Here is a 72,089-nt window from a genome sequence, read left to right as displayed (position 1 = left end):
CAGAGGGAAAAAATGCTAAGTGACAGCTTAACAAGAATTGAAACAGTGAGCGAGGAATAACAAAACAGTGGAAGAGAGAAAAACATAAAGCATAGTTCATCTAAAAACCTTCTTGTTATGTAATGAGAACTCAAATTTAAATTGCTATATTTCCTTCTGTCTGCTTGCCAAACAAAATTAAACTCTTGCTACAGCAAATAAGTTTGTTTTATAGAGAAAACTGTGTTATTGTTAATAAAGTTTCCTCTTAGTATAAAGTGTCAGACAAAGATTATCGCAAAACCAATAAATTCACTTTTTCTGGAGCATTTCATCATTCTGTCCAGCTAGCTAGAGAGGTCAGCAGTTATAATCTACAAGATGAGAGAAAGGACTAGATAAAAACATGGAAATTTAGAAAACCAATGCCAGAGTGGGCTGACTATTTCAAAGACAACAAGGAGGGAGCACTGGATCCCAGCTTTTTCTGGAAAGCATTTGGAGAACACTCTTGAAACCAGACCAGGTCCAAAAATGGAAATGAAAGAACTGTGGCTAATCATTGTGCAAAACCAATCCAAGTAGATTAATGGTGAAGGGAAAATGGGACAGTTATTAAAAATAAAGTAGCTATACTGGGGTTTAGTTGTTTGTTTGGTTTTTTTTAAATGAAATCCTACCATCTGGCCAAGTTTCAAGTAGCATGGCTTCAGTTGTTTTTCTAGCTCTCTTCTGAATTTTGTTTGTTCTTCATCTTACTTGTATAGTTTCTTTTAATAATAAGATTTATTGATTGTTATTATTTTCTTCTTTATGTCATGATTCTACAAAGTGTTTTGCTTAAGGCTGGAACCTGAGTGTTCATACTACCCCTTTTCAGAAAAGTGTCTGAGAGTGTGTAAGAGCCTGACTTCTTCCTCTGCCTCAAGTTTGAGACAGGAAGTGGTGTCTGAGTCTCAGTCTGTGTCACTGTGGCACTCATTCCTGGGGGTCCATCTGTAGTGTGCCAGCAGTCTGTCTCAAAACCCTTTTCTACTAATCTTCTGTTGATCAGCAGCATTCTTAGCTACATTCAGTGCTTCATTTAAGTGACTCTTTTTGGTGATCTTTGTCCCCTCTTTGAACAAAACAGTTTATTTGCAGTGTAGCTAAAGCAATGGAGGCTTTATTCAAACATTAGCAGAAGTCTAGCTGCAGTATCATGGTACTCACTAGATGGACATATGCAGAATTTGTCAGCTTTTGCTGGAAAAAATGCCACTCTTTTCTGCTGAAAGATAGACTGCCACAAACATTCAGGCTAGTTAGTACAGTACAAGATACCATGATATCAATCTGCAAATGCAGTGCAGGCATAGCTAATGTCAGATTAACAATTCATGTATATGAAAAGCTGAAATGCAATGCTGATTTTATTTGGTATTATTGGTACTCATTGGAAATCCACCTCCTGATGGGGCATACTTATTTTTAAATAAATATCATGTATTGCAGAGAACATGCACAGCAGGGAGTCACAGCAATCTCTCTCAGTAGCATTTGCTAAATAGGCTGTAGGCACACATCCATGGCTTATTCATGGTCATATTTTATTTACTTTGTTTTCAGTTTTGCCTATTCCTCATCCTAAGGGATTTTTTTAATCGCTCATATTCTTTTAGTCAGTTGTAATTTTTCAGGTCAGGCACCTCTTACCATATGCAAAGGGGCTGCAAATAGGATATACTTACAAGTATAGAATCATTATTTAGTGGCTAACACAAGTACACGGTGGCAATGATTACAGGCTGAACTTCACTACTCACTGGAGTGCATTCTCGGAGGTGATGAGCCACTTCTCCTAAAATCCTGGATTTTCCTTTAAAATAAAGACGCGACAATTTTGTACCTTCTAAAGTTCATATTTTTCCTCTTGAACTTTCCTCCTTGAAATGCTAACAACCTGTCTCACCATCCTTGAGTCTACCGTTTCAACTTCCTTATCTTTGCTGCTGCTCTACATATCTTCTGAGTTCTCTTTCTCACAACTTCACAGTTTCCTTGACAGCCTGAGCCAAGGATATGGCTGGGCTGTGTCAGAGATCTGCCTCTAATTACAGAGTCCTGAATCCCTCAGGGGGGTGGGATTCAGACTTCACTAGGTGAGTCTTCATTTTGGAGTGTCTGGCCTTTTCTAGGACCAGCCCGTGAAGAGCTTTGGAGATTTTCCTGGGCAGGTTTAGGCTTGTTGGAAGATACTTGCTAACCTCCAGTTTCTGAGGTTCTTTTCTGAACTTGCAGTTTTTTGCTTTATTATTCACTGTTGGCTCTCTTGGACCCTTTTGCTTATTCTGTAATAGTATTCAAATCCAAAGTTTCCAATATTCCTCCCCCAAACAAGGCAGTTGCATATCTTATGTTCATTTATCACTGATGAAAGAGAGCATATGGCTACCCAAATATTCACCCAGCCTTTGCAGTTTATAAGCCTACCATTTCCTTAACTCTTGTTAGAAAGGAGAATTCTGTGGAACTCCCAGACTGCTTGGGCTGCTTCTATATCTTGTTTCTCTCTGTGGCATGGAAGATAGCTATGCTGGGATTCAGTGATACTGCAGTATGCCTTTTAATCAAGCTGAGGCACCACCTTTAGCTGCCAAATACAAAATCACATGTAGCTCTGAAGAGGCCTTTGTAAATCTATGTGGGAGCACTGAACTAACTGGGTTAGAGCTGATTTGGTGTGTTGCACAAGCCTCCAGGTGCAGTCCTAACCTAATGCAGAGGGACTTGCTCTCTGCTCACTCATGGTGGAGATAAGACTTGGTCATAGCTTGGTCAACAACAAAATTAGCACCAGTTTTACTCTATATCTCTTATTAAGTTCTGTAGCAGGACTCAGATTGTAAACAATTTTAGGTAAGACAACAGCATTTTAAGGTCTGTATGTGAGATTTGGGAAGGAAATACTTTGTATCAGGGTATTTAGGACATGCATCTTTGTGGTGTGTCTGTAAAATGTCATTCAGCACATTAGAGCAATTAGCCTTGGAGGTTTCCTTTCAGAAAAAAAGCATCTTATGCATTTATTTGTAGACACTCAGCTTCCAAGAATTTCTAGCTCTGATTCACTGGAAACAAGTATTTTAAAGGAACATAGAGATAAAAGAACATATATTTTCTTGATTGCTACTTTAAAGACACAATGCAAAACTAAATTGTATTTGCACTATATTTAACTCAAATGGCACTTTCCTGACGTATACAATAGTCTTTAGCTGTCTAGTGTTAGGAACTGTTCCATGTATTTCTTTGCATGTTTCTGTATTTTTCCAATAATGAGTTTACTCCAAGGGACACATCAATTTTGCAAGCCCAAAAAAGGAAGCACTAACTCCTTCTTGAGCACATGCTATAAAAATGGGAGAAATCGTGTTTCAATAATAAACATTTTCCACTGTAAATGGGCCACATTGCCAGTGCTGGTAAATGCTTGACAATCATGTTAATCACCATGAAAGGAGAGTCTTATGCAACCAGACACTGTGCTCTGGAAGTGCTTGGGCATACATTCCGTTCTGAGATGAATTTGTAGTTGGAGAACGGCTGGTTGCTACTAGTCATCAGTGTACACTGTCCATTTTGAGCAGTGAATTCAGACCTATTCGGCCCCAATGAATCCTGACAAGCAGAAATGGAGGCATATTCTATTTTCTGAAATGTCTTCTCTCATTACACATTGGTGCTCCTTTGACAGCTTCTCTTCCTGCTGTCATAGCTTCTTCTGTCATCCAGCTTCCAATGGACTCAAAACAAAACTCTGAATTTTTATTAACTACTGACTGCTGATATTCAGGGGTTCTGTACTCATTATCAATGCAGAGTTCTCATACTTCCTTTTTTTTACAATGCTTTCCTTTTTTAAACAATGCTAGCACAGATGCAACTTTTACAGTAGTGCATTTCTCTGGCTTTTCACAGGCCTTATTGTATGTTGCAGTGCTGTCCAGAATTCATTTGTATCAGATGAACATCACTGTCAAAAGATGCAAAAGAATTTCAGCAGAACATATTTGAAGTGCTATATCCCATCTGAAAATGACTGACATTAATCATATCTCTGTCTTCAAGCAAATAGCATATAAAAGTTTAGTTCATTAAAAAAGTAAAAAAAAAGTTGAAGTGTGTGTTTCATACCAATCTCTTCAGGCGTTATAGTCTGCTCTAAATTTGATAGTAAGATTTGAAGGTATATTTGACAGAGACTATTTTCACATGCTATTCTGCCAGCCATATCATATATGAAGATACTAAGATAGAATAAAACAATAAGATATAAAATTTACTATTTGGTTGAGTTATTCTACATTTTCCAAGTGAGATTATGAGACAATTCCAGAAACATTGTAGCGGTCCTAGCAATTTCCAGCTTTGCTGCTATAAATAGTCAGAGAATTCTGATAAAGTCAGGCACTAGCTAATTACTGACTTTCTCTTTGAACTGCCTCACAACTTTGTTCAATTTCTTTGTTGAAGGACTAGCTTGATCAGATCCTTCCTTTCCTGATTCTCCTCCTGCTCCTTCTTCAGCAGTTACTGTAGTTGTTGTTTCCATCCCTATCTCAGCCACAGTGTCCTCAAATGCAGTTTGAGTTCCTGCCTCGACTACAGTCCCTTGAGTGTACTGAGCTGTGCCTGGGTGGGCACAGGCCATGCCCCAGTGCCTGCTGGAACCTCCTGATTTTCACTGGGGCAGGCAAGGCACCCTTCTAGCAGTGACAGGTCAATTCGTCAGAGCTGATCATCTGTTCAGGTGTTAAGTCCTGGGTAAAGGGAGGTGATAACCACCCTAAGATCCTGCCCAAATCCTCCCACACTGCCACCCACGGACTGCCCACTTCAGGACACATTTCAATATCTTCTCACCCAAAATTTGTTTTGTCTTATACCAGGATGACATCATATTTCACAAACCCTGTAGTATGCTAACATTATGAAATCATAGTATTAAAAATGCACATATGCATGAACAAGGGTCATGGGAGCTTGCATAAAAAACCCATGGATGTTAATCCTGAGTAGAGGGAGAGAGATGTATTCACTCATCATCTCCACAAGAAAGCTGCCCCAACACAGCAAGGCTTCAATGTAAGAGCAAAGCAAAATAAAGAGATAAGCACTGCAGCTGTCAACCTCTATGTACATTCTACTCAATAATTACTATTGCACGCTTAATATAAAACTGCTGTTGTCTTGCCTCTTGTGTTGGGCACCAAAAAGGACTGTGGAGGATTGACTTTGATTGGAGGCCAAGTGTTCACCAAGATGCTGTACCACTCTTCCTATTCAGCTGGACGGAAGAGAGAAAATAAGACAAAAAAGAACTCATAGGTTGAGTTTACTGAAATGAAATGTTGCATGCAGAACCAAAGGAAAAAACTAAAGATTTTATTCTGTACTTCCTAGCAGCATGTGTTGTCCAGCCACTTTGTGGGAAGCAGGGCTTCAGCAGGTGTAGTGGTTGGTTGTTTAAGAAGGCAAATATTGTAAATAATGAATGTCCCCCTTTTCTTCCTCCTTTTTTGTGCATTTATATCTAAGTCAACATCATATGGAACGGAATATATACCTTTGGTCAATTTGGGTTAGCGTCCCTTCCCAATATCCTGCCCATCTTTCTGGCGGGGGGATGGAAAGTTGGGAAGACAACACTGATGCTGTGCCAATGCTGCTCAGCTGCAGACAAAACACCAATGTGTTATCAGCACCTTTCCAGCTTTCCAGTTACAGCACAGCACTGTGAGGGCTGCTGTGGGGAAATGAGCTTGGTCTCAGTCAGACCCAATCCACCAAAGATGACAGGTCTGGCCCCGTGGAGAGAGGATCCCACACTGGAGCAGGTTAGCTGGCAGGACTTGTGATCCTGTGGGGAACACATGCTGGAGTGGCTTGTGAGGAACTGCAGCTTGTGGGAAGGACATCATACTGGAGAGCTTCACGGAGGACTGCCTCCCACAGGAGAGACCCCATGCTGGAGCAGGCGAGTCCTCTCTGAATAGGAATGAGCTGCAGAAACATGTGATGAACTGACCACAGTCCTCATTCCCTACCCTTTTGCACCTCTGCAGGGGAGCAGGTGGAGAACTGGGAATAAAGTTGAACCTAAGAAGGAGGAAGGAGAGGGGGGAAGGTATTTTAAAGATTTTTTTTTTTTTTTTACTTCTCGTTATTCTTCTCTGATTTGACTGGTAATAAGTTCAATTAATTCCCTAAGTCAAGTCTGTTTGGCCTGTGACAGTAATCAATGGATGATTTCTTCCTGTCCTTATCATGACCCAGGAGCCTTTAATTCTTTTTCTCTCCCCTATTCAGCTGGAGGAGAGTGACAGCACGTCTTTGGCAGGCACTTGACATTCTGCCAAGGTCAAACCACAACGCATATTAAACTGATTTTTATGGATGCCAAACATTGCCACATATTTCTATTACTTGTCACCCCTGTTCTGATACTTCAGATCTAGTCCATGGTTGACATATAACCAGAGGAAATATCATGATTGGGGAACTAATCACCAGAAAATCTACAGAGTATGTTCAAAGATATTACTGTACCCTTTGTGAATTAAGAAGAAGCAAGGAGAAGAAGGATTAGAGAATATCAGCACTCTTAGATATGGCCTGATTTTTCAAGGATTTGAACATTTGACTCTCCATTTGGTTTCAGTAGGAATCAAGATTATTCAAATCAGAGTGGAAGTCAATCCAGCAGAAACTAGGCTGCAACAGTCAGTATCCATTTGTGGCTGATTACTTCCCAAATCATGTTACAGAGTAAAACAATATTTTAAAATGAGTCATCTTTCATATTGAAGAAAATGCTTAATCCATTTTTTGTGAAAAATTGGGAGTTCTCAGTCTCACTAAAATAAAAACCTTTACAGAAGGTCCTGAAGTTCGATTAATAGAAACAAAATTTGGTCATGCAAAAATGTTAATTATTTCTGGCTATTGAATTATGTAAAACAGTGGAATATCTCATAATGTTTAGACTATGACAACTGGAAAGTAAGGTTAAAGTGTGGAGCTGATCAGAGAGATTTCCTGGAAAAAAGGCATTGAAGAAGTATTCTAGGATTTTTGGAGGTTTCAGGATGCTCTGCACCAGCTGTGATAGGGGGGATGCAAGGAAAGAGAGGCAGTACAGGATCCTTCCTACATCATGATGATAAAAGATTGACAAAAAGTGGCTTAATGACTGCTTCAATCAAACAGAATGAGAAGAGGTAGAGAGTGAGTTGTCTTAGGTCCCTTTGGATGTTGGGCACCCTGCACAGGTGATTGAGTCCTTGCGAAGGTACCCGTGGTCTCTTTGCTGTTCCCCTGTGCTGCTTTCAAATCCGCAGGACTGGAACAGATAATGAACATCTCCTGCTTCCCGATGGTGATATCAGGAGGATCTTCAAGAGCATTCTGCTTTGTTTTTCTCCCATGAGTTTTGTTAGCATTCTAGCCTGGGGTACCCTAGATAAAATAACACAGTGCCATTGTAAATGCTTGTTATGCACCGGCTCTGCAGTAACTGAGCTACCAGTTATTGATAGGTTAAAAATCAGTATGAATGTGGACACACACATTCAGAGAGCTAGGGAATTATAGCTTGGAAATCCTTTTCAGGCCTGGATTTCTCCTGACTCTCAGGTCCATTTCCAGGCTGACAAGCTGACTGCAGCTTCAGTTAGGGTGGAAGTCTCCCAGGGTGATAGTATGGTGAAAAAACAAAGTGGAATTCATAATAAAGATTAACACCTGGTGTCTTTCCCGTGGGATACATCCTGAAGTACTGTCCCAAGGATGTTTTTCCCAGTTGCCCAATGAACTACTGTCCTGTCCTAGCTGCATGTAAGACACTTTAAATACAGGTTGTCCATACAATAAAGTTGGCCTTTTTCCCCCCAAAGAGGTCCGTGTGTGTTGCTGTTTTTTGTCTCTCTTTGCAGCGCAGTAACCACATATGAACTACTAGGGTGCAGCTTAAAAGGTTGCCATAAACCCCTAAGTGGTTATTTTTGACTACACAAGTCCTCTTCAAAAGGATTTACAGGAACTGAGAATGTGACATTGTTGATGGGACATTCTGTTTCTGTTCTCCATGCTTGTTCTGTGTAATGATTGCTGAGTTAGTCTGCTTGTGTATGGTGAGAAAAAACAGATTGCTTTTACTGTAGCTCTATGCTATCCTGCAGGCAGACAGGAGTATTTTCTTGAAGAAGCAAATGGCTGTAATAAACAAGGAAGTATAGATAAGGCTAATTATGATAGCTTCCATTAGATCTGTCAGTCCTGCAGTTACTACCTGATTTATCAGAATAGCATGGATGTTTCCATTTCCCTAAGGCATCTGGATTGCAAAGTAGCTGGTGGGTAATAATTGATTTTGAAAGTTTTAGTTAATTTTAGAACTGGAGAATTACGGCCAGCAACATTTTGGAAAAGTAAACTGTTCTCCTGGATAGTGCTGGGAAAGTTTGTTCATATCATATGTATTTCTAAACATTGATTGTTTTTCCATATAGTTCCCAGCGCTGCAATCATTCCCATCTAAGAGATTTTAACCTTCATTTGTTAGTGATCATAACATTTTTTTACATGTCCATTGCTTCTCACTTAATCCAGGAATTTTTAAGTATTTAAATTAAGTAGAGATTAGCCCAATCAACAGATTTGATACTCCTGAATTTTGTTTCCTTTCTCCCCTTCACTGTGAGAACTTTTTACATTTGACTTTAGTCCAGCTACATCCTACTAGCCACATATAATTATAATTTTGACCAATGCAGAAGCAGTTAAGGGGTGTGATATAGCAGGTTTGTGTTAGAGGCAGCTGCAGAGGATATGGATGGAATGGCAGCAAGAAATACATCCTGTGTTCATTACATACTTTCTAGTGCTGTCCCCTGCACTGATAGACAAGGATGCAGCACAGATGAAAGGAATTGTCAAGAAAGGAACAGGCTATTAAGACCTGGCTCTTGTTTCCAGTACTGGTCTCTTCTAAATGTTTCAGAGGAATGTGCGAGAAATCTTGAAGAAAAAGCTATAGGACAATACATGCAAAATAAAGTTTCTTCACAGAAACAAGTAGTTTAAGGATGGCTTGCAGAGGAAAAGGGTACTTCCAGGGCTTTTATTTGTAAAGTAGAATTTGGATTTATGGAATCATGAAATGGTTTGAGTTAGAAAGAACCTTTCACATCATGCAGTTCCAGCCCCTCTGCCGTAAGTAGGGATGTCAGGCACTAGACCAGATTGCCCAGTGCCCTATCCAACCTGACCTTGAACACTTCCAGGGATCCACAATTTCTCTAGGCAACCTGGTTCAGTATCTCACCACCCTCACAGGAAAGATTACTTCATAATATAAAATCTTTCAGTTCAATTTTAGATTTATAATTTGTGACATTAATTTTTGGGTTTTTTTCCTCTAAGAAAAAACATTTTCTCTGTCCCTAATAAATTTTATTACTAAATTTATATTCAAATATTCAGTTCATGATGTATAGTGATTTCCTTCATTTAGAGGATCTAAGTTTAACTTAAACGTCATGATGCAGCTTATCACTCAATTTAATTTTATACTTATTCCTGATGTAATGCTTTTTTGTAACTTCATATTGCATTGCATAATGACATTTTCCATTATTTTCTATTATATACATTTCATTTTTAAAAAATTCTGATGTTTGTAAATGCATTATTATTATTCAGTATTCCAGATCAAGGCATCCCTTATTTAATAAATTATAAAGATATACTGACAATGGCTTTCTTTCTTAATCCATCTCATTGTATTTACTATTTTTAGTGCAGGAACCAACATTTGATTCTTTTCTCTGGGAAGAGTGAGACTGGGAAGAAGGAATCAGTGTTATTCAATCCAGATTGTATATTGTGTTTATCAGCATTGTGTCTGCAGCATTGGATGTAGATAAAAGCAGTTGTGTTTTGATTTATATCAATGTTTAAAATAACAGAAAAAGCCACTGATTGATTTAAGAGAATGTTCAGATAGATAGGCATCTTGTCACAGCTGTGAACTTATATTGCTGGAGGAACTTGGAAACAATTTTCTTTTTTTCCCAAAATCAGATGTCTCTCATAGTCAATGAACTGTGGTATAATTACTTGCTGTCTATTAATAAGTAACAAGTATACTTTAATCTCAGTGGATGACCTCTCACCTGCAGCCTGAAGAAGTTCCTTGCTATATTTTTCCACCACTCCATCTTGAAGTTTTCCACTGAAAGGAAATGACCTGAGAAAAGGTTATCCTCCAAGTGACTATTCAGCTCTGTTAATGGTGATTTAGAAAATGAAATTAGGAACATTATCACAGGAAGATAGCTAACAGCACCACAGCACCAGTATTTTTGGATTTTTTTTTTTTTTTTTTTTTGGGTAGAGGTTGTGATTTTGAGATACTGGTTGAAGTACCAGAGAGACGAGAAGCTATGACCATCTTAGTAAAGATCATGAAATGTAGAAATCTCCATAGAAAATTGGTTCCTACACTATTTTCAGACAGCGATTGACTACATCTTGAAGAGTTTACATAAACAGAACTGTTTCTATGCAAAATTTTTGACAGGTGCTTTGATATTATGTACATTCAGATGAATCCCAGTTCTTGCTTTCCTTCAGAGGTGCAGCACTTAATGCTGGACACCCAAAGGGTTAAATCATATTTTAAATGTTCCTCTCTGTTCTTGCAATTACCTAATTTTCCCATATGCTGCATTTTTATTGACTATAGGAAAAGCACTCTCTTTTTTCTGTCAATGGCTTTTTGAGGAGGACCCTTAACAGTGGCATTAATGGCTTGCAGCTTGGAGAAATATTCTCATCCCAAGGGCACTGGATATTACAGCAATTGACACAGAGGTGCTAGCATCAGCAACCCTGTGGTTCTCACATTCCCTTCTCCTGGCATTGATGGCCAGCTCAGAGGAGGCTGGAGAATATCAAGTGAGGTGCCTGGGGATGAAGTGGCAGATTTTTCTTTTTTTTTTCCTTTTTTTTTTTTTTTTTTTGTTTTGTTTGTTTTGTTTGTTTTTTTGTTTTTTTGTTTTTTTTTTTTTGTTTTGTTTTTTGTTTTTTGTTTTTTGTTTTTGTTTGTTTGTTTGTTTTAGATATATGCATTTTAAGTCACTACTCACTGAAATCTGGGAAAAATTCCTAGCAGGAAAACACACAAGAGAAAAAGCAAAATTGTGGAATTCACTAAAAGAATTCCTGGTGGTGACAAGGTCAATCTAAAAACATAATTAAGAATAGCAAACACCATTTTTGTTCTCCATTCCAAGCTGCTGATCCAATAAGGAATTTACTTTGCTCAAGAATGTGTCTTTGAAGAACAAAAGAATTAATATTTCTCTTTGTTTATTTTTATTCTATTTAGAAATCAGGAAGAGTCAGTAATGAAGTTATTCTTGATTCTTCAGTAAGGAAAGGTCAACCAGAATTTGCTTATGTTGGTTTTTCTTGTTCTTCCTATATATACCACAACTTTTATGAAATTGTCACAAATTATGGATAGCAGTAGGCCAGATGGATTAGAGGCCTAGAGTGACATGAAGTAGGACAGCATGGAGAAGTCAAAAAAGGAAAAGTGATTCCCTCAAGATTAAAACTTGATTTGCAAAATTTTCCTCTGCTGGTTTTCTGGGCTGAGTGATTATTATTATATTTTTTTCTTAATGGGTGGTAGATTATATCTGATTTTTGCCCTAGTAGTCAAAAACAGGGATAATGAGATGCATTTTCCATCACTGAAGCATGTGAGGTAGATTTTCAGTTAGGAAAAGTATATTCTGCTCATCTCTAAATACTTATTTTGTCCATACTTTCTTTATCAGTTAATTATATAAATTATTTCATGTTCTGTGGTGCAAGAGTATAACAAATATTATTACTTATTCTAATGATCAAAGAAGAAAAAGATGAATACCTACCTACATGTAATTGCTCCAGTATCCCTTACACTTCCTTGAAGTTAGTGTGTTTGCTGAAAATCAAAATATTATTTTGGTCAGACTCCTGAGTTTGGCAGCATCAAGCTGGTCTGCTGTGTTCATGGAAGGAATGGAATGATGGAAATCTGTGTCTGCCATCTTAACCAAGTGTCAGCAGTGCAAGAGTACTGCAGCCTTGGACTCAGAGTAGGGCAGGGTACTTGTGGCAAGGTATAGGACTTCTGGAGCTAAATCAAGGACCTACAATGTCTTGAGAAAAAGCATTAATAATTAGGTATGTTGTGATGCAGATATTCACTGCTGGGTTACCAAAGTAATAGATGGAGTAGAGATTAAGACAGTTTTTATTTCTCCTCTGGGGGATAGAAAATGTTATTTGATTAGTAAGCGATTTTCTTCATAGTGATTTCATATCAAATATTAAGGAAGAAAATAACTCTCTATGTTAACTTTGGTTATTAATTAATATCCAGTACTCGATATTGCTTATGTGTTTTTGCACATTGGCTTTTCTGAAGTGAAGGATAAGGCAGGTATACAGCAGTCCAGAATTATTTTTTCCTCTGTAACATAAAAATTCATACATGAGCCAAACTTTTATGTGGCTGCCACTGCCAAAGAGAAACGTGCTGTGCATATTGAGTGGTGGATCAGCAACCATAAGTGCCACTAGCAATAAACTACCATGAGAAGAAGCACACTTAAACTGTCAGCATGCTGACAATGGAGAGCCTTTATTTTTCAAGAAAAAGTTTTCCAAACTTGCTTTTCTGATGAGCAATTCTTTAAAACGTTGCAAAACCTTTTTAGCATTCAAGAGCTTTTACATTTGGTGCTGTTCAGATCAAGTAATGTGGTAGATGTTTCCTTTCCTCAGGTAATTTGCCTTGGAAATTATGTCAAGTTGCAGCTGCCTTAACCTTCTTGAAGACAGATGTTTCTAAGGTGAGCTACAGAATGACACAACACTCCTCACGCCAGACGATGGTAACGCTACAAAGCAGGACTCTGGAACATCCTAGGAATTGCTCAGGACCCCTGCATGTCCTCTCCTGTAGCCAGACAGGAGAGGAGGGAGCTCTACAGGCAGCACTGAGAAGTGACACCACGGGGGCCAAAGGAAGCAGAAATTCTCCCGGGGGCCGTAGGTGGCACTGAAGGCTCTCAGGCACACCGTGACTCTCCAGGGAGAGTTTATTCATGTTAATTGATGTAACACAAGATCCTATGGCTTTGCCTCATGATGCAACACAAGGGTCTAATTCAACCACTTTCCAAACCAATGAAAAGCAGAGCAATTAAAGAACTGGCAGCTTCATTATTATGGTGACCCTGATCTGGTTTTATGTTCTCATAAAACTCTGCAATCACAGTCCAAATTTACACAGCAGCACACGTTGTGAATTCTTACAGTACATTTTGTCATTTTTTTCATTTTCTTATTTTGCACTGTTTTATATGAAAATATACTGTTACAAAACAACGACTATGCCAAACAGCTTTATCACAGAGAATTTTCCATGAGGTGGATGTGGTGTGCAGCCCTGAATCACGTTTGCTGAGCAGGGAGCTGTGGTGTCCAGGACATGGTGGTCCTGTGGAGCAGAATAACCTTCTGCTGGGAGTTACAAAGGCTGCTGGGAAGCAGCCAGCTTGCCTCACCTGTAGCAGGTCACAAAAGTGTTTCATCATCCCTTCAGAGGCAGTATAGGCTGCCTGAAGCCTTGTTTGTTGGGGTGGCTGATGCTAGGAGCAGGTCGCTTTTAAATGCCTTTGCAATGGCAGTCATAGCCTTCAACAGAGGAAAGGAAACAAAGAATTGGAGCTGACCATGTTTTAAATCACCACACTGAGTTATCAGCAGTCATCTGCTAGAGCTCAAGCCCCCAACAGATCATGGTAAATGGCATTACAGAGAGAAAAAAATGTCTTCTGGGGGCAGAAACATTAAAAAAGTGATTTTTTACAGATTTTGTATGCTGTTTCCATTAAACACTCCTCCATTAGCACTTTCTTAGCTGCTTCATGTGGCCCAAAGCCTGTTTATTAGTCCTCAGTATACCCTCACAGTGATTGTTCTGGTTGCATTTTGTAACTGGGATTGCAAATTCTTTTAGATAAAAAGTGAAAAAAAAATTCATGAGCAGAAAAAATATTGTACAGCCTGATACTTTAGCTGTCTGAAAACTTGATTATTAAATTGTAAAAACAAACTACTGAAATGGCTTTTTTTCAATAAAAATGGTGGCTTTAGCTAGATGAAATTAAAAGTGTCAATTATCTATCAAGATCTCAGAATTGGAGGAAGGAAACATTCTATGATCAACTTAAAGTCTGTCATGGCAGAACAGCAGAATACTTCATTGAAAACAATAATTTAGAAAAAATATATTTGTTTTAGTCTTTGACAAAAAAATGTAATTTTTTTCCAGAGGGAAAAAATCTATTTTTAGCTAGCTTTAGCCAGCTTTCCTCTACCGAAAAAAACCAAACCAAAACAAAAAAAAAATGTTGAAATAAAACTAGGAAAATAGATGGGGAAGGATGGGGTTTCATGAAATATTCTGTAACCATCTTGGAACAATTTTGCAATATCATGGGAACTCACTTTGTACCAAAAAGATATAGACTTGAAGCAGGTGGTTCCCCCTCTCAAATATCTCTTTTATAGCAATTCTTTCTGCTTTTCCATACTTGATTCTTTGGAGGCCAAAAGCAGGGAGATGAGATAGTCTGCATTTTGACCAGGTGAGACTGGTTTGGAAGCTTGATCCATGTACATATACCACAGAACACTGAGTGAAAAAAGGCTTTGCAAAAATATCTATTTTTTTTTTAGACTATCTGTGTTTGTATTAAGGTCAAGAACAACTTCAATTTGTTTCCATTTTTGCAGGTGTAGCTGTTGAATCTTTTAAAAGAATTGGGAAAAAAAGATAAGAAGTCGAAGGGGAAGGAGAGAGGCATAGGAGGGAAAGGAAGAAGATATGAAAATGTAATAGAGACGTAAATGAACCCTCATTTGAGACAAAGAAACAAGCACAAGGCAATAATAGTGGAAGAGACAGAAGAAGAGGAGAGCTTTCTAATTGAAAGGAGACAAAAATGTGAAACGGAATCTCAGTGGAGAGAAGTTAGAAAAAAGAGAGAAATGAAAAAGTGATATGGAAACCTAGCTTTCTGTTATAAATTTCAGATTTACTAGCTGTATGCAGCAACTGACATGATTCAATATCAGTAATTTTTTGCCTCCATTAAGTTAGCTCACAGTCATGCATAAAATGGTAATGTGAGAAGGGGTGGGAAGACAGAACAAAAATGTGTCTGTGCTAGAGTAATTGCAATCTGAAATTAAAAGGAAAGATAACATATGATACAGACAAAAGAAGAACACAAGAAATGTTTAGACAGCAGCAACTGAAGATGTTGAACAGGCCTAACTCAAATTAGGTGTTTCGAAATATGACAGAAGAGGAGGATTTAAGTGGGAATGTGAAGGACAATGAAGTAGATTTAGAGGGAGCTATTGAAGGGTCTTCTCAAGCATGAAGAGCAATAAGGAAGAAAGGCAGTGCAAAACATATAAGACAGTTGTGACTGAGTGGTTGGCAGGTCAGGAATGATCTTGAAAATTTAGATGACTAAGTTGTGCACGAGTTTGTAGAGAAGAAAATGCTCGTGGAGAAATAAAGAATTGAAAAGGCATGAAAATTAGGTCAAAATTTGATTTTTCTGGTGCTAATCTCAATGGATACTAGCAGGACAAAATTCATCACTGAACAGACACTACAGTTAAAAAAAAACCAAAATAAAACTATGAAAGGAAAGATTAAGTTTTGCAAAGACTTTCACTTAGGTAGCTGGAATGAGATCTTTAGCGAATGTTTCTATGTAGGAAGAAACATTTTGATGTTGCCTTGAAGACAAAGTACAATGAAGTCAACAAAGGTGCTTTGTTTATGGTCCTAAATAAGAAAGGAATAGCTATCAGGGACTATCAGATACAGGATATAAGGAACATGGCACATCTGAGCACCAGATGATGCTCAGAAAAGGCCATCAACAAAGTGATCAGAAGAAAACTTGCAGTCAATTACCTCGGTGATTGTTGTTTGGACACCTGAGATAGTAGCTGATGGTATGAACAGAAGTTCTAACATGTGAGAACTATGTAGGGCCTTGCTGAAGAGCACTTAGAAATTCAGGTCTTTAGTTCATGGAAACAACTGCAGAAAAAGACTCTTAGGCCCAGGGATCCTTTTCTGCTCTTTCATCATCAGAAGAGTGATGTTACTAAAGCTTTATCAAAGTGGCCATGGATTTTTTTCCAGCAAGTGAGGCTCAGAACCACAGACATTAAATAATTTGAAGAATTGGGTTGAAACCTCTTCTGGTGAATATTTCTGACAGCCCTAAAAGGCAATAAACATCTCTCTGTGGTGTGCAGTGAAGTTTCTTATCACCAGCAAATTGATTTCTTGTAATTATTACGGTATGTATGCAGGACTTCCAAGGCAAAGAAACTTTTTAATATATTTTGTCAAAATATTCTCAAGGCAGTATTTGAGAACTGTATGTAGACATTTCTGCAGCACGACAGAAATGAAAATTTATGTGTAGAAAAATGTGCTATATATATAAGTCTGGGAAACTAAAGAGGAAAATGTAATATCTTATGGAGGTAGAAGGATCAACAGTAGCTATTTATAAACTTACGCGTAAAATTATTTAGAGATGCAAAATTATTTTACTGTTTCTTGGCTGTTATTCTAAATACCAAACTAATTTTTAGATTGTAAAGTTCTGTGTATTTACAGAAAAAAACTAATTCACTGAACAAAACAGGAAAATAGTTATAGTTGAAGTTTTTTTAAAGAAAGTTTTACTGAACAGTTTTACTGAAAATGTTCAAATATACCTTACCAGCTTATGTAAAGAAAATTGAAAGCATTTTGTTCTGAAACCTTTAGCTGCCTTTTTCATTCTTCAAATAGATATTCCAATTGATGGTGAGTATGTGGAGTGAATATAATGATAAGTGTAAACAACCGCTTTTTGGGTTAAACATAACGTTCTCTTAAAGTGGATAATTATCAACATTGTGGTCTGGATGCTACTATAGCTTTTATTTTGCACTGTCACAATAATTTTCTTTGCCTGAGGAGACAAAGAAAATTCACTGCTTGTTTTCTAAAATAATTTATTCAAACTGATACTTCTATGCTTCATGCAATTATTGTACAACATCATGTGGTTGGAAAATAGAGGAAAACAGGTGTGAACTGATCATCCTGAGCAATTCTGCCATTCAATACAGAAGATAGGTATTACAGAGACACAAATTCTGCATATTGGTAAAAAATATGGGCTACACCTTTGTGTCTTAGACTTTAAAAGAAACATCTGGTTTGTGTTTGCCAGTCTTCCTTTTCTGTTTGTTTTCAGTAGATTTTCTTGTGCACGGAGTGGTCCAGGACTGGTACCTCACAGGTCTGAGGGTTCATAAGAGGAGAGGTACATATTTATAGAATAGGACTGCCAAGATAGTGGGAGAACACACTCCTCAGGACCAATTCTTAAATCCAATCACTGCTGAAATAGCAGGATGAAATTCTTTAGACATTTGACTGACAAAAATATCTCTTTAAAGAAGTTATAAGATAGTATTGCTCACAGACCTTTTTCTTGCCTCGGTTCAGGTTATGTTCATGTGTAGCCATGCATGTATACATGCACAGAGCACAATCCTATACACATTCCTCTGACTTTTTGCAGGTGCATAGCTGTGGACTGGGAAAATTCTAAAACAAAATAATTCAGAGTTACTGTTTTACTGTTGTTTTATTGCACCTCCCTGGAACAAATGACTCTCAGACAGTGAACTAGGCCCCAGTTGTCGTGTGTAGATGCTGATGTCTGCTAAATTTTGTTTCCAGTCTCAAGATTCTGGGGTCAGTTCTTCCAGACTCAAAACCGGGTCTCCCAACTTACTGCAGGTATAAAGAGATCACTGACAAGTCAGGTAATGTTGCTCTTTTCCTTCTCTGATAAAGTCATATCATTGCATTGCATGGAGAATAAAATAACTGAGTAACTGTGTTATCTGTCATTATTACTTGTTACCTGATTTACTGCTTATAATTTACATGATTGTTTATAGATAAATGAATTATTAAAACAGCAAGTGAATCCACTGAAGGGGCGCAATCATGATTAATTAAAGAAAGTAACAGAATTCATTGTAATAATGTATTTTTCTTTTCTAATGAAATGTTTTTCTTTTCTTTATTCTTATTTTTCTTTCTGCTATTGGCAATATCTTAAGTAAATATTCTTGAAGATTGTTGTATGTTTTTAAATTGAATAAACACTTGAATTGTGACAGGTAAATGTACTAGTGTTCAATCTGCCAGGAACTCTTGTCACTGAAAATGTATAGTTATTTTAATGGTGATTTTTCAGTTCCTAAAACACATGGAAGCTCTTGAGATGTTCTATATTAACATCTGTAACAGTAATGACTACTGAACCATTAACATTGCAATTCAAGGCATTTCCTAAGATCACATGGTGTCATGGGTCACACCATGCAAAGCACAGCTACTGCTCCTGTGTCTTCCTGTGAAGTGAAAGGTTATACCCAACATATCCAAATGCAGCTACACACCTCTTATTTCCATAGGAATTTCCTTTCATCCTGAAAGCACAACATGAATTGACATAGCCATGTCTATATAGTCCCAATTCAGATTAGGTGGAATCTTAAGAATATTTACTGACACAGCTACTTTCACTTTCAAACCCAGAGAAGACACATAGCACCTTAACTTTAAGAAGTTTTAAGGATGTTTATTTGTTTATGGTGATAAGAGATTTCAACAGTATTTCTGTAAAAAGATGGTTTATGAAAAGTACTGGAAATAATTTAAGTTTAAAAATTTATAAATATTCTGTGAAAAGTTGTAACACTGAAGGCATATTTGAAATTTGAAAATTTTAGGGATTACAGTTGTCCATTTCTTCATATTTAATTGCGCCAGTGGACTTATTTTAATTGTTTTTGATGCAACAATCACCAAATATCAAATTAAAGAATAGTATAATAATTCAGTTGTCCTCTGAAGAATTAATTTGTTGAATTGTTAAATTTGGACATGAAATCCAGGCTTAAAGTGTGAAATAATATCATTTTAATCCTTCAAATCTCAAACTATTTAACTATGAACTTCCTACTACTTCATAGTACATAGTCACAGCATCATGCTGTCTGCTTTAAGGCAAGCATTTTAAAAGTAACCTAGTAGCAAGTGAAATGAAGTTTATTATAGGGCTTGAGGCACAACAAAAAAAGTCATTATACCTGTTAGGCAGAAATACAATGATGTTTGGATGTTGAAATTCTGCCATATTGAAGAAGGAGAGAACATTTGTCTTGGAGGCTGATTTAAAACACTTCAGTCTGTCTCTCAGTGGGCCCATTGGTTTCCTATGTTGAGGCATTCCCAAGGGTGATGCATTGGCATGTGCAGAGGAAAGGTGGTCAAAGAGCAAAAAGCTGCAATTTATTTCTTGTCTGTCATCAGTTCACACTTTCACACAGATGAAATGCATCTCTCACTGAAGGCAACAACAAAATCTCTGTAAAGGATTCGTGTATCTTTGTATCTTTTGTGAATGCAGTAATATATGTGTGTATATAATTATGCACACATACCAGCAGGAAAAGTTCTGATCATATAATTATAAAAATTTTTGAAAATAGGAGGTATGAAGTCATGGTTTCTGCCCATGAAATCAGTACTAAGTGATTGATTATGTGGTTTCATTTCAAGCCTTGTAGAGCAGCACAAAGTAAGTGTGCAGTTTAGGTAAGGTAGATTATGTGCACATGAATAGCATTTACAAACCCAACACGGTTGCATTTTTGCGTGTGTGTGGAAGGCCAATGCATTGCAAATACATTTCAGGCTGCTGCCATAAGGAACTGCCAGGTGTCACCCCTGTTATGAGGGCTTCTTTAAAAGCAAAGCCATGTACCTTTTTACAGCTGCTAACAATCACAGTAGTGCTTTGCAATAGTGTTCTCAAGCAAAGCAATGGGAAACAATGTGGTCTTCAAAGAGCCTAACTTTATTTAGACACTTAATTTCAGATAACTTTTATAAGTAAGAACTGTGCCCATGGGTATTAAAGCTGCCATGTGTAGACTTTATACTGCAGTGGGTCTGTAGCAAGCTTTTATCAATGTGTGGAGATAAGAACACAGAGGTTTGATTCTCATTTCAGATATATACCAATGCACGGAGTTGACTCACTGATTTCAGTGGGGTTATTTACTATGAATGTCAGTGTAAACACAGGAGACTCATCCTGATTGCAATCAGAGGTTGCTGTCTGCTGGCTCTTGGGTGACATGTTTTTCTGGAAAGCACAACATAATCATTCCATAGTCAAAGAAGGTCAGTGTTACTTTGAAGGATCCATTATTTTTCTGGGAGGCCTGGCCGAGTAAGAGAAGGTTGTGAAGATCGAGTCACTAATGGCAAAGGAAGGAGGTCTATCACAAGAAGCAGATTTAGACTGACCATCAAACAAAAACAATTAACTTCAGACAAGTATGCTTAAAAATGTTTCTCCATCTTTTCAAATTTGCAGTTTAACTCCATAGTTTCTCTGACAAGAGGGAAGGAATTATAGTTGAGACAAAGATGTCAAACAGAACCAAAGAAACCACCAAACAGAAAAATAAACAATAATGGCAACAAAAATAGAAAATAAAAAAGACAAGAAAAGGGATAAAACAAGGAGAGGTTGATGAAGGAGAGAGATTTTTTCTTTTCTGCCAAAACCACCATATCTTCTTACTCAAGTTTGGGAGTGCTGTCTAGAGGGCAGTTCAGTAATGGTAACAGGACATGTCTTGTGTTTCAGAAACATAGTTGAATTTATATACATTCAAAATAGTTTTGCTTTAAAAACCAGGAACTTCAGAGAGCATTTAGAGGTATATTTATAGTCCAATTATTTAATTTACATCTCCATAGTAACTATTAGCAGAAACTAGGCAGAGAAAATGTGTGCAGCTTTTGTTCAGCAATTACACTGCCACATACTCAGTGTTGCTCAGCTGTATGCAGCAGCTTGAAAAGATGCACCTGTGGGACTTTTCCCTGCTGTTTATCATTCTTTCATGGTATTGCCAGGAGTACCTGGCTATAAAATATTCAAAGGAAAGGCTACTCTCTAATCCAGAGAGATGGAAATCCATATTTATAGTAAGTTGTGAAAGGCATGCAGATACATGAGGGGTGTGGACCTAAGGAAGGGAGTAAGGTGACAATAACCATGGGTTTTCCTATATACATATAAAATGGTCACAATGTCCCCCAAGGCAAACACATTGAGACAGGACAAGCTGTGAGGGAGGGATTTAGAATACAAAAAGTTGAAAACATGGTGACAGAGAATTTGTTTCTCTTTAACTTACATTATTGTGGAAATTAAGGAATACTACTGAGGAAAAGGACCTCTGCCAGAAAACAAAGCAACTGTGTCTTTTTACAGTGCTAGGAAAATTCTCTTTGGTCTTTTTTTTCACAGAAAGTGCAGACAAAATGGACAGGAGTACTACAGGAGTGGGAAGGGTAATCAAATTGTAGCTTCAGTAGGATATTGGTAGGGTTTTAAAAGGAATTTTGGAGCTTGTTTTCTGCTACCTACTGAGGTGAACACTGCATTCCAGTCCTGAAGTCAACGGTGGAAAATGGTGATTTTTAATGCCATACATTTTCTCTGCAAAAACAAGCTCCTCTTTTCATCATCAACTATAATTTTCCCCTCACTGACCGTGAAAAGAAGTGGTTGCCTCAGGTAATTATGTGTACAGGAAGAAATTCTCATTGCTTTCTGAATATCACCAATAACACGTTTAAATGATTTACTGTACCTTGTAATTGGCTCTCTGAAAATATGAATATTTTACTGCCACTGTGGAATCTTACCATGGCATCTATAATAGTGACATTCTACAGGACATGATTAATGAGTTTTATTTTTTGCTCTGTCTAGAAGTAAGACGTTCTAAAAGTATTTTCTCTTAGAATACATGCAAAAAGATCATAAAGTACATTTGGTCAATGTATGAGAGTTTTTTGAAGGACCAAGCAACGAAAATAATGCAGCAAATGTTAGAAACAAGCTGGAGTAAACCCATTGTGCATAAAGCAACACCGTCTTATTATCATAAACTTCTCTATAGCTAATTTGGGGAGCAGGATTTAGCCTGTCTCTGAGTATATGATGTGAGAACAGGAAAGCAGAGAAGAATGTCTGTGAAAGGTAAAGCCTACTTTTCTGTAGTGGATGCCTTTGAAATTCCTTAAAAATTTATGTGGGACAAAATACTACAAAGGTGAGGTGAGCCTCTTGGTATTCTGGGCAAATGTGAAAGAAAATCATCTTGATAAAGTATATTGGATCTGAGATGATGCTAGACACTTGCCCTGGGAGGTTTGCAGCCTTGAGAAGATATTTTGTTATCCTTTTCTCCTTGCTTAGAACAGAAAAAATAAAGGATGATGAAATGAACCTGATGTGGCCTGCCGGAAAGAGCTCTCTGTTGAGCACTCTTTGTGCTGTTTTTAAAAAAATCTAATTTCTAAATCACATTAAGAAGGGTTTTTAAATGGAATTAATAATAATGTGAGCAATTTCCAGTTCCTTGGCACCCAGCATAGTTCACAATCCTGGCTGAGGCATCCATGCTCACTTTTATAAGCAGGGAGAGCACTTTAAAGATGAGGTTTGCTATCACAGAAATAAAAAGGAGAGAGGAATTGTTTACATTCTGCCTATGACAGGCAGTTAACTTCTCTGAGGAATATGTGGGAACCACTTTCATAACAAGGATCTGAACTTAATTATTTTCAACATTCAAAGGGAAATTTTTTATTCCAAGAGAGGAGTGGAAGTGCAAGTCTTAATGTCCTTTTAACCAAAAGATTGCTAGCAGGAATACTTATGAAGGTATAAGAGACTTAAACACTGATCTTAGGGCTTTGTTTTAGTAACAGCAAGAGGTGGGTCTGCATTGGCTTTACCACTATGCACCATGGAAAAAAATCTGAATATGCATTTGCTGATTATTTACAAGCTAGGTCATAGTCACATATGCCTGTTCTACTATGAACAGACTGTCTGATTACAATAATCTGCAAAGCATTAGAGCATTTAAAGGAAAAGGCAAACACAGAGGGGCAGATGGAAAATAGGGAGAAAAGACAATGGAGGATAATGCATGACAGAACACACCAGACTAACCTGGTCTCTGTGTTTGCTGACATAACAAACATCGTGGACAAAGGAAAGAGAGAAAAATCTTAAAAGATAAATTCACCTGCCCCTAAACAGAGTTTTCTGGGGATGATAATGATGCCTAAAGATTTTTACCTTTTTTACATATTTGTAGCTTTGTAGATTTTTAATATATACCTGTATAGTTTCTAGCACTTTCTTACACTTTAGAATAGCAGTTACCCTTTCTCACACATCATGTCACCTTCTTGAAATACTATTTAGTCTTTTTTTAAAGAAAAGAATTTCTAGCAAGGATATCCTGTTTTGCACCAGCATTTGGGAGACATAACAAGACACAGGGCTAAGAACCTCTTGGAGGGATTCCAATGGGACAGGTCCAAGGATGGGTTAATAGGGAAACTTGTCTCCTGTTGGATGTACTTGCTAGATATACTAATTAATCATACTTTTAAAAATTGGGAAAATCTGATGCCACATGTGTGCATAGCTATATTTTGTGCACCTGAAAGCTTTCATTAAAAGACTGCTCTTTATGTTTTCAATTCCAATATTGTTTGGAGGGTTTTACTTCCAATTCTAGGCAACAATGAAGCACAACAAAAGAGCTGTAAAACAGGTAAAAAACTGATTAACAGGGAGACTGCTAAAAGGAGAACACCGTGGCTGGGAGAAGGTAGCTATCTCCAAGGATAGGTCTTGAGGCCAATTATATGTAATGTTTTTATTGGTGACCTTGGCACAAAGACTTACTGTGCCCTGATAAAATCTGCTGATGACACAAAGCTGGGAACAGCAATCAATACAGAGAAGCATCAGAATATCATACAGGAAGAGCTGTATGACCTTGAGAACTGGAGTGATAAGAAGGATAACATGTAATATCAAGTACAAGGTCATGCAGCCAGGGATTGAGAAGAAGAATGACTGCTATAAACTGGAAATACAACAGGTGCAAATAAGAAAAGAGGGCAAATTTGCAAGTGTTAACTATAGAATGCCTGTGAACCAATTAAGGATATGCCTGTCAAAAAAGTACATGCAAAGTGTTTCCAGTGATGGTAGAAATGGAAAAATCTTTACTCAAATGTTTGAAATTTTTTTAGTATGTTCAAGTGTGTACATGAAAATTCCCCTAAAAAAATTAAAAGTAAACAGGTGCTGCAATGAAAGAGGAGTCTTACAATATTGATATGTGCATGAGTTAGTGCCAATTTGGAAAGAATGCACATTTTGTAGTTACCAAAAGGTAGTATCTACTAGGTGTTTGCCTGACTGCACTCACTTCATGGTAAGTTCAAGGGAGTTTTTCTTATCCTCACTCAAAGATAAGCTGTCTTGAACTTAGCAAAAGAAATATTATGGAAGCAGTAAGGACATATATTTTGATATATATATATAAAGGCATGAGGTCTTGTTCAAGCAGTCAAACCATAAAATAAATTACTTTGCTCAATTTGACCAAACAAGATTAAATGGATTCAAGGTGATAGGATTGTGTCTGTAATTATGAAAAGAAAGTAGATATCATAGTTGAAGAAATGTTCTTTGAGTTAAAGAACAAAGTACCCTTAATATCTAATACTGTTTGATTAGCTATATTTTGAATGGAAATTATTAAATAGTTTTTGATCACAGGAAGGGTGGGTGATCACAAGTTTCCCAGTTAGAATACTAAGAGCAAAAAACGTAACTGGTTTTTGAGATACAACGTGAAAAGCTTTTCTTAATGACTGTCAACACTGTGTTTTTTAGTGAGGAGTTAGCAAGGTATTCCATCTGTGTAAAAGGTGTGAGATGGACATTTGGGTTGTAAGAGTGCCTGAAGGAAAGAGGAAATTCTCTGGCAACCATTCCTTCGCCTTTCTGCTTTTCTAGTACTTGATTATGGCAAATTAAGGCTTGGTGCAATGCACTTCTGTGTTTTCCTACTATTCTAATCCTATTCCCGAATGTTTTATAGTGCTCTTGAGCATTGTAATGAAAAGAATAGATAACTTAAGCCTGTTTGACAAAAATAGAACCTCTGTCTATTAATAACACAGTGAGTAAATGAGCAGTGAGTGTATGACTGAGCACAGATGAATTTCAGTGTTCGCTTTTATACCAGTGTGTTTCCCTCGTTTATATTTTCTATCTGATTTTTTAAATATAACAATAATGAATCTTCTTTTTCCTGTCCCAATGGAATAACAAAAATTTTTAAGATGGTGACTTGTTGGACTGATATTTATTGAAATATCATAATAAAACTATTCACAACTACAAATAATATAAAAATAAATAAAATGAATTTAATAATTCCATACATCATTCCAAAGAATGACCAAATGCACTTGTGTAGCATGAAGATAATATAAAAATGGGAATTTCCGTAAACCCAGATGAAAATCAGATGCTCACATTCAGTATTCAGGGTCTCTGCCCTGGAAGGCAGAGCAATAAGAAAACTTAGCAAAGACAATCAAAAAAGATGTGTTTTCAGTGAGTGGAAACAGCTGGGTAAACAGTTGTCTGTGGGAACTCTCTCCACCCATCATGTTTCCATGGATACAGCAAGGCTGTAAATCATCTTAAGGCATATATTTTTGACTGTTTTTAATAGAGACCTCAGTCTGGGAAAGCAAACTATTATCTGCTCAACTTTAATCACAGAGCTAGATTGTTAAACAGAGAAAATGAAGGCAAAGAACAGATGATTCACATGACTTCAAAGATGCTTGAAGAGAGTTGACACAAAATGAACACAGGCTACAGACAAATTTTCTGCATGTCTCACTGTAAACAAATGGGACTGTTTAATCACAGAGGAAGCTTCAAACACCTCAGCAAAATGTGTGGACCAAGAAGCAGGAAGAAATGTCTGATACTTATTGCTGGGAGTCTCAAAAGAACAAAAGGAACTTTCTGAAAGCTCAGCACAGAGTATTATTTCTCCTGACTGCTTTGCCTATGAAGACCAGAAACACGTTACTTCATGCTTCATTTTCCAATCCTTCTTGTCTGAATGATAAAATTATTAGATAGTATCCTGTCCTTTTTTTTGTGCATTTATCTGAGTTGTTTAAACCCCTGAACTGATGGTATATTGATATTTTGAATTTTATTTTCATGAAATATCAAAAATATGTTCAGTATTTCCCATGTTGGAGGGGTTTTGAAAAACTTAAGTTGCAAATTTTAATTATATTAATAGAAATGTCTGAAAATTAATCTGTATTTCTGCATTTTTAAATTAAATTCTCATAGTTACAACATATGGTATTAAGAAAGATGATGATTAGCAGAGATTTCTCTTTCATTCCCTTCCAGTTCAAGTTGTTTTGCTCCTATTTGTTTTCTCATGACATAGCTTTATAGCTGAGTTCCCACCAAATCAGTTTTGATAAAAATTTTTGTCTAATCAGGTAGTAATGAGAGTTTGGATCAAAGTGATGACAGATAATTTGTTGATAAGCAATTTAACTTACCTGCTTTAGAAAGAAATTTTACGAACACAGCTAATGGGTTTCTTTTCAAATAAGTCAAGAGCACTCAGCATCAGAAAAGAGGCAAAAAAATTAGATTGCATATTTTGCTGTTTTATAATTTTTTTTGTGGCATATTATCTCTATCTAATCCTTGTACTCTAAAACTTAACGCTTATAATTAAAGGAACATTACCAAAGTAAGGTCAACACCACAAATTTTATGACCAGCATATTTTAAGCTATAAATGTTAATCTGACAAATTGGTCTGTAAACAACCTGATAATTAAAAAATAATGTGTGAGTGACAGTTCTTGGCATTACTGAAAATTATGCATTACAGATACTTGCTTTTAAAATTTTCTGCTTCTATAAATTAAGTACTAGGCAGTATGATGTTTTAGTTATCAAACTAAAAGTTTTACTCCTATATCTTCATGTTATATAATCCCACAGAGCTAATACATGATAAATGTTTTCCTAGAGGAAAAGATAGACTGTGCTTGAGCTGTATTAGATAATTGTAGCACTTCTTAAACAAAAATTATTCTTTTCAAAATGGCTTTCTCAGTAAGGAGAGGTCAGAAAATGTACTGTAAATCAGTTGGGCCTAAACAAAATTTGACACTGTTTAAATTGAGTTGACTCATAAGCCACAGAACAATCGACAAGAAAAATGGCAGAAGATATTTTAATTTTATTAGTTACTGAGCAAAAGTCGCTGTGATCTTCTGAAGCTTTTCTGTCAAGAGAAGAGTTTTTTTCTAACCACGAGAAGGCATTTGGTGACACAATTTTAGTAAGGCCTGTGGTGATAGGACAAAGGATACTGATTTTAAATTAAAGAACAAATTTCTATAAAAAGGAATATTAAAAAAAAATGATGGTGGTGAAACATTGGCACAGGTTACCCACAGAGGTGATAAATGCTCCAACCCTGGAAACCTGCAAGGTGAGGCTGGATGGAGGTTTGACAATCTGGTCTAATGGAAGGTGTCCCTGCCTATGACAGGGGAGTTGGACTAGATTACATTTAAAGGCCCCTTCCAGCACAGACTATCCTATGATTTTCTGACTAATTTCTGTTCGTAAGTCCAAGAGTTAATTTACAGATTTAAAATCATCAGCTCCCAGTCTGTCAGTGAACTAGAACTGCAAAGCTGCAGCTGGACTTGTGCTGTGGGCAGGAAAAAATGATCTCTTAAAATCCCTTTCTGACTACAAAATTACTTGCTAAAGCCTTATCATGATATAAAACTGTTTATTTCACTAAAATCTCCATTGAGAAAAAATGGATTAACTCATTCTGGCATGTCAAATTTAAAGCATTTGATTCCTGGACAAGACTTCATTGAACATCTGTGTTGGTTTGAAAGTAAAACCAGTGCGAGACTCCAAGTCAGTAATACAATTTAGTAGGAGAAAAGAGAAAAAATAAAATACATGCAATAATATAAAAGAAACAACCACCAACACAGTCAGAAATACAACCTGACACCCAGCAGAGGATATCTCCCAACATCCATTTGTGATTACATTGCATGGAAGATTTTGGAGCAGGCATAGTCTGAATCTGTAAGAAATGACCCAGGCTTCCTGCTTGACACAATTTTTTCCTTATTTTTCCTTTTGAAAATTCTTTATTCCACACCTTGAAAAATCACAAAGCTAGGACAATCCGAGATAAATTTGCATCAAATGCACAAAATCCCACAGGATTTCAAGTTTCCTTTGTAAGTCACTGGGAAATAATTTTGTTTGGGGAACTGAGGATGACCCTAGAGTTCAAAACTGATAATCAGAGGATTTCAGAAAAACATGCTGACTCTTACCAAGAGGCCAATGACACAAGCCTGAAGAGTGCTGAGGGAGGGAAAGAGCAGGTCCCTTAAGATATGTTAGTATTCTAGTCACAAGCTTATTTCAATGTGCTTTGCATACTCCAAGATCTGTGCAGAGTCGGGATTGAGGCAGCCAGAGGAAAACTTGGCTTTTACACTGGTGACAGCTGTACCAGAAATGTCCTTCTTTGCATTTTAAGATCTACTTGGCAATTTTGTATTCATGTTTCTGAGGTTGAAAGGTCTTTCAATTTTATTATGAAATGGATACTGAGATGGTATTTTTGACAAGAAAATGAAGACAAGCAGTATGTGATAAGCAAGAGCTTTGTGAAACACAGCCGTTGTGTGATGTTTGTCCCAAATGGGAGGATTTGTTTGCACATCTGAAGGCAAACATAAAAGACAGAAAGTGTCAGGAAAAGGGCAGTTTCCTCCACTCACAGTGATTCTAAAAGACTGAAGAATACTTTAAAAAAAGTTTTTAAATAGTACTTTTAATTTATATATGATGTATAAAAATACTTTGAAAATATGCTTCCTCTTATGCAGTGCTTCAGTTCTGACCTGACTTGCTGATTTGAGGCTGTGGCTCCTGGCTGAGACCCTGTCCTGCCTGCCTTGCCCTGCTCCTCAGCCCTGGCTGCTGTGGGAGCCTGGCCTGGGGGCTGCATGCAGCCTTGTTCCCATGGCTGCCCACAGTTTTACTTTGACCTCCAAACCCTTCAGGGAACTGTGGTTGATACAGAGGTGCAGATCCTAATACAAGCTCTTATTAGGAAGCTAGTTGAATATGTACTCTTTTCAGAATATCTGTTTCTCAATGCAAGAAGTAAAGTGTTTGCAAGTGTGGTCAGATCCAATCAACCGGAACAGTTGAAAAGGAAATTTTTTTATCCCTCATAAATTATGCACAATTTAAAGGTCTTGTATAGATTAAATTATAGTGCTTTCCTGCAGGAATGTTTTAGCTACAAATATAAAAGGTAAAAAGACTTTATTCAAGTTTATTCCGGGAGTGTCTGCTCCCGTCCCTGTTTCAATTTTGAGAGCTCATGTCAGTTTTCTGATTCAAATTAGGCACAGTAGTGTTTACATTTAATTTATATTTGTGTGGAACTTGGCCACTGAAAGCTAAAGAAGTACAGCTTCTACTGGAAATTTGCAATGAGTGAGTGTACCTATTATTTTCAGAATCCGGCTTTAAGCTAGATTTGACAGGAACTCTTCTGTCTGCAGGTGCATGCAGACATACCTAGCCAGATATAATACACCAACAGCAAGTGTGACATAAACAGCTCCTAGTCTTTTATCCCTATCTCTGCTAACACAATAATTTCACTTCCTAGGTACAGCATTCCCATGGAAATCAATTTATGGATCCAGCAAAAATAACCTCTCTCTGCTGAATACAAAACTGTTTAGTTATATGGCTAAAAATGTGTCAGGCCTAATTCCCCTCTATTTTAAGGTTCCTCTATAAGTAGAAGCTTTAGAAGACTTAGCAGAACAGCAAGCAGAACTAAATTTCAGAGTCTAAATTATGAGTCAAGACTAGTTCAGGATTTGAGCGCCTCCTCTTATTGAAAGGGGAAGGCAGGACACAATGAGGCAGGTGCTGGAGGAAGGACACCAGGAAATCAGAGGTGCTGATCAGCAGCTCATGGGAAATCTTCATGGAACGTCAGCTCATGGAATATCACCACTGTGCTCCACACACTGACTATGCCTTCAGGAGCAGCAAGAGACAAAGCAGAGACAGGAAATTCTGCAAATGTCATTACCCCGTGTAGTTGTGAGAAATGACACCAGCCCTTAATATTTAACAGTGATTGCGATTAAGAAAACTGGGTGTTACCACCTGGTTTTAGACATCTGCTAGTTCCAATTACTGTGCCAGGTACCAGCAAGCCTCTAAGAACAACATTTCCATGAACTGCATTTTTCTTTTGGCAGATGTAGAACTAGCTGATGTTACAACATATCTCTTTTCACTTCAGCAATATCCAGTTCAGTCTGGCCGCCCCCCGAAGTAACAAAACTTGGGGCACCTATATGCTCCAGCTTATTAGTAATCAAAATACTCACCTTAATCATAGCATTCTTTAAGCATTTGCCTCTAAATTTTCAAAATGGGGAATGTAATACAGCCTGCAGCACATTTCATAGATACCTAGTCCACTGGGAGGATTTATGGGGACTTTATGTGGTGATTGCATTAAACACGAGCTATTCAAGCTGGGTCTGTGAGTTAGGGAACTGAGAGGATTTACTGAGGTTCACCATGAAAAAGAGAGAGAATGAAGATTAACATTGGATTCAATATAAAGGATGCCTCTCTCTTTTATGCTCTGGGAGATCATACAGAGTTGTGGATTTAGTAACTTGGTTCTTATGAAACTTCAGGCATTGCATGCTGTAATGTCTCAGTATTGCTTGGATATTTTATTATATTCTTGGATATTTTGGACTTTCAGCGTATTCCAGATGTAGTATTGGTATATATGTATGTCTGAGAATAACGGCTGTTTGAGCAACTAGAAAATGTCAAGATAGATAATTATTCATTGAAAAAAAGCGCAAAAATCTGCAATGGATGCTATTCTTATGATATTGTTTAGCCATTTATAGAGCTGGCTTAATAAAGGACTATGAATAAGCAATGCAAAAATTGCCAAAATTTACAATGACTTCTTTATGAAAGATATTTTCCCTAGCTGTAAATAGAATTTGGATCTAAATCATTGCCTCAGAATACAGCATGAATACTGAAAATGAAGGACTTGTTTTTATCCACTGCCCTGATTTTATCACTTGAGTGCTCTGGATAAAGGACTGAATATACTAAAGAAGTGAGTGATAGGTGTCTAAGGAGAAGTTTAAGATGGACTTTATAAGTTTATGTTTCTGACTATAAAATCCTTGCTCCCCTACAGTCACCTCTTGGCCTCCACAGGTATTGTATTTTTCATTTTATTGTGCCTCAGACACTGAAGTTTCTGAACGGAGCCAAAGCTGCCCTTATCTTTTTGAAACAAAAGCTTTCATTGCCTGACAAGAAGAAAATGAAGTCTTCCACCCTCACAAATAGACTCTGTCAGCCATTCTTGGTATAATTAATGAATTAACATATTGGTAGGTCCAAGTAAATACAAAAGAAAAAGAACTATCATGATGGATATCTTTTATGTAATTTATCCAGGGTGCTAAATGAGAAACTTTCAGGCTTCAGCATCCTTCCAGTTCCCAGGACCTTTAATGCATTTTGTTCAAGGTGCTGTGCTTCTAATGCCGGCAGAAACAATGTTGTGCTGTCTTACAGTGTCAATTCCTGAACCTTGTTTGTGGGCAGGCACATAGACACTAAAAGAGACTCTTTCCCATGTTACTAGCTCTTACTGTGCTGCAGTCCCTCACAGTGAAAGTGCCTAGCTGAGAAGAAAAAGCAAAGGGTGTCACGCGTCATGGCATGGGGTTTCACATCCTTGCTCATCTTAATTTTTCTCTAAGATTTTTAGCTTTTATATTTCCAAGAGGCTGCATAAAAATTTAGCCATCAGTTTTTAGTTATTCCAGGGTGGTACTTTCACATTCTCTTACTGTATCTTTTCCAGTTCAGTAATATTAATCAAAGAGGAACCTGAATTTTGTCCTCCCACAGTCCTGGGGGACCATAACCTTATTATTTCCTTGAGATTCAACTATTTGTGACCGAGAATTCAAGGTCCAACTCTGATACAATGCATAACCTTGGCTCAGACTTCTGAGGAAGTCCTGGGGGCCATCTCTAACCATGTGGATGACAAAGTGATCAGGCATAGTTTGCATGAATTCACTGAAGGTAAATCATGCTTGACCAACCTAATCACCTACTATGATGAAACAGCTATCTGGATGGATGAGGGAAAAGCAGTGGATACTGTCGACCTCGACTTCTGTAAGGCTTTCAACAATTATCTCTCACAATATCCTCATAGGCAAAGTCAGGAAGTGTGGACTGAGTGAGCTGACAGTGAGGTGGATTGAGAATCGGCTGAGCAGCAAATCCCAGAAGGTTGTAATCAGTGGCACAAAGACTAATTGGATGCCTGTCACTAACAGAGTCCCCCAAGGTTCAATACTGGGTCCAGCTTTCTGGTTTAATCAATGACTTGGATGAAGGGGCAGATGCCTTCTCAACAACACATAGCTAGGAGGAGTCCTGGTGGCATGTCCTGGGGAGCATTAGGAAGAGCACTGGCAGCAGGACAAGGGTGGGGATCCTTCCCTGGAGCAGGCCCAGTGCAGGGCAACACAGATGAATAAGGGGCTGTAGCATTTCTCTTTTAAAGAAAGGCTGAGGGGACTGGGAACCTCATTGATGAACGTCAGTATCTGAAGGGAGGGTGTCAAAAGGATGGGGCCAGGCTTTTCTTGCTGGTGCCAGGCAATGGGACAAAAGGCAACAGGCAGAAACTGATGCACATATTCCACCTGAATATGAGGGAGAACTTCTTTACTGTGCAGGTGACTGAGCACTGGAACAGATTGTCTAGAGGGGTTGCGGAGTCTCCCTCACTGTAGATATTCAAGACCCATCCAGACACAATCGTGTGTCACATGCTCAGGGATGACCCTGCTTGAAGAGGGAGGATGGACCTGATGACCCTCTGTTGTCCCTTCCAGCTTTATCCACCCTGTGATTCTGTGATTGCAGTTCTGTGATTGTGATTGTGAAGTGAGGAAGTGGTGTAAGAAAGGCCATGGAGTCATGACATGCGCAACAAAAAAGGCAGAAAGATGTGAGATTGCTGAGATTGGGCTCATTGACAGGTCAAGGGTTCAGGAGGAGAAACCCCAGCTTGGAAGGACAGATGTTTTCTGAAGGAAAAAGCCCTGTGGATTTGGAAGATAGCAAGTAAGTAGCATGGAGGATCTGCTCTGGGGACCAGTGGAAGTCTAATCCTCTCCAGCTAACTGATGCACTGGTTCAGCAAACATATTTTAATGAGCTCATTAATTTTAGACGGTTTTTGTGTTTATTAACAAATAAATAGCTGGTTTGTATTTGACCTAATGTCTAACCTGCTTGCAAAATCTTTCGTACCTGAAAAAAGTCACTTAAATGAAATAATGTAACTTGATTTCATGATCACACCTAAATCCTACATGGGAAAGTCAATGAGACTCTAACCCTTCAATGTTTAGCTTTGACAATAACTGAATTAATATGTTGCCATTTTATGAAGTGGAAAGACTTGAGCTTGTAGCTCTAGTTTAATTCAGGACGGAAATTTGAAACCCACTCCCAGGGAATTGTACAAGCTGGCTCAACTCTCAAAGAAATCTTTCTTGTTGTCTCTTGTGGACGTATTTGCAAGAAAAGAGTCAGCTTCACAGGATCCCAGCTGGAAGAAGATGTGGAGAGAGTCAGTCAGACACTGCATCCAAACATCTTATTCCTTAAGTATAAATAGTCCCTTATTCATATGGCTTTGAGGATCTTTTTTACATTCTTGGTATCTGCACTCCAAAGTACCTTTGAGGTTTTTTTTCCTCTGATGTAGTAATTGTTTATATGTATGACTTGCCTTAAGCATACAAGGAATATTTGTACATTTTAAGTTACCTACATGATTAGAATCTTTACTAAAGGAGAACTGCTCTATAATGTAGTTGTCATTAAATTAAAGGCATCATTTAACCCAACCAGTATAGGGTCCTGCAAACTTAGGTGAGTTTAAATGTCTACTTTATAGCTAACCTTTCCTTTGAAAAAAATTTTAAAAAAAAATTAGTTTTCATATCTTAATCAAAATACTGTTAAACACAAGGTTACTTTTCTTTTCTTGTATTAAGGCAAATTCACTGCTCTGAGTCACTATATTTCTTATTTCCACAATGAACTGGGTTTGACAGCTAACTTGTATGAAATCTCTGAAAATAAGATTGCATGATGAAAATGCTGCCAGATTCCTAGCTCTAGTAACATTAGTGGGCACCACTTTAACCAGGAAAATTAATTTCAACTTATTTACCGAATATGAGATCAGGTGACCATTTCTAATTCCAGTTAAAATATGCAGTCATGCATGAATATGAGACTCAAATGGCCTTTTAATAAGTTTATAATTTGGTTATCTCCCTGAGTAGACTTAAGAATTGATCTCAAACACAACATTTTTATTAATTTTTTAAATGTTGGATAAGCTACTTGGAATGACCTTTTTATTAGAGTTATAACTGTTGGGTTTTTCTGGGGCACTTCTCAAGTTTTCATTATTAGATTTTAACTCATATAGCTAGACTTCATCTAAATTGTAACCTTTCATTATCACTGTTACATTGACTTCTACAAGCCTTCAAGGCATAATTGACCTTTATAGATGAAGGAGGCATTTCTTTTCTTGGTATTATAAAGGTGATCCATATGTGTTATTAAATAAAATGACATTGATTGACCTTACATTCACAAAATAAGAAAACACATCATCAAGATGGAACCACAGAACTATCTCTACCTTTTCCTTAGTGTTTGTTCCAAAGAGCTGTTATATATACGTTGTCATTGTATGCTTTTGTATGCAACATAGCCCAAATTGTAAATGGGCATTTGGAGGAAAATATCAGAGATGTTGTCTTACATGCTTTTATTTTCAGAGGACCCTAACAAAAGTTTAGAGAAAGAAAGTCTGATTTTTCATTCTTTATTTGCTTAAAAATAAATTGTTTGGTTGTTTGTTGTTGTTTTCGTTTGTGGTTTTTTTTTTTTTTTTCATTTCGGAACTGCCGATATATTAACAAACTGTAATCCAATTCAATTTGCATTAAAAATTATTGTAATTTTTAAAAAATTATATAGTCATTATAAATTACCAAAGTAAGACATATTATTTTCATTCTCTTCATTCTGTGTACCACATAATGTTTTTTTTGTTAATTCTGGTCAGTAACCAAGTTTGCTTATTAAGAAACACTTATTTTGGTTACATGATAATTGGAAAATAGCTGCTAATAATTTGTGTGTAGAAATTTTGTGTTTTCCTTGTGAAAGCTTATAATTATAGTCATTAACTATGCCAGAAGTGATCATATGAGAAAACGATATTTTATATTTTTTCCTCCACTTCCCCCTCCCCCTCTTTTTCTTACATGTCTGGATTGCACTTTAGCTCCTTCCAACCCTTCCAATTTTTTTAAAAAATGAAAGTACTCCTTTCTTTAAATTTTTCATTCAATTGATCTTTGTGAGAACTTAGGTGAGCCCATAAAACACATGCAGTTGCTTTTCAGAAATCAAGAGTGCATCAGAATGCCTTTCTAACCTCAATGCCTTGGCCAAGGCTTGGATGAATGCCAAGAAGGAGTACCACATACTTACCCTTTTCTGATCCTGTTCTTCAAGATACTGGTCACCATTGGAGACAGGAAATTGAGCAAAAAAAAGTCCTTGGATTGGAAGTTTTCCAGTGATTTATCACTTGGCTGAATTTGCGTAAGTTTTCACAGGTTTGATAAAATTCCATGTCATCCTTGTGAGTTAACTCTTCTGACTGATGTCAGCTGCCACCTTGGAAGCATGAGGTCAGCAGAGGCTTCCAGTGAGTCTGCCAGGCTTCACGTAGGTAAAGCTGTATATTGCATCTGCTCTCACTATTAGAAATGACTGCATCTTTCCCCAGAAAATCTAATTGGACACAGGCATCACCCAGCATGAAAAATTTTGAAGATGAGATCTCTGTGTCGTTTCCTTGTCTGTGGTGCAAAGTGAGCACAACAGTGCTAGTAGGAATGAGGGATGCCATGGACTCAAGGTGCTCACTGATTAAGTCACACTTGTCAATACTCGATCTGGTCTCCTTTGATGTTATCTTCATCACAGATGACAGCATAGGCCACAAAAATTATTTCGTATATGAAATCTGAACTTATGTGGCCATGTCAGTTCAATTTTCCAAAACCATAGGGTCAGGTTGCATTCTTTGACATCTTCTGCCCCATGTAGGCTGCATCAATTCATCATCCACAGGTCCTGGCTGGATTAATTCAGAGTAGTGCTGTGTATCTGTGCCTTTCCCTAACTGAACAGAGTAGCCAAGGACCAAGTGCTGGACCATTTGTACACAATGCCATATCAGCTGTTCCTTGTCTCCCAGAAAGGAAAGAGAGCAGTTTTATGGAGGCCTGCCATTGCCAGAGGCTCAAGTGCCTCCAGTTTGTCTTATCTGGACTCGAGGATATATACGATATATATATGATATATATTTTTATATCAAGAGTCTTGTAAAATTAAAAACACATAGTCATTCAAGTGCACAAGACCTTTATTTAATGAAAAATATGTATGACTCATCAAGAATGTTCCCTGTCAATTCTTTTTTGTATTCAAAACTAAACTGAGTTTCTATTAAATGTATTTTATTAGCAACATCTGACTCTTATGTCAGCTACTCAATTAAGAAATGCCTTTCCCCCCCTCTTAGGTTAATTGTGTTTTCCATTGCATTTAAAATATCAAGTTTTTTATTATAATAAGGTTTTGTTAACGTTCTGAAGTTCAAAGGAGTTAGTGCAGGTCAAAAAGATAAATAAAGCATACAAGCTTGCTTCTATTTTCAATCAAAGTAGATATGAAAATGATTTCTCACTAATCATCAATAGCCTACTGTCTAGAAATCATTTCAGCTTCACAATTTAGAACTTCCTCAGTGGGTTAATAGACAATGCACAGGATTCCCGTGGCACATGCATGTACGAGAGAGAGAGAGGAAGCATAGAAACTCATTACACAGTCATATATTAAATCTGGTTCCAATGGTTAATTTTTCAGATGAAAACTGGGAACCTTTGAACTTCTCATTATATGCACAAGATTATTAATAAATGAACCATCAAAAGGCTGTATTTCAGAGAATAAAAGTAAAATAAGCAGTCAGTGCTAGAATGTCCTGTACAATTTAGTTTTCTTTGGGGTTAAATATTGGTGGTTTTGTTCAAATCTAGAAGACATAATTTCTGCAACCATTTTAAATGTTGCCAGTTTCTCACTGAGTAGTAATAGTGTTGAATCAAGGCTAGAATAACTACCTCATCAGCTATAAGCTAATTTATGCTTGCGACAACATTTTGCATACTACACATCTATATAAAATATATAGAGATAAATTTAGACATACACATATAAATATATGCACATCATTGGTGTCAATTCAATTTTATGTCAAAATCAATCTTGACACGGATGATTCTGGGTCATCACCATTAGAGAATATAATTAGAAGATGCTAGCTTAAAGCATTAAAAAATCAAAGGGGCAGTTGTCAATAAATGAAATTAATTTTGAAGTAATGACAGTTAAAATTCCCAAGCTTTTCTCTGAACTCTTGAGAACCAAAAGTTTATGTTTTTCTAATGAAAGTAAAGATTCTCAGATAATGTGGTAGCTCTGGAAGCAAAAGTGCTTAACATCTCAACATTTCCTTAAAGTGGAAAAGTGCTGAACATCTCAAAATCAACAAAATCCATACAGAGCTGAACACTGCCATCTATCTATCTATCTATCTATCTATCTATCTATCTATCTATCTATCTATCTATCCTTCTTTTCCTGGCTCTGTAGTGTCTGTGTGCCAGAAGTGCTTTAATCAGGCAATACAACTATTCATTGATTTTACTCAAAGATGATACTCTGCAGTCCAAACCATTGAGTGATAAAATGACTTCAGTTTCAAAAATGAACTACCGTTCCAGCTGAATATATTATACTAGTTGTATCCTATGTTGAAGTGACTATTTTCTCTATCCTTGTATCTCTACTACCATAAAGTACAAAACCATATGACGAGCAGAATGGTACTGCTACATGAATATATATTCTGTTAATGCTGCTAATTAACAAAGCCATATATGAAATGGCTCTGGAAACTTCATATTTCTCTAAATTCTGGTCTCTGAACATCACACACAGATATGTGAATAGTTATATTTTATTTAAATATCAAGATGGGGCATGAATTAGTGATGTCCAGTGACTTAAGATTCAAAACCAACCAGTCATTTGTGGGTGAGGAGTTAGTAGATTGCCATGTATTTCCTGATAATCAAGGTCTCTGAAGGCATCTCAGTCTCCTTTGACCTCTCTCACTCTCTCTCGGATCAAGTTAATCCCTTTTTAGCAGACTTGTCTCTCACTATGTTATGTGCCAGTTCCACTCCTCCTGTCTCTCCAGATTCAGTAAAACAAAGACTGAGATACCACTCATCTGGTTGTTGCCAAAATACACCTTATCTCATAGAAGGTTCTTGCAGACAGTAATTTCTTTGACAATATCCTTATATTTCCCCCCACATAGACTTTCCTTACCAGTATCTAGATATTACATTGACAGGCTTAATGACTATGCCCAAGACAATGCAGTGGCAGAGCAGATGAAAGCAGAGCAAAAGTATTTCTAGACAGATGCAATTAGAAGGTAGGAAAACAAATATAATTCTAAGGGAAAGCTGATGTTTAAATTACAAAGCAGTATGAAACCCCTTCTTTGGTGCAGTTTGTGCTGAAGAAACACAGCCTATGCCTTGCAGTTGTGTGACGTGAAAAGAACACAGTGCAGCAGCCCTGCTTCCACTTCCAACTGCTTCTCGTGGGCAAGAACATGAGGTCTTCAGAAGACCATTAGGGAGCAAAAGTATTGTAAACTGACTGAATCCTCAAGAGGTATGTGGGTATTTTAAGAGCCTAAAAGTGCAGCTATTGCCGACTGTGTAGGAAGCATGCACAGGTCCTGAGAATGAGACCAGAAGTTCTAGTTGTTGGTGTTTTATAGGTTTTTAATCCAGAATAAGTGGGTATATACAAATTTTTGTGTTCTCAGAGGGACAGGAAAACCTGATGCGGTTTTTTAGCAAAGAGGGAGAAAAGAAAAAGGAGGTGTGAATGGGTAAACTACAGCAGTAGAGAGGGCAATGTTGGCTCCCTGGGAAAGCCAAAGTGCCTCGCTGCTTAGACAGGAGGGGAACAGGGTGTTATTTTTTTGCTGCTCATCACTGTGTGACTTTGCCTCATTATTGTATTGAACTGCAAATTGACTCATCTGAGCTGTAACTCAGCACAAGAAACACAGTGGAATTCAGTCTCCTGACTGTCAGAAGATCAGTCTGGGATATTTCTAGCTGATCCAGTATTACACTACGGCAGGATTACAGCATGCCAGTAGTATCCCCATGGTGTTATTTTCATGCAGCCACTCTAGAAGTAGCTACAGACAGGAATGACTTCCCAGAGCTGAGATGCTGCAAAAGGAGCTGCCATTTCTCCATCTGTCTGCCCCTACCGTGTTACTTCAATTCCATCTCTGAAGCTCAGGCTGCTGTGAAGTAGCACCATGCCACAGTTAGGCTGCTGTAAATGTCATTGCACTGGTTCCTGGCAAGAGTCATTAAAGACAAACACGTAGAGAGATAACTACTTAACTTTTCTTTGTGCCTCAGAAAAAGTATTTATTTAAAAATTAATTCTTATTATTTAATCTTTTGAAGCCTGTTTGTTTGCTTACCTTCAAAAGGATCTTAAACCTTTTTATATAAAGAGATAAGGATGAGGAAGCAAGTTTGCAGGAAATAATAAGCTATCTGCAGACATTGTGAAATTCCTGTTGAGTGCAGGCTAGCCACCAAGTTGTTCAAAACTTGATTGCCTGAGGAGAGATATTTGCCTTTGCAAAGCTCTTTAGGATGTGAACTGAGCTGATTTAGCTTTGTGAAACCTTCCTGCTCTCAGCTCTTAATCATGTATATAAATTGGCCAAACTTATTTTCCTCATAGCTAAGCCAGATCCAAACAGGGGTTCAGAAAGGCTTCTGAAACAAAGTTAATCTGTTAATGTTGATCACTAAAACTTTGTCCAGTGCATGAATTATTTAGATTGCAGGTTCATGAATAAGGAAACAGGTTTTGTTGTGAATTTGGGCAGTACTGAGCATAGGAGGATATTATTCAGTAATGGAGAAAGACAGTCAACAGTGCAACACGTACAACATGAATTTAAGATGATAGTACTGAGTCCAGTGAAAGTATAGTAAATTAAGTTATAGGAGATCAAAACATTTTTCCCCAATATATCTGTTCTCTGCATGAAGACACAATTGAAATAAACTGTTCAGATATGGAGCTCTTAACCTCTTCTCTAACATACTGAAGTGTTCTGAAAAACACAAGTAGCTGAACAGATATGAAAGGAACCTCACATCTTGTTTTGTACACACTCAAATCTTAACCAAAAAAAGGTGCAGCTGCACTACAGGTTTGCCCATGAATTTAAATTGAAGATTTGATCCTCTAACTCTGGGTGCAGTGCTAACAATCATAGAATCACAAAATCCTAGACTGGTTTGTGTTGGAAGGAACCTTAAACCATCCCTGCCACAGAGGAATGCCATCCACTAGACCAAGTTGCCCAAGGCTCCGTCAAGTGGCCTTGAACTCTTCCAGGCATAAGGCATTCACAACTTCTCTGCTCCAGTGCCTCACCCTCTCTTAGTGAAGAATTTCTTCCTGACTTCTAACCTAAATATTTTCTCTTTTAGTTTAAAACCATTTATGCTTGTCCTATCACTATCTGCCTGTGTGAAACATGGAATAGTGGTGGAGTTTGTGCAAATGAGGTTTACCCTAGAAGATTTCTGGCTTACCTCAGAAGAGCACATAGAGGTTGTATCACTGACTTCATTCCCTGTGTCACAGACTGGGAGAGAGCTTTCATTAGGTCACAGCTGCATAGAATATTAGCATACTCTGCATGTGCATCTATCCAGGCGTATGATGCCTTGTTGTAGTTTAACCTCAGACAGCAGCCCCATGCAGCTGCTCACTTGGTCTCTTTGCACAGGGACTGGGGAGAAAATCAGAAGAGTAAAAGTGAGAAAATCCATGGGTATAGATAGAAACATTTTAACAGGCAAAGCAAAAGCTGGGCATGCAAGCAAAGCAAGACAAGGAATCCATTCACCACTCACCATGGGCAGGCAGGTGTTCAGCCATCCCCAGGAAAGCAGAGCTCCATCATGGGCAACAGTGACTGGGGAAGACAAACATCGTCACTCTGAACATCCCTCCCTTCCTTCTCCTTCCCCCAGGTCTGTATGCTGACCACAACACCATATGGTCTGGGATATTCCTGTGGTCACTTGGGGTCAGCTGTCCTGGCTGTGTCCCCTGCATGTGCATCCCCAGGCTCGTCACTGGTGGTGTGTGGTGAGAGGCAGAAAAAGCCTTGGCTCTGGGTAAGCTCTGCTCAGCAACAGCTGGAACATCCCTGTATTATCAACACTGTTTCCAGCACTAATCCAAAACTCAGCTCCATATTAGATACTATGAAGAAAATTAAATCTATCACAGCCAAAATCAGCACAGATGCTTACTTATGACATTATCTTCTAGGAAAAGTTAAGAATTTTCTTGTGGAAGCAAAGGAGGTCATCTATGAGATATTAGTTATATCTTAAGTATTTCTCACCATCAACCCATTTTAAGCTTTAGAAGCAGGATTTGCACACTAGACTGCAAAGAAACAGTTGCTTTAATGAAAATTGCTTATGAATGCTATGTAGGATGAATATCCATGCATCTAGGAAGGGGTTTCAATTTTCCGAAAGAATCATACTAATGGGTATAACACTTTATAATTAAATACTGTAAATGCTGGTAAGGTTTGGTCTAAAACTTCAATGTTTGTCAAGTATACCAAAAGAAAAGACTAAGATGCTCTGAATAACAAACTTAGCTAGAGCTGTTGTGATAACTTCCCAGTCAGTTATTCAGTAAGAATACCTTAGAGTAAATTAATGAAAAACTGATTTGGGAATAAATCTTTTGAAATCTGCTAGGCAGATGGCAGTGGAAGTTTTTACATAGTCAATCCTTCTTCCATTTTTTTGGTCAGGGCACTATGTCTGAATCCACTTCTTCCCAGAATGAGAAGCAAAACTTCCAGTTGTGTGAGAATTAAAAGGGACTGTGGTCTTTTACTGAAAACCAGCCACTTGCAGCATTCTTGGTGCAGAGTTAATTTGGTAGGCTGTATTTCAGCATGAATACCTGAATAGGCTGGTTTGCTGCAGAGGCATAGCTTAGCATCTTTACACCTGCACCTGCTAAACATTAATTTCTCATTTTTCCTCTGATTAGTATCATATACTCAGTTAGCACAGCATGAAAATTAAAAAAAAAACCAACAAAACAATAAAAAAAGACAAAATTGCTAAAAATACATTTGAAGTTACATGTTTCAGTGTAAAACTAATACTGAAACAGTTAATATAACACATCAGCCTTGACAGGTCTTTTGCAACTGTATTTCTTATACATTTTCTGGAGAAAGAATTTTGCAATTCCAATATTTTGGCACAGATAATAATGAAATTGTGACTTGATGGAAACATATGGCAGTAAGGAAAAGAATAATATATAAGTAAGGAAAAGAATAATAAATAATTAACAACTAGTCTTGAACAACATGTGCTTGAATAAATCTTACAAATATATTTGTTACTTGCAGCTGTTGTAGTTTGTTTGCATTGTACAGATGCCTGTAGCATGTCCGCCTAGAAAAAAATTAATTTGTATTTGGGCTGGAAGTCTTTATGAAAGTTATTCATGTAGGTAGGTTAGTGGTAGGTAGGTTAATAATCGACAAATATGCTCAGTTCAGGCAAGATTTTTGTTTTGTGGAATGGCACTAGACACGAGTAAGGAAACTGAGGCAAGCATCCTCTCTTGCTGTGCTATGCTGTGGCTGCCACAGGCACAAGGACTGCTCTCTACCATAGGCTGGGTCCAAGGTAGGAAGGGCAGGGGATCTGCTGCATGGGTAAGGATTTCTTTCAAGAGACATTGGAATTATTTTTAACTAAGTTTTTTACTACTGAAAATGGCCTTTTATTTCTCCAGACTTATTTATGTTTGTATGAAAATCTGTGCCATCAATTCTTGTTTACTAGAACCCTTATTTGACCAAGAAAAAAAATCCCTTTATCTTTCAAGTATTAAACAGCCTAGGGAAAATATCCAAACCAAATAGCCATTTCAGGTTGGGTTTTTTCTTTCCATGTAAATGGAAAGTCCCACATAAAAGAGCTTCTAAATTTTTCAAGGGAAAGTAATTGTCTTTATGCCTCTAACCCACTGAAATGAAACTGTGTGAGAGAGACCATGCAGAAAGTTTGTGGGTTGCAAGAGAAGGGAACAGCTAACTTAAATTGTTAATGGCAGCCAGGGTAGCTGTTCCCATTTTGCATGGCTACATATACCAGTAGAATGTCTGCACTATTTCCATTGATAACTTAATGTACCTGGGGGGAAGAAAAATACCCCCATGTACATTGGTCAAAGTGAAGTTCTTCTAGGCATTGTGTTTCTGAAAGCCTGTACATTAAAGCTGTAGTTTCCCCTTAAAAGTAGTTTAACATCAAAGAGCTTAATTTGTAGTCAAAGAGAAAACCAAGGTTTTGATCCAATGCTCATTAAAGCCAGCAGGAGTTTCAATAATGTTTTGAGTAGGAAAAGGTTCAGGTTGTGAGTCTACCTTCCCAATGACTTCTTCATTTCAAAAGTCTGTCCCTTTTTTTATTCAGCTAGGAGGCTTCTGTGAAGAGTGTATATGAATGCTGTCTTTCTTGTAAAGCCTAAAAGAACTCACCCAGTCAGGTCAAACTACAGTGAAGAGCTTTTCAAATCATGAAACTTGTGTAAAACAAAGAAAAACTAACTAATTTTAAAATGGCTTAATGCTCTGAAACATGCTAAAGTAGTGTGTGAATGATTGCTTGATATAAAGGTGTATTCTGAACGGCACTTTAATGCCATGCTATCTTTCCTTCCTCTACTGACACTGATCATAATTCAATTCCTCTAAAAGAATTTATTGTTCCATATGGCTGCTGTATTAGATAGCTTTGTACTTTTATTATTCCAACTGCAGCACCCAACTTAGTGTGAGATGCAAGAGTTTTGAGCCAAAACTGTCTTTTCCTATTTAGACATCAACAGCACAGTGTGCTGTGCTGCTCCCATTGCTCTAAGGTTAAAGCCTGTTTTGTGAAGGTGGCTTCTCCATGCTCTTTTGTAATCGTTCTTTTCTTGGTTGTTATGGAGATAAAGCTTATGCAGTCCCTTTTCCGCTTACTTTATCATGCTCCTGGTCCAATAGCACAGTAAACAACCTACTAGGCAACCTATTTATCTAAGTCAGTCCTGCAAGTTCAGACCTCTATTATTTAAGGTATGAATCTTTTTTTCAGGTATGTTTCTTTGGCATCAATTCAATTTACTCTTTTTCCAAATTGCATTAGCCTGTGTGGGATTTTAGAAAATATCAGAAAAATTGCTTTGATACATAAGAAGTTCCTCCAAAATAGCAGTGTCGGTTGTCAGCTGAGCTTGTGTTTCAGCTATAAAATACAATATGACCCAATGTGATATTTTGCACATAAAGCAGTTTATAACACATCAGTGCTGCAGATTATTTTCACGTGATTTTCTGTGAATTAAAATGTTTCAAATATTTTCTTTTTCTACTAGCTGGTTATTTACTTGAAATCCTGCTCATGAATTTAAAAAAAAAGAAATTAAAGGATGCTACCTTCCCTCTCTGTATTTCATACTGAAAAGTTAGATGTGTTTTTCTGACCAACTAATTGCTCAAATTAGCTATATTCCACTGAAGAATGAATTCCGAGTAGGTAATTATTTTTAAAGGTGGGTTGGTTTTGGTTTGGTTTTTTTTTTTTCACTTGGATTACATTAGCCTTGAGAAGTACCTATGGAAGTGCCATGAGCATCTACAGGGATTCTGAATGCACCTGTGCTTCCTAGCTTGTAGAGAAATTCCTGTGCTAGAAATTACTTGATTCTTGGGTGCTGTCTCACAGGAGGTGCACACAGTGGTTTTCTCTCCTGTGACCTGGGCTTTCTCACTGAACTTCACCTCCAAACACAGACTGCAGCATCCCACTGTGCCTCCCTTGCTGAAAGGCTCTTCCATCCTGGGAGAGGCAGCTGGACACTGCCCAGCCTACACAGGAGAGCATTGGTATGAAATGAGTTTGGGGAGAGTTTGTGATGAAACTCTAGCTATCTGCAGGGGAGAAATCAATTCACCAGCACCGCTTTGGAGGCACGTTTCTGCTGAGAACCTGGGATTTATAAATTCCCAATATTCTCAGTTGCACAGGTAAAACCTCTCCTGCACTGAAATGTCTGAACATTTAACTGCATTCATAAATTGCTGGAGAGTCTTTGTTGAAGAAAAAAGTAGTATATCTGGCAGCTTTAAAATAAGATACATAGAATATCTTTATGGCTTTTTTCTTCTCTTCAGGGACTACATAAAACATCAACCTTCCTCACTTCCTGAAATTCATTAAATATAAAAGAAATGATCCTAGGAAATGCTTTGGGAAAGATCTCTGCTTGTAAAAACGTAGCATTAGATCATCTCCTTATAACTCTTGGGGAAAAAGAACAACCATTTTAGCTCTCTCTTTTCCTCCATTCTTGTAACTTCCATTATGGATTACTCTTTTGTGAGACTTAATCCTGTTGATGAAATGACTCCTCTTACTACCGTGCTGACTTGGGTATATTGCATTATGCTGTAATTTTCATTTAATCCCTATCAAATAAAAGATGTGCTAGGACAGTTTTGTTAAACCAGCTGTCTATTATAGCTTTATTTTTCTTCCAGTCAATATCAGCAATGAAGATTTTAGAAAACTTTTCCGTGACACCTCAACAATGAACATGCAATATGTTGGTTACTGTTTATAGCATAATTGCATTTCTTTTCTCTAGAGGAATTTAATATAATTTGTAGATACTAGTCAGACTGTAAGGACAACTGTCTTTATTTTTAGCATCAGTTTTTCAATCTCCCTAATGCCAAGGGAGAGACTTGAGTCTTGGTATGAGATTGAGTTGAACAAATCAAGGCTGAATCTAGTGCATTCGTGTTTAGGTTTTTATTACAGCCTTGTAGATTAGGGTTGGGGAATGAGTTTAATATTACATTAAAATTTTATGGGTGATCATAGAAGATGTAGTGAATCCAGTCCTGCTTTGTTACTGCCACTTCATAAGGTTGTATTATGGAGGAAGAGGCAGGTGTAAATATACAGACCCATCTACCTTCTTATACACATATGTCTATACAATAGAGTGGCATATGTATATGTATCTGTATATGTACTTATACATGTACTTTTTTTTAATTCTTGAGACACAGTGGACATAGTACTAATATAATTGCCAGTCTTGGATATCTAGATATCAGTGCCTACTTATGCTCCACTTATACTACCTCAAAAACCACACTTTGGCCTTAACTGGGTGGAAATCCCTCTAAGAGAAGTGGCAGCTGGTCTTTCCATTCTGTGCAGCCCTTGATCCCTTTACAGAGAGTGGGACTGGCAGAGCTGATGCTGGAGCTGTAAGCATCAGTGTTAGTGATAATGAGCAAACTCAGTCTGTTATGTCTGTCCTTTCCTATGAGCAGGCTCTGTGCCTCCATCCTTTAGGGAGTCAGCAATTCTTAATAAATATTAGCCTGTAATAAGGCATTATCAGGCAGGGTTCATCGCTGACTGGCAGTGAACCAGAGAAATGAATGCAAGTTGAAGCTGATTGATAATGACTAATCTCAGCACCATCTGTCAGTGGTACATCTGTCCAAACCCTGTGGTTCTGCATCTTGTCTAGCACCACTTTGGATGGGGCTGAGCTGCCAACTTTGCTGCATCTTGGCTTAAGAAAAGAATCTTTTAGGAATGAGCTGCTGTACTGCTAAAAGTTTCCTGCTGTTGTGAGGCAAGTGCATACCATGTACAACCATTTCAGCAAGTTCCAGCTTTGTTCTCTATCAACAGTCATGTAGAAATATTTCACTGAAATGAATTGCTGTATAATGCATCAGGCTCCCTGACTGCACAGATTAATCTTGGTGGGAGAAACATATTTCCCATGCATTCAATGTTTTTGGAATCTCATGGAGAGAAGATGTGTGATAGCGATATATACTGTTTAGTCATCTCACTTGGAGGGGTGCATATTTATCAGGGGTGATTAAGCAATGAATAAATTAGGTTATATCAAGTGAATACTAAGAAACATTACCTCATCGTCACGTTTTGCAGCATAAAGCTGTGTCTTACAGACAATATTTAAAAACTATTTCAGAATTATAGAAAATGTCCTACTTTAATTCCTCAAGATAAAAACCCAGGTTACCTTAACACAGACTAGGAAAGAGAAAAATAACTATGCTTAAAATGCTTCTGACAGCTTTCTCATACACTAAAGTGTCACAAGCTTAAATCTGAATTGCAAAATCTACCAGAAGAAACAAATGTTGTATTACCATCTCTTGTCAGAGCTGATTTTTTAAATCCTACTGATAGACTCATCTATTCAAGTTTTTATTCTGTGGAGGAAGAGCATTTTTAGCTCTCCTGTTTGGATAACTCACCCCTCTTCTTTTCCTACCCTTTTCCATAAGCCAGCACTGTGGCTGTAGATCAGCTTATAGAGCAGTGGTGACCTGCACACATGCAGGGTGCCAGGCTGTGGAGCTCCTCTGAGGACCCCACAAGGCTGCAGGGTCATTCTCCATTTCTGCTCCTGCTTGGTGACACCTGTGGTTTGGTCACAGTGACCCACTGAACAGCTGAATGAAGTGCAAAGTCGAAAGCAAGAAGAGAGGTGCAGAGCTATAATCCACAAACATCCAAAGACACCTTTGTCACTGAGGAAGAAGCATGGAGTCAGCTGCCTGATTTTCAAGTTTGATGTGAATTTGGTACTCTTGGTACTTGGGAGAAAAAGCCTGCATGTGCACCATGAACACACCATGTGAAAGCAAAAGGGAACTCTCCTGAATGTTTCCTACCTCCAGTTACAACAAATGTCATTAACACACACCTACATTTAGCTTTAGTGTGAGATTTAATTTAGCTAGTTTAGGTTGCTCAAAGCGAAAAGTTTAATAAGACCCAGCTTTTAGAGAGGTAGCTGGTACTTTTGAATAGATTTCAGTAATTCAAGGTAGTCACTTAAAAACCAAGCCACCTGAGAACACTTGTCTTTCTCTGAATGTAAGTCTAGATTAATGAGGGAGAAAGAGCCCTCTTTTTCATAGCTTGATTCTGGTAAGTGCAAATATACTGGGACAGCACAGGCACTAGAGACCTATAAGGAAGTTTATGGGTATTGTGAGATCTTCCAATGGGTATTGTGAGATCTTCCATAATTTAACAAAGTTATCAGTGAGACTGCTGCAGAAAAGGTTATTTTTTGGAAAAAATATTTTCGCTATTTCAGCACTCTGTCGCTTTTCAGTGAACTTCTTTTTAAACAGAAAAATGTAGTGTTGTACTTGATCCTCATGCTGATAATTTAGGGCTGAAACATGAAAATAATCAGACATAATAAGGTTGACCAGGGTAAAAATATTCAAATAAATAAATATGATGTTAAATGTTAAAGTATTCTATTAACTCTAGGTTTCCACAGAACTAGCATGAAAACCCTTAAATACTTCTGAACCCTAAAGACCTTCATAGTGATCAAAAGTCAAAAGAACTTTTTATTTCTTGTAACTTTTTTCCTCATCAAGGCCTTTTGCAACAGCTTATTTTCTTGCCAAGAAAAAAAATACAACCCTGGTTTTAGTTCAGTTTAAATGTAAAACCAGCTCATTAGCATCCTTTCTCATGAACTTTAACTGTCTCCATGTGAACTAGATTTTAGACTCCAGTTTAAGTGAATGAAGGTCAAAGTGTAATTTGTTATATTTGCATATCTGAGATCCATATGAGGGTAAAAAATACAGCACAGAAACAACAGAGGGGTCTGTGGGAGGAGTTTGTGTGGCCGGGTTTTGATTGTAGGGTGGCTACAAGGGTGGCTCAGTGAGAAGCTTCTGGAAGCTTCCACCATGTCCAGAGAGTCAATGGCAGCCAGCTCCATGACAGGCTGGCCAAGGCTGACCCCATCTGTACTGTGGCAGCTCCTCTGCCATAACACCGATAAGAAGAGGGGAATTTTGGCACAATAGCAGTGCCAGGCAGAGAGAGGAGTGAGAACGTGTGAGAGGAACAGCTGTGCAGGCACCTAGGTCAGTGAAGAAGGACAAAGAGGTGCCCCATGTGCCGGAGAAGAGTTTCACTTCAGCCCCTGTTGCAGACCCTGGTGAGTCAGGCAGTCCCTCTGCAGCCCGTGGAGAGCCCCACACTGGAGCAGGTGGATGCCTGGAGGAGACTGAGCCTGTGGGAAGCCCACGCTGGAGGCTCCTGGCAGGACCTACAGAGAGAGGAGTCCACTCTGGAGCAAGTTTGCAGGCAGGACTTGTGATGCCATGCTGGACCTGTTCCTGAAGAACTACAGCTCATGGGAAAGACCTGGATTGTGGAAGTTTGTGGAGGGCTGCCTGCTGAGGGAGGGACCCCACCCCACCACCCTAGAGTGGGAGAAGAGCATGAGGAATTCTCCCCCTTAGAGGAAAAAGCAGCAGAGACTGTGTGTAATGAAGTGAGCTGTGAATCCACTGCTGGCCAAGGCTGAGTCCATCAGCACTGGTGGCAGGCTGAAGTAACATTGGGCAGGCTGGTTTTCTTTTCATTTTATTTAGCAGTGTGGGAAAAAGAAAATAGATGAACAAAAATTAAAATAAACTGCTTCTTCCAGTTAATTTTTCTCACTCTGTAGCTTGTCCCGCATGGGTCATCCTGGCAAGTAGTTTTAGTATTGGCTTAGAGGAAGTCCTTAAATTACTCCAGTACCAATGAATCTATTTCACTTGAAGACAGATGTGCTCAGCCATCCTGAAGCTTCACCTGGTAGACAAAGAATGGAGGAAGATTTGTTATGAGCTGTAGTTAAAGCAAAATTTTGTGATTCAGCTTGTTTCAGCTGAAAAAAATTATAATGAATGGAAACAGATCTTCCTGCTTTGGGTGTGATTGCAAAGATGCCCACTTCTTTTCTGGGCTTCAGTGTAAGTACATCACAGTTACACTGGGATTTCCAAGCTGCAGGAGCATATATATATATAATCCATATTGCATTTATGCACAATTTTGGAAGTCCTAATGAGTCCCCAGGGAGCATCTGCTACTGACTATGACCCTGCTGTGTTAAGTGCTCAGATTCAAATAGATTCTCAGCTCCAAAAATAGGCGTTTCTTCCAGTGTCAGAGTAGAGGTGATGAACAGATAAAGGGGAAGAGATCTAATCGTGTAGTTTACATGCTTTGGTGCTTTGCTTACTTGAATTTGTGCCACAGAACAGAAAAAAAAGCAGCTAAAGAGAAAGGCAGATTTAATTGAAATATTCTGGATCCTTACCCACGTGTAGAAGGCTGGGGCATTTAACTATGAGATTCAGAAAAATCAGGAGTGGAGGATGGTCATCTTAAGGAATGCTTGGTGGCATTTTTATGGCACTATCTGAGGAAGATTCTGATTGATTATTCCCTCAAGACATACATACTCACCCTTCAGGAGCGTTTCCAGTCAAAGTGCTGGAAAAAAGATTACAAGTAAAAGACTTGAGCAGTGCAGAACCCAAATGCATTTGCTGAAAATTCTATCTTCTGATTCTATGTTCACCACTTCAAATACATATAATGGCTTTCTTTCTCCACCATGAGTGAGTTTTGACCTACCATAAGTTGTTTTAGGGACCAGACAGGGTGCAGAATGAACTACCTAGACCTCCATAGATTACAGACTGCATTTCACTATTCTCTGTTTTTAAGCTGGAATTCTGCCTCTCCAGATGAGAATGCAGGCAGGTGTACCTGGGGTGATTTTATGCTTGTGTGGATATTAGTATTTTATTTAACCTGGGTTTATTGGAAGAAGATAATATTTTGTAGCCCTACTAACCCATGCATAGGCAAATGATACAGGTTCTCAAGTGAAACCCTATAGGTAGAAGGAAGAGATCTTTTATTTATGAATCCAACATTAGTCCTACTTCTGTGTTAAGTGAAGGGTCATTAGTGATTAACTTGTCAGTCAGAATGTGGGGAACTAAAAAAGTTTGATCATGTGGGTCAGGAGGACATTGAAAGGACTGACTGAGATGCTGCCTTTCTTTCTCAGCTCTGGAGCCCAGGCAATAGGTTATCATCTTTATCCAGCAGACACCAAGAAACCACCTCTTAAAGAAACTTTTGGAGGATTGAATTTCCATGGGCACTAAATTATTTTAGTCTTAATGCAATATAAATGCTATGTAAATGAATATTGCAGCTGAAATCCTATTAATAGAGGTAGGAGAAGAAAAGAGCCATATCTGTGTAGGAAGAACCACAGTATCTATAGTAGCTAACTACATCTTATTTTTAGTTGTGCAAAGCATAACAGATAATATTTAATATTATTATTTATTATTATTTTATATTATTTAATATTTAATCTTTAATATTTCCCGTATGTATTTAATGTTTCCTTTTCTAAGAGCTCTTCCTCTGAATACTGGATGGCAATGGTTAACATGTGCTCAATTAATGTTTTAGCTTAGAGTCTCTGAATCCCAACACCATGTAACACTTCTTGAGCAGATAGGGAGCTCTAGCTCCAGCAGAGTGTTAAACTGAGGGACAGGGAATGGACAGCTTCAAAGGAGTTTGCTCAGCAGCCCCCTTCTACAACACATGTGCCTGAGGAGACAGTCAGATCAGACTGGGCAGCCCACTCAGTGGCTGACACAGGATGCCTACTGTCTGACTGCTGTCAGGGTCCTGTGATGGGAGAGGACAGATGTTATCCTTTCACTGTGTTTGCACTGTCAGGAAGCATCCATCATACCAAGGTGAGTGTCACTCAAAATGCATTGCACACTTCCCACCTTTAATATTCTGCAGGTGCAGTCTACAATTAGCCATGAGACTGATTTTTCAGACAACAGTAGGAAGGAGAAGAGAGAACCCCAGATTTTTCTGGCTTCAAACCAAATTGTTTTTATCCCTGTAGGGAATGAACATTAAAACTAATCCCAAATACTCCTGAATTTAGGGATGTGGGTGTTGAATTTTGAAATGAAATTCTAGTTTTCTTCACTTTAGGGCATTTAGATTCAGCATATTAGAGCAAAAGAGGATGAACTGTCAGTTCTCATCCTTTGAATATTGCACCAGACTGGTAGGACACATTAGTGATACTCACTGAGAATATGCACTTTCCCTTCTTTCAACTGACAAGGTACAGAGAACTGCAACATTTTTAGGAAGAAGACCTCGTATTTGACCAAACTAAATGTGTTAAGAAATATTAGGTCTGATTCTGTTTAGTTTTGGTTTTTTTTCCCCTTCATTTCCAGATCACACAGGATCAGGGAAAAATGGAAGAGAAGCTCTGGTCTGCTTAGCCTGAACCCTCTCTTCACCTGAATGATAGTACAGGCTGCTGTGCCAGCTCCTGACACTCTTAAATGAGCATAACATGTGCTTCCATCTATATATGCAACAAACTAATTCCCAGAATTAGGCCAGAACCAGGGAACAGCCCTGCCTTGAAGCTATCTTGGAGCAAGAGTTGCTGCAGGCACCAATTCATAGTAGGGCTAAGATGTGTGTGTGTGTTACCTTCACTGGTGTTGGCTACTGCAGTCAATTCCCTCACTGCAGATGCAAGATGAATGAGCTCAAAATTTCTTGCTTCATACGGCTTCTGAAACCTGTGCTAGTCAGAATAGAAGAAATCAAATTCTAATGAAAATTATGTGGCACCCAAGGTGAGTGAACATATGTTCCATGGAACAAATTGCGATGATAATACAGGGAACAGCAAATTATAAACGGTTTCCTCTCATGGCTATCAAGTAAAACTACCGAATCAGGAGATAATTTCAACAGGAGTTCAGCACAATTGTACCACATTAAAATAAAAGTGGCTTGCTCTGAAAATATGCAAAATATACGCAGGTGACAGTAGAACTTCCATAAAATTATGAGGGTAGTCTTCACCTCTGGTCAACCTTATGTTCTAAAAAGGATACCCAATAAAGTTACATCAAGGTTTTAAACCAAACAGTGAAAAGTTACAAAATGCCAGAATTAAGCTTTCTGTGTATCTCTCTGCATTTCACTCTGTACAGCCCTGGGCTGTCCCCTTGTTGTGTATGAATTTTGGCAGTTTGACTGGGGATCAAAGATTTTTTTGCAAGACTGTCTCATTCAGTGTCCTGCACTCAGTGATTGAGTGGCTCCTCAATATTTTTGTTTTATCCTCATATTTCAGTGCATGCCCCGTGGACACATTTATTTTATCCTACTCAAATCTTTCCATGTGACAGAATTATAGACGTCCTTGGGGAATTTTTCTGTGGTGTTACTCATTGCAATTTTTATTTGTGCAGTATGTTGTGGTGAGGAGTGATATTGGCTGAATTTTTATAATTAAGAAAGATAGAAAGATTAGGCTTGAAGTAAGCCTTTAATTTAGGCAGCTAATTTGAAGCACCAAAGACTATATATTTCGTTGAATATTTAGTGCAGAATTTTTGGTAGACTGTCTTAATCACAAAACCTCTCTATCTGTAATAGAAGCCCTGTCTTCCTCAGCAAGAACCCTTCAACCTCTGTTACAGATTCATTGAGGAACCTTGCATCAGAAACTTGAGCCATCCCAGAAAGTGGTCCAACTTATTCTGTGTGTCTGCATCCACTGTTTGAACAAATGGAGAAACTGAAGAATGATGGTAGGTTGACATCTTTCACATGATCAGGCAATACTGGAAGTAAAACATAAACATTACACAAATCAGCAAATCAGCATTAAATCTAACCTTTGAATGGTATTGGAAGTTGATCTTAAATCTAGCTGATTTTCAGTATCCTTCACTGAAGACAGAGCAGTATGGGGTGCAGCATCATAAGCAAAGTGATGCAGAGATGATGGTTGCAACAGAGCCTCTCGAGCCTCCCTGTTGGGATCAGGTGAGGGAAGCAGGTGCCATCAGGTGCTCAGCATAAAGCCTTGATACAATCAGGACGAAAACTTGTGAAAAGTTATTGTAACTCGCTCATACTCCTACATCTTCCTACATCCTCTTGTTATTTTTTGGAATAACTGTAGATGCCTCATGGCAGCTGTCACATTAGCCCTTCACCAGACAAGGAGATGGGAAACTGTTATGGCTTTAACTGGTTGAAAGGTTATATTTCTCCTAGCAACTTTTAACCTCAAAACAGAGAGCTTCTTTAGATCATGTCAATATACGTTCCTTAAAAATAAAGATAATGCAAGTTTCTGCCAAGTCAACACTTTCATTTAATCTGAGGTTTTTGTGCCTTTACCCCCTCCAAACACTGGGCTCCTCATCATAATACTTAAAGCCTTGGACCCTTCCCACAGATTTTTTCAATGCAGGCGCTCACTGCCCAAACCTGCTCTCCCCTGCGGACTCAGTGTCTCTTTTTCCTTCCCAAGCACTGCCCCACAGCACTGCTCTTGCACACTCAGAGCCGGGCTTCTTGATCAATCCTTCCTGCTTGAGCTTCGTCTCCTCACATGAGCAATGCAAAGCAGCAGGCGAGTGTAACTCAGCATCTCTGCTCTGTCAGTGGAGGTGTTTCATGGTCAGCAGGGAGCAGAAGACACTTAATGTCTGTCACTTCATTACCTGGTCTTAAATAATAGAATAATCTGCTAAAAATCATGTTTATCTACCAATGTGCTGGCTAAGTTCATAGTTCCTTCTACTTATTTCTATATCTCTAATGTCCAGCTCATCTAATGCTACTTGTCTGTTAAAGACAGGAACAATTGACAAGCTCTTGAAAAATACCCTTGTTCCCACCAGGCAATTCACAATCCTCTGCCAACACAGCTAATAAAATTGAGGCTGTGGATAAACATATATATCAAAATTCAAGGAGCCAACTGGCTACCTGGACCTCTCTAAATAAAGGCCAGTGTATTTATATGACAACCTCATGAAATTTCTAATTTCTAATTTTTTCCACTGCAAGAGGACTGTTCTGTTTCTCATGAGTCAGATCAAATTGGCAAACAGAATTATCAAGGTGAGCTAAGACACTGCCAAATGTTCAGCCAAATGGGAGCATAATTTATAAATAAAAAATGTGGAGCTTGCCTGCAAGCATTACATTCTTTGAATGTCCATATATCTTTTAGGGAATGGTCTCTGCCTTTCAAAGAAACAAACAAAAACCAACCAAATCAACACGGAAAATATTCAGAGGAGTGAAAATATTAAGTAAAATAACTAGTTGGGTACAATAGTTTACAATCCAGTAACTGTTATGATTTTGAAATGTTTAATTCACAATTCTTTCTCTAGTAAAAAAAAGTTGATAATATTTAAAGTAAAAAGGCTTCATCATAACAATATAACAGTTTTGGAGCATCAGAACATTGATCCATTTTGTGCTGTGTCCATATCTCAGCCCAGACGTGATTCTGCAGAGGAATGTGTTCAAATCACTGTAAGCAACAATTGCATAATCATCAGGGATCTTGTTTCCCCAAATCTCCTTACAGTTATTAGATGATTTGTAGAAGTTCTCCTTCTGTGACTCCTTATCTTTCTTAATATCCTGATAAACTCCCAGATGCAATGAAAACTAGTGGAAATGTAAATGTCATACATTAAAAATAAACATGATCAAGAGCTTAAATTTTCCTTTTCCTTTCCTTATTTCCTTTCATCCTTGGCTTTTGATTTTCATTGGCTAGTTAAGCTATGTTAACTCCTTGTGGTTCATCCCATTCATAAAGCCAAAGAAAATAGTTTCCAAGTAAAACCATTCTGAAAATGTTAGGAAAATGTTAGAAATGTTCCTTATCATGTGTTCTGATTTTTTACATGGTGCAAATCAGATAATCTGAACCAATAGTCCCTATGAAGGAGTTGTTTTGGAATAGGATTGTCATTACTAAGAGATATGAGTTTAATTTAGAGACTAAAGGTTATTATGCTCTCCCCATAATCAGGTTAATTACTGCCACTATTAGATATTGGCATGTTATTTCTGAATACTTTTAGTTTAATTTTTCAGCCATTCAATATTGGCTTGGCCCTTTTTTCCCAGGTTAAATATTTCACAAATATTTTGAGGAAGTGAATTTTCTTTTTATTATTTAACGAAAAACAGTTTTGGATGCCTTCTATAATTCTTTCTTATTCTGACAGCTGCTCTAAAGCTGAATAATAAAAAAGATCATTCTACTGCTGGCACAGCAGACATTAAGCAAAATCCTTTAAGGAAGAAATCCAGGATTTTAAGACAGCCAATAATACACTGCAACTATCTGCCTTTAACACTGCTCCAGGATGTGTACACAAGAATCTGTTCCTCACTGGACACCAGGATGAAAAATCTGAGAATGAAAAGAAATGCAAATGCAATTGACAACATCCAGGAGGACAAAACAGCCTGGAGAGGCTAAGCATGAGATCTGCCATATATCTTCAGTAATACTGCAGAGCATTCCCCAAAGGGACAGATGGTAGGAAATTCTGCAGTCATATCTGGTTAACCTGAATCCATTTATAAAATCAGTATAACATATCCTTTTAAGCTAGTTGTCACCTTTTCAGTGTTTATCATATTCAAGAGAGCATGCTCAGATAAATTTAGGAATAAGACCTGTGCTAAATTTATTTGATTCTTTTCCAGGAAAAGGATATATGTCAAATGTCCATTTAGGCCCACTCCACAGCCATCATGATTTCTTTTTTTCATTACTGGAAGATAGATGTAAATGAGAAAAGAGAATTTTTTTAATACATATTTAAAATTGTTCTAGATAAAATTTATTTTCAAAGGTGTTTTCTTCATTAGGCAACTTAGTTTCAATTTCGTATAATTTAAGAGCATAAACCCCAAATATGTTTAAAGGCAGAATATTTAATTGCATAACTGAAATGTCTGGATGAATGACAGGTCCTTCTGGCTTATGAACTTTTAGGAAGGATCCTTTTGGCCAGGTGGCTGGCCCTCCTCTGATATCCTTTTTTTTTTTTTTTTGTGGTGGGAGTTGTGTCTTACTGTCCTAGAAACTCAATATCAGGAATTAGGATGTCACATTTCATGTAATTTCACCCTTTTTTGTAGATGGTGACATTTTTGCTTGATGCAGCAGGAGAATGGCTTTCCAGACAATGTTTCAAGTTAGTTGAGTGTCACAGATCTGCACCATAGGAGTACCTGAAGCTGAGGATCTACACTCCTCACAATAATTCTTAAATCAGCCTGAGGTTTTTGCGGATGAAGACTCACTTGTGTGGTTCAGAAAAGACAGCTTTTACCTGGTTTTGATACCTGAATTGCTATGGTTGGAGAGTTTTCTTGTGCCTGGTGAATCATAGTTGTATATGCAGAAAACTGAATCAGCGCTGTGACCTTACTCACTAGTCAGAGGTACTGCATGGATATAATGATTTATCTCATGTTTGCAGTGCAGACTATTAAAAAAGCAAAATCCAATTGAAATATGATTCACATAACAGAATTTGATTAAAAGAGCTCTGATCCCTAGAGCTCTGTGTTTTCCTCAGAGGAGGGTGATCCAGCTGATTACATCAGTTATTTTAGACCTAGACTTGCAAAAGGCTTCCAATGAGTCATAGCACTATGAGTGGCAATACCTCAGGATTTCCAAAATGCATCATGTAGTAGTGATCTGGGCACTCCTGGGTGAGGCAACCAGGGGTTTGTTCTTGCCCCAACAGTATTTATTTGTGTTGAGAAATCTTAATATGATCATATTCTGAGAGAGCCCTGGAAGCAGAAAACAACCTGATCTCTCTCTGACATCACCTGAAAGTCTTGACCTTTATACTGGTCACACCTGTGTGATGTGAAGGAAGCAGCTTCAACAGGAGGGGCAAAACAGCTGTGCCTACAGTGACAGGCTGGACACCAGAGAAGTTTTGTGGGAAAGTGGAAATTAGGTCCCTCATCCCCATGGTTGATGGATGGGTGCTGTGACTGAGTCCACTGCTTTGCCCTCCCCACCTGAACTGGCTCTCCAAGTGTTGTCAGCTTCCCCATGTGCTTGGAACCATGTCTGGGCAGGATGAAGGAAAGGCCAAAAGCTCTGCCAGCTCTGAGGGAGTTTGTGTCACCATCTTGGTATGAATTGAGGAACTGAATTTAAAAATCAGGTGTCTGCATATTTCAGGCATTGACAGAGTCAGACAGCAGCTGAGCAGAGGTTTAAAGGGATCTATATTTGGACTGCAGTCCAGAGAGGCAGTTTGGTAGGATATCAGCATGACAAATGTGACAGGCTTGTAAAAATATTCACCTTCACTTCAGAAAGATAGTTAACAGGATTTGTAATTAAGGGGACTGCAGATGTGAGATCCCTTCCATGCCTCTGGTCATCTCATTCGCATACTGGTCCCAGAGGAGAATCCAGGTGCTCTGTTCTTCACCAATGTTTTTTTTCAGATGCCATCCTTTCCTTGACAATGCCAGGAAAGCTCTTCCCCCTTCCTATTTCCCTCCCTGAGCCAACAGGCACTTTAAATATACAAGTACAGCTGAAACTTTCATTTAGATTCCTGACGACTGGCACCACAGTTATTATATCCCCAGACTGACAGTTCCTGCTGATTGGTGCCACTCAATTCAGAAAGCAATATCACTTTGATATATCAACCTGGCAACTGCCTGCAGGAAGCTATTCTAGTCCTTCTCTCTGAATTTCACTCTAAGACATACACTCCTTTCAACAGGATTTTTAAGAGGAAAAAAAGGCAGAACATTTAAGAGATGGGACGGGAATCTCAGTATGCCCCCCATAGCCTTAAACAAGAGCACCCTTTTTTCTTATTGAGGAGGTAGTAACACTACAGGAGACAAAGACTTTAGGAAGACCCTTTACTCCAGCATTTTATACACTTGAAAAATCCAGGCCTTATTCATAGAAAAAGGAAAAGCTTTTAAAAAATTTAGCACTGACCTATATGTCCCTTATGAAGAATATGACATGTTGGTGTTTTAAGAATATATTGTTTGATGTTTCAGTTCAGACTTTGTTGTGGAGCTCAAAGGTCAAGTAGTCAAGATGTTAACAGAGCAAACACAGTTGGTAGAGCTGTGCTCAGTAGCACTTCAGCTGGGCAGATTAGGAGAGAGTTCCCTGGGATACTGACAGTACTCAGCTGCAGCCAAGTTAGAGGACAGTCCACTTGCCCAGTGTAGGAATTGGTGAAAAGTAAAGAAAAAAGGACAATGTGTAAGAGTTTATCTCAAAGGGGGAAAGTAACACAACAGGAATACAAAATAGCAGGCAAATGAATTTTATTTAAACTGTGAAGAAGCAAGGAAGGAAATCTGAAATTGCAGAACCAGAAGAGATTTAGATCAAAGTCACTCTATATTCCCATATATATTACCACTGATGACCTGGTACAAGACTAATTGTGCTTTCTTGCTCCTGCTTTCTATTTTCTTCTGAAAAATGGCATCAAACAACCTTAGTAGTGACCAGATCTTCCTGGAGTTATTTTTAACATGGTGGTCTCAGGACAGAAATTTGACCTTTGTTCCATGGTATAAGAAATAGCTAAACCTGAGTTTCATACATGGGCAGATGGAGCTGGCCTGGCTGAGTACTCTGACATGCACACAAAGACAGTCTTGAGGATCCATCCCTTAGGTCTTCTGCAGTTCCTCCTCAATTTTCTTTTAATGCTTAAAAGTTTCTCCTCAGTTCCTGGGGAAGAATTTCCTGGCTAGTACTTATTTTTAATAGTATTTTCCCTGTTCCTAAGTAACTCCTTTTCATAGATGTAGTTTATTCTCACAATAGCGATGTGAGCCAGAGCCTGTGGTACAACCTGAAAGCTCTGGGACCAGGCTTAGGCCTATGCTGTGAAGTGTTTTGCTAGAATTGCTGATAGCAAGAGCCCAAGGAATTTCCAGAAATGCAGGTGTCTGTTTATGATTTCTTTATCTTCTCTGAATGTGATTTCATTCCCTTTAGCTATTGTGTGTATCACTCTTCCATTTAGAGTTATTTTCTTAAGTGTATCTGGAGGGCAGTGGAAAGCTCTTAGTGCAGCAGTATTGCATGCTTCAGTAATGCTGTATGAGATTATTCATTCAATGGTTTATGTAAGAAAGAAGCAGATGTTCTTGACATATCAGAAACGTTAGAATACTTTATCTTGGTGAACTGCTTCTATCGGTTCCTGCAGATATTTTTCACCTATGCACATCTCCAAAGAAAGAAAGAAAGTATTTAGAAGTGGTAGAGAGCTTCTGAGCTCTCAAAGGTGCTGCTGCTGCAGATGGAGGTCACAGCACCTCTGTGCACTTTGTTTTTAATACAATTGTGGATGGAACAGGTGGCAAAACCTACTATATTGAATCCTATTAATTCCTAGGCATTCCTCGTTAGAAATATCCATTTTTTAAAGATGGCTGTACAGGTACTAGTTACAGTGATTTAAAGGCCAGTTATTCAGCAGCTTTCTCCAAACATTTGAACTGATTTCCTTGTAATAACAATGCCACAATTTCTTTATCTGCTGCTATCACCTTTTACTAGGATGTAACATTTCACATTTTTCCTGTGTGCTTTGAGCTAGAAGAGCGATTAGGTCTCCTGCTTCAGCATACCTATGAAAGGAGATGCCTTGATGTAAAAGAGGCTTTTAAAATCTTTCTTCCAAAACTACTTTTACCTGCATGAAACTATTTCTGAATTACTTAATTGCCAAGAAGTTAGAATATGAGGTAACTGACAGCCCTCTGCATCTGCAGACTCATATTTATACGCCTGAAAGAACGAAAAAAACAACTCTATTGCCATGGACTGTCAAGGCAGCTGCACATAATATTAAATAATATTAATATAATATTGAATCTTTTATGTTTGTGCTGGAGCTGGAAGAACATGCAGAATGTTTCTCTCCAATTAGCAGGTAAGTTGATTAGTGGACTACCATGCAAGTGGGGCCCTGGTGAATCAGTGGGTTGTGGTCAGGCTGCTGGGGACATCGTGCAGCCCCCGGTTTGCTTGGCTGTGCACAGACACTGAGAGGAGAAGCACTGGTTCCTTGCCTTCTACAAAACCCCCTGTGCTGGTTTTGATTAATTGATCTTTGATGAGGAGACACCCCTTTTGATGGAGTCACAGCCCCTAACCACACAACTGCACAGGGAAATGTATCTCAACCCCCTCCTTATGAAACAGTGAAAGAAATATTGCAATGAATCTACTGCCTCCTTCCTAAGCATTCAGTCAAGTAAAATTTGCATTTAAAATAATATTCAGAAGAGCAGAAAACTCCCTCCTACCATAGGACAATATTTTGGATGGCATCAAGAATAATTTAAAGAGTCTATTGTGTGAGGAAGAGAAATTTTGGGACTATTCTTATAATTGGATTATTTTTCTTACTTGAAAAACAAAAAGTGTTCCCAACGAAAACAAAAGGATGACAAGGGAAAAAGTTTCTGGAAAATGTATCTATTTCTGGTGCTGACTCCCTTTTACACTCTCTTTGTTGCAGAAATACAGCACCTGGTCAGATGGGCTGCTCATAGAGCTTCCAAGTCCTTCTTGTCTGGCCTTTGAAGGCATTTATCTCAACATGACAGTCATGAGTCACAGCAAAGTGGTGAGACTTGCAAACTACAGGCTTGTTTTTGGCCTAAAATGAAGAGGAAAATTCTTTGTTTTAATAGAAAAAAGCTGCGGATGGAAACGATCCATTGGGTCTGACAGGATCCATGTATTTCTCTCTTAAGTATTCATGGAGATTTCACAGAAGCAGACCAAGGTGATGAGGCTGCCAATCCCTTTCCCTCCAGCTAGTTATTACTGAAATGTCTCCCAGACATGAGTAAGCTTCATGGAGTTCACAGTGATACTGGAGATGATGAAAAATCCATGAAGGTTTAACTAGAGTCCAGTATCCCATGCACTCCTGCATTCTCCATTAATAATGACCTTTCCACTTTAAATTGTTGACATTTTATTTGATATCATAACCAATAAAAATATTTATCAATAAAGAGTATCCTTTTCTGCATTTCCCCCCTCAGCACATTCAATGAAAAAGTAGCAATATGTTGAGCCTAACAGGGAGTTTTCTTTGAGAGGAAAAGGCTATGACATCCCAAAGAATTCTCAGAAAATGTGAAACACTTCACAATATGAATGAACAATCTGATTTATAAGATGTGCAATATGAGCCATATCTGGATGTAAGATGTCATTGCAGATGTCAGTGGAAAGAGGAGAACAATGAACAGAAGAGAATGTGGAGAGGGAAAGCTGCAGAACTAAATCCAAGCCTTTTATAAGTGCACATTAAAGTACTGATTTCACAAAAATGATAGAATTCTGCTGAGAAAGACAAAATGGATATGAAATTTTGACAAACTGGTTTTGTGCAGCCTGGGATGCAGCCACTTGCGAAATGTCTTCAAGGCTGACTCAGAGGAGCTGGTACCACAAGACCTGCTGAATAAACACTCTGCCTGTGTTTCTCCCACAGCCACAAGGAGAGGTGACAGGGTTACTAAGAATGCATCAGGCCATTGAACTCTCGGTAAGGGCTCTCAGGACAGCATAGCCAATTCATAATTTCTCAGCATTTTCTGAGTAACAGTTTTATAGCTAGGATAGCTTCGCAGATTCCACTCACAGCTTCTTGAAAACTTCATTGTTAATGAGAAATGTTATTTTGTTTTTTTTTTTCATTTGTAAAAAGGCTGCACTGTTGGCAAGATTTCCTCAGTTTGCTGTTGTTTTCCTAGAGCTACTGTGTACATTTTCAAATGAAGTATTTCTTCATAATAAGATATGTCAAACTTCATTTTGCAGTGAATCAGAGATTGTGCCTGGGGAGAACTTTAAAAAATGAAGCGTGCCTAGAATTAAAACCTGGGGTTAGGCAGTTTGTCCTAAATCTCAGATTAAATGGCAAAGATTCCCAGCAGATAATAAAGGATGTGTTCTGTAGAAAAGAGTCTGGGATAATGAATAACATTTGGTTACTTATTTTCATTTCTACATTTCAGTGTTCCGACTTGACAAAGTTATGTTGACACGCTGCACACATGTTTATGTTTACTTGAGAATATGTGTTTCTGGAATCTATCAGAGGCACGACCTGAGCCCAAGATCCAGTCTTATTTCTTACAGCTAAGAGCTCAGGGCCTGATTTATATGCCCTTGAAAACTTCACAAAAAATCCCCCAGATTCTAGAGGCAATGGTGTTAGTGCTTCAGAAGGCGGCAGTCTGCTTCTGAGTTGTAAGAGAAAGCATGCATCAAAGCTGAGGGAACCAGGGAGGTGGTGAACAGTACATAAATCTAAATATTGCAAAGTGATAGACACTCAATAACTGCTCCACTAAAATACTTAAAATGAGTGAAATGCTTACAACCAGCTCCTTCCCGAAAATGGACCCATGAAAACAAACTTGTGTAGATTGAGCCAAAGGCCTTGGTACACTGGAAACCAGGGTTTATGCCTCCTTCTGTGTCACAGGATACATAATTGAGTTGTTTTCATTAATTCTAGCAAAAGTCTGCATAAATGCATTTTTTTGGAGTCAGCTTATCTGTTTATCTCTTTTCATCAGCATATTGGAAAGAAAAGGAAGGAAAACAAGTAACACATCCAGGATGTTATGAACCATTAGCCTATATTTGAAAATTTAAAAGACCCAACAAACAAAAAAAATCCAGTTTATGCAGTGGCTTATTTTTTGAGTACTCAGATTAAAAATTAAAATCTAGGGAAAATTACCCCCATTTGCTTTATGAAGATTGTCCCCATCAGATGTTTCAAACCCACTTTGAACAATTTAAATGCCCTAGATTTTGTCACTGTGTTTATTGCTGTGTGTACATAAATATATAGACAAATATTTATATGTGCTGGTTTCATGTTAGTGAAAGAACTTTTGTCAGACACTCTATGGATGATTCTGAATGCATCTTCAACACCAATTCCTCTACTGAAATTATGAAAATATAATCACATTAAGAGAAACAAATCTACAAGTTTACGATCTACATATTTACTATAGATGTAAAAAAAGTGATGTCAGGAAAAGGAAGTCTCATCACTGAAATTTCAGTCTGTTAGAGGTGAAATCTAGATGTCTATAATGATCTGCTGTTTTACAGACATGAATAAGAAGGAATCTTCCACCCACTGCATTTTATCACTCAAAACATGGTTAGAACATATTTTCTATTATCATGATTGGCCAGTTACAGTTTCAAAATGTATTCCCCTCCCTTCTTTTCCTATCCAATAATACTAAAATTGCACTGCATTGAAACATTGAATCTTTGCTTTTACATCTGTCTTCTGCACTAGAATCCATCAGTCTTAGGGTACTTGAAAAACAGCAGACAGGAAAAACCAGTAAGTTACACCCAGGAAAGAGTGAGTTCCCTATCACCATTCTTTTTGCATCAAGATACTTCTTTTTTCATTTTTATAGAAAATATGTCTTTGTAGCTAACATTTCCCTCACCTCAACTTTTCTTCTGTGTTTCATCTCACTCCAGTGAGCATTCATCGTATTTCTGTGCAAAGCATCAGATCCTTTAAAATAAAACAGATTTTGCAATTCTTCTGACTATTTTGATGCTGTTACATGGTTTTATAAAACATTTTTTTAATATTAAAAATATTAGGAGGATGCAAGGGGGGAAGCCTGTTTATACAGAGAAAAAAATCCATAATGAAATGTTTTCTTTGAAAAATACTACTGCATTAAAGTGTCATTGCAGAAATAGAACAGTTTCATATAAACATTAACCTTGTAGTGCAGTAAAAATTATCAAACGCCATAGCAAAATGTGTCTGACCAAATATGTGAAATATTTCCAATAAAAAGGAGGTCTGTAATCTGTTTGTTTTTCTAAAGTTAGAGCACAGAATAAAAAACATTCACTTCTGCATTCTCTTGCTTGTTTTTTTTTTTCTTTCTTTACAAAGGGAACATCAGTGAATATGAACAAAACAGTTCCACTCAGTAGGGCACATAGCTCAGAGCATTCTGTCCCATTTTCAGTGACCTGGAAAGCATAAAGGCTGTTGTGCTGGAAAAATGGGGAAAAAATAAAAAATAAGAAAAAAAAAGATAGAGGAAAAAAAAAGAGAGAGTGAAAAAATCCCAACTCACTAGTCTAGCTGTATACAAATTGTACCTTCATCATCAACATAAATTTGAAACCTATCAGTTTCCTTGGAGAAAATGATTATCAAGGAAATGGAAGCATGGTGCTCTGTCTCATCATGGTGTCATTTGGGAAATGTTGAGAAACAACAGTGATAATGTATTTGAAAAGCAACATCTGTGTTACTGTCACAACAAAATAGTAATAAATAAAAGACAAAAAAGCCAGACACTGGAGAAAACAATGGGACAAAGCCTCTCATAGGAGAACTCTTATCATGTAGGACACCACTGACTGAAGCACTATTTTACTTCACATTATTTTTCTTGAGGTGTATTACACAACATAATGAGACATTATTCTGGTTATACAAAATCAATTGGAATAAATTCCAGAATTATCACACAGTGATAACAATTCCACACATCCACATTGAAATAAAGAAGACAATAGGGCTTGTTTCCACTGCTGTATACGTAACCTTTTCCATAGTCAACCTGTCACTAAAAGATACATGTTGTTTCTTCCCCTTTTGTCCTGTAGAATGACCACGTCACCCACATGGTAAGAAATCAGTTGTCAGGGCAAGATGCAGGCGTGAAAGAGCATCAGTTTGGGGGTATTCATGGGATAAATGGGAAGAGAATTTGAGCAGCAGGAAAGTTGGGTAGGGCAGAGATAGCAGTCCTGAGAAAGATCACTGACCAGGCATTGTATGTATATGATAAAAGTTTTGCAAACACCAATAGTGTTTCACACAGTTTTCTCAGGCACAGAAGGTCACAGGCAAAATTTAATGGAGCTCTCACAGTGGCTGGGGGACCAGTGAATGACTCTGGAGGAACTAGAATCTGTACAAAAGTGATTAGCCGAATAGAAGAGATTTTTCTATACTGAAAGGTCCCTCTGACTAAGGGTTGTGATGATTATTTGTTACTGTCTGTTTTCAATGAGTTGGTGGCCAATGGGAAATTCTCAAGCACTGACACCACAAGTTTGATTCATGTTGTTCTGTAGTGGAACGTGTATGAATGAAGAGGTAAATTTCCAATAAGGTGAGACTTGCATTTTTGGTCATACTTTGCAAAATTTATACCTGCAATTCAATTACGTATAGAAATTTGAATATTGCTACTTCTAGCTTCCAGATGGCTAAAAGGTTAAATCACTTACATGGAAAAAATGTGCAAGTTAAGCAGAGTCCAAAACCTATAGCACATCTTTCTTTGCAAGCTGGGAAAGATGGTATTGGTCTGTCTAAAAATATCCACTGGTGACTGACACCTTCACTGTAAGTTATTCTCGGTATTCTAAATCCAAATATTTGTAGAATATTTTGTTTTATATTACAGTCAATACTTAGGTATTATGGTGCAGTGTGGTTGACACTGGGTTCCTGTGCCTTCTAGCTCAGGTCTAGCCATACATAGCTGAGAACTGGTCTGTCTTGTTAAAATTATTGACGCCAGAAGTAGGTGGAAAAAGAATAGTATGCTAGAGGCATCAGAAGAAATCAGTACAATACAACAGAGCTTAGAAGGACTATGGTATTTTGTTAAGTGAAAACTTAAAATTGGTCATGTTTATTTTTAAAACTGATGGAATATAGAACAGCATGATATCGTCTTTATAATTCCTCTCATGGAGGTTATTCTGAAATAGGATGAACTTTACATTTAAATTTGTTAGCAAATATTCATGCTTTTAAACTGGAGAAAAAGTGGCAGTTCTATAAAAATAACATTCCAAAATAAAATCAGCTTTAAATATTAAAACCAACAGAATCATATTACTAAAAATAAGTAACTATCACTGATGCGAGACTATCTCATTCAGAAGAGCCTTGTAAAAATCTAAGACTCAAATGTATCAAGTAGCTTCTCAAAAAAGTGAAAAGCAGTGTGATGTGGTTTTAAAATCGTGTGAAAGTCAGATACATTGGGAGAAAATAACGCTGGAATGGTGACATCTAATATATAAAAAGTCTATCCAAAATAACACCAATCAGTCCTTAGGAATATTTTACTGCTATACTATGATGTGCTTATGGGGAAAAAAAAGGAAGAGGTAGAATAAAACTTATTTTAATATAACAATTTGAGGAATGAAGAAGTGGAATCATAGAAATACAATTTCTGATTAGCATATTATGTAAGAAAAAAACTATGAAGAAAAGCTTTTCTAAGTGGCTAGAATCTGTACAAAAATCACATAACAATTATCTGTACGTTATCACATAATGAAACAACCAAACTGAACCCAAATACATAAATCTCAAGCCACTAGCTGTATTTGTAATTCTAAAATGCAATATAACATACTATGATTATATTGACACACACAGTCTTAAATAACACACATATGGGAACAATTAAAAGTATCATAGCTAAATATAAGATGAACATAGGCAGAAAATTCTGTTAATAGAATATGTAATTATCAACAAATTTCTCAAGATTTCTGACTGATGTTACCCTCAATACATTTCAAACTATGTTATCTTTATCGTGAAATTTGGAATGAGTTGCAACATATAGTAACCCATATTCCACTCAGCTTTGCAAAAGCACTAAATGTGAGTATTTTTACACATTTAGATCAGCTAAAGAAAGTAGCAGAACCCATAGGAAAGCAGTAATTTTAAAACAGTGTTACAAAACAACATCTGGACAGATTCAAAAGATTGACCATTGGCAAATATTAAAATATTTCATTGTCCATGTCCTTCACACTCTCCAGAATATTGATTATTAAGTTTAAGTCCCTTCAGAAAAATCCATTATAAGAACAGAAACTATCTTTTGCAAAATGAGGATTCTGTCTGGAAATATTTTATTGTAGAGAAATACAATCTTCCCTTCCCTTCCCTTCCCTTCCCTTCCCTTCCCTTCCCTTCCCTTCCCTTCCCTTCCCTTCCCTTCCCTTCCCTTCCCTTCCCTTCCCTTCCCTTCCCTTCCCTTCCCTTCCCTTCCCTTCCCTTCCCTTCCCTTCCCTTCCCTTCCCTTCCCTTCCCTTCCTTTCCCTTCTTTTTTTTTTTTTGCTTTTTACCTAATTTTTTGTAATTTCTTTCCACTTTGCTTCTGAAAGGAACAATAACAACCCCAAGTCTTCTCAGTTTGATACCATCAAATGTTCTGCAGTAGTTTTACAGAAATGGAAAGGACCCTTGGAAAACTCACTGACTAGAGAGTGGTTATGTTCCAGTCCTCTGTTCAGTTCTGTTATTATACAGCTTTGTGATTTGGGGTAAATTCTTGAGCTTTTTTTACTTGCTACTTTTTATTTGCTTTCATATATGCTGAGGTAATAGAGGGTAATTTCTTCCATTTAAAATCTTTCTTTATAAAAAAAATCAGTTTGGTTGACTAGACAAGAAGAACTATGTTCACTGAAGTGTGCTTTACCTGGCCACCACTGTCTCACACTCACTATTAGGTGGGTTTTTGGACTGAACAGTGACAGCAGAAACCCTTTGACCTGATGCTTTTACAGACAGTGATGGCTCTTGCTTCAGTTACCTGCAACTACTTTTTAGCTGCCTATACTGAGAATTACATAGGCTGATCTCTAGCACAAGCTAGCACCTTGATGATGCTTCAGGGCTGTTGCAGAAAGTTGTGTGAAGCATTTTCAGAGCTCTAAAATTAATTTTGAGTACAGGCTTTCTGCACATGCTTATAAGGACTAGGGACACTTTCCTTCATGCAAGCTGTCCAGACTGAGTAGGCAGAGGGAGAGACAAATGAGGGTGGTTATAAAGATGAATGTCCTTTGGAGCATGTTTTTCTGTCATGCCAACTGTGCAACTCCTAACATAGCCCAGAGCTGCTTTATGAGCAAGGCAGAATGAATTGTGGAGCAGTTTATCCTCAAGGATCCTGCCAAGGATGATCTAGAAAACCACAGAATGCTGTGAGATTTGCTGTGAGTGAGTAAATAAGTCCTTCAAGTGTAAGTGTTGTTAACACTGTGAACAGTCAGGAAAGACAGTGCTATGAATAAGTACCTGAAGTCATCTAAACATTTCATGGCACTTCAGTAAGTTCATTACTGTTTGAATTGCTCTGAACTATATCTTATGGTCACCTCAATAGGTGTTTGAATTTTTAACTTGAGAAGAATTTATCTTGAAAAGGGCACAACAAATATATATAATCTCTGTGTCCTTTTCTTCTTATAGGCTTTCTTTTCCTTATTTTTCTTCTTTTATTCTCTTTTTTTTCAACTTCCTTGTATTCTTTCTTCAGTTTTTTTCATCTTTCTTTCTCTCCCTCTGTTTTCTACAAGATGTTGAAACAAATGCTAGTGAGTATTCCCAGGTACATTTAAAATTTACTGAAGGAGGAGCAGAAAAAAAGAGTGGGCTGAGGAGGAGAAGAAAGAGCTTCCAGGATGAGCTCATTTCAATAATCAGCTTTGGTAAGTCATGTGTCATTTGTTGTGGCAGGAAGGAAAAATGTGAGAAATGCAGACAGAGTTTAATTTTTTTCTCATAAAATAATGTTGAAATTCTACAGAACCTCTCAGACTCCTATCAGAGCTTCTTGGTCACTGTGATATTTTCCAAAACACAGTCATTGCCTGTACCTGAAGATTTATTTCTAAATTAAGATTTTAAAAAGCAGCATATTTCTTTCCATGAATGAAGCTGGGAGCAGAGCAATAGCAGTCATGTTCATTAAATATAGCTTTGCTGTTTTGACTCCCCCAAAATTCACAAAGCAACACAAATAACTCAGTCCCTTGTACAGAGGGACAAAGCTCCATAAGGATGAGGCTCTGCTGTAGCCAGTGTTGGAAGCTGCAGGAGCTGAGGAGAGAAGCCCGGTGCACAGCAGCATCCTGTAGTGCTTGTGCAAGTCATGGGGCTCACTGATCCTGTGCCAGCTGAGCAGGAACATTTTGGGGGGACAGCAGGAGCTGCCCTTGGAAACCATGCTGGAGGAGGCAGAGGGCACTGCAGCCCTTGTACAGAAAGGCTCCTGCTCTGGTGGCATGGGATGAGGGAGGAGATGAGGGACTCCTGCTCGGCTACTGTGGAAGGGAAATAGGAACATGGATGCCATGACAACTGTGGCTGCCCTTGTTGGTTCTTCAGTCCTCATCTCCTGAAGGAGATAAGGCCTCTTTGGAGCTTCTGAGGAGAAAGCTGTTGCTCACTAATATCTGCTCAGACACTATAATAGCAAGGCCATATAACTGAACACAGCTCCAGCTCCTAATGTGAGGGAAACACTGTCATCATGTGAATGAAGGAGGATGTCAAATTTCACCCCTTCCTCCACTGTAGTTTCCTTTCTGCATGAAAATTTTCCTTGAGAGTCCTTTCATCCTTCTTTTTTCTCTTGTGGTGTAAAATTATCTTCTGTTCCTCTGAGCACCAAGATACCAGCTGCTTCCCAGGGAAGGGACAGAAAGTGGCAGCCCTTTCTAAAAGCTCAAATCAAGCTATAATTGATAAAGAGGGTTCCTTCTTCTGTGGATTACTGGTTGAAAAGTTTTGATTACTTCTCTACTGAAAGGAAAGCTCTGAATATAAATGTCAAAATGAAACTCAGCAGATCCCAGCCCCATTATTTCCTCAGCCTCCTGGGAATCTCACCGGCAGGCTACAGAGTGAGGCTCCAAGATGCAGAGCCCAGGCATGTGAGACAGCCGTGTTTCACAGACTGGCTGCCAGATGGGGATCCAGGAGCTAGATTTGGCAAGAGGTGGAGGTCCCAGACACGTCTAACTGACATTCATCCCGAGTGAGACCTGTCCCTGTTCATAGGTGAATATCTTTGCTCTGTAGCACCTGTTGAGCAGGATTCTCAGAACTCTGCAGGAATTTGACAAGTCTGGATAGAAATCTTCCTGATGGCCCAAGTTCCTTTAAATTACTGCCTGTATTTTGGCTGAAGCTTGCTGAATTTGAACCCTCCTTACAAAACATTTTGGTCTTAACAAGAGCCTAAGAAGTGTCTGTCACTGAAACTGAGCTGCAGAAGAATTCTTCTGTCTAGGCAGGATGGGATTCCTAGTAGCTCCCATTCCCACAGACTATCTTCCTATGAAGAACCAGAGAGAGGGTTTGCCACAGTGTGGGAAGGGATTTAACGTCCTCTCACTCTTCAACAACAGGATAATTTCCAGTCTTGAACATATAAAGATCTGGATCTGCATTATTATTATTACATATTTAGATTATTGTCACTATATAATGAGTGAGGTCTAAGTAATTTTTTTGGTAACAGTTTTCCTGAACCTGCTACCTGGTTCACAAAGACTGAATCATAAAGCACAGATCCTTAGACAGGTGCTGAACAGGGC

At 38.0% G+C, this 72,089-nt stretch overlaps 1 long non-coding RNA gene across 1 annotated transcript; it reads left to right on the top strand.

Annotated features, from left to right (window-relative positions):
- Window positions 1-44,804: 44,804 nt before the first annotated feature.
- LOC148223670 (uncharacterized) lies at window positions 44,805-65,529 on the top strand. The gene is made up of 3 exons (XR_015804186.1): window positions 44,805-44,865; window positions 54,232-54,342; window positions 62,140-65,529. It is a non-coding gene; the product is annotated as an uncharacterized LOC148223670 (long non-coding RNA).
- The last annotated feature ends 6,560 nt before the right edge of the window (window positions 65,530-72,089 follow it).

The sequence above is a fragment of the Sturnus vulgaris genome, chromosome 5 (genome assembly GCF_052056855.1).
Source record: "Sturnus vulgaris isolate bStuVul1 chromosome 5, bStuVul1.hap1, whole genome shotgun sequence".
Lineage (NCBI taxonomy): Eukaryota > Metazoa > Chordata > Aves > Passeriformes > Sturnidae > Sturnus > Sturnus vulgaris.
The sequence above is the reverse complement of the archived record's forward strand: the minus strand, read 5'-3'. Positions and strand labels throughout refer to the sequence as shown.